Source organism: Bactrocera dorsalis, chromosome 4 (genome assembly GCF_023373825.1).
Source record: "Bactrocera dorsalis isolate Fly_Bdor chromosome 4, ASM2337382v1, whole genome shotgun sequence".
NCBI lineage: Eukaryota > Metazoa > Arthropoda > Insecta > Diptera > Tephritidae > Bactrocera > Bactrocera dorsalis.
Genome location: NC_064306.1, coordinates 43,178,096 through 43,250,184, shown reverse-complemented (window position 1 = coordinate 43,250,184; position 72,089 = coordinate 43,178,096). Strand labels below are relative to the sequence as shown.

Sequence of the window (72,089 nt, the reverse complement as noted above, 5' to 3'; positions counted from 1 at the left end):
TCCGGATTGCAGCCTCCTTTAGAGAAGTAACCATTCACTCTGATAGCATACCGGCTATACTAGCCTTGAACTCATTTACAGTGCATTCAGAGTTAGTCGAAGAGTGTCTAACCTCGCTATCATAAGCACCGAGTGTCCTTGTGATAAGACTGGTATGGGTGCCGGGTCACAGGTAATTGCAAAGCCGAAGAGCTAACAAGGAAAGACACCCTAGAATCGTTATCGCCTTTTGGCTCAAGATTAATCGTAGGTGATCTAACGATTTCTTTGCCCTCAGTAAGGCTAGCCTCTCCCTAGTTGTGGGGCTTTTAACAGGCCATTGCCCTATTTGTACATGATGTAAAATTGGGAATCTTACCAGATGCCGTCTGCAGAAGCTGTTTGGAAGAATATGAGGCAGAAACAACTCAACTTTCTTCTCTCGTGTTAGGGAGGTCAAGATTTAGACACTTGGGAGCGCATACCTTCAGACATCCCACTGAATTGGCGGGTGTTAAAATTAAGCACAAATTTGTATTGGTTACTAAGCGTTTTGCCAATCTGGAACACAGGAGTTTTTATTTTCAATGGCTTCACAAAGGACTACATTTATCAGTCCATTTGCTATCTTTGATCAGCTATTTAACCTAACCTAACCTAATAATGGCTATTATATAATATATAATATGGCTACTTCCCTCTCTGCTCACCCTATACTATTGAAGTTGTGACCTATGAAAAGTAGTGAGCCAATGAAGAAATTTTGGAAATAAAAGAGTTTCATTGAACTTTGAATCATTTTTCCTCATAAATATTTACAAGTAAAACAAATGTTGTTTTCGAGCCATTATAGGGCCTCTGCTAAAACCATAAATTTATTCAATATTTTAACATTATTGCTGTTGTACTTTTTGTTTTTACATACACATAAATATTTATGCTTTTCAACTATTTTATGATGACTCAGCGAATCACGTCTAGCCGCCTGAACCTGACCACGCATAAGGCATATTACCAATTTAGTACTGGTTTCAGTGATTATTATAGTTATAAATTAGTTAATTGGCAATGCTTGACAACTGTTTCCCATTTTACAGTACACTCTATTTAATCGCGCCTTGGAAGTAGTCATAAATGTATTGGCGCCTTTTATTGTTACTTCCGTTACCAATTCGTGAGAGCTTCTTGCATTTTAGTCACAATCTTACAATAACTTATTTGAAGGTTTTGTTTTTACAAAAAACAAAAACAACGTCTACAATAAAGATTGTATTGTCGCTAGATATGCGTGGGAAATCTGATAACGCCACCGTAAAATTAAGTGTATACATACTATATATATGTATATAAATAATTATAGCGTAACGTTGACAGTAATTAGACACGAATTTGTAAACATGAGAAGTATTCTATTAGTATGTTTGTTTGTGGGCATACCATACATACATATATTATATTCTATATGTCGACTAAGGGCTGTGCGATGAGTCATAATCGACGTGTGCCAAAGCTTACAGCGCGCGATTAGGCGCCAATCACATGGTGTAATAAAGTTGTTAATTTTTAATTAATGTTAAATGGAATTCGTGTTACTTAATGTGAAATGCATGATGAATTTTACGGAAAAATGCATGGAATGATTTTTGTTTAGAGATATTTCATAGCTGAGAATGCAGGTGGGAAAAAAATAGTTTAACTGTTCATTATAAAATTCCTGGCAAATTATTTTGAAATTGTAACTGTTCACTTAGTGTTGTTAGTAGTGTTACTCATGGCAAGTGGGAAGACGTACTCTGGAGCCATTTTTATTTTTTTGTGGGTGAGGGGGTGAAAAATGGTTTCCACATCATCAGAGCTGTCGCCACAGCAATGGTGTGATCACTAAAAATCCCCCCTAAGGAACCGTCGCCCACCCTGGAACCGCGTTTGCATTACTTCAGGTTGCCGTTCCATTTTTCTCATTAAGAGATTTACATCTGCGCACCTGTATCCAAGTCCCAGTTTTTTCGGCATATCAAAATTGTTACATATTTTTGAATTTTTCATTCATTTTTTGGGCCCACCACTTTGCGTCGTTTTCTTTCACGTCTTTGTACATGCATGACGGCTTTTCGACTTTTCCCTATCTATGAAGGTACTTTCTGAAATATCCGTGACCGGATAGCAGCTGTTTTGTGTAGAAGTTGACTTCTCCTAATTTTGCGACTTGTCCACAAGTTAAAGTCCCTTATAAGTCTAGCCGTCTATCTGCTCCGACTCGCATTCTCTCATCTTCTGTTGCCATGCGAGTATCATGTCTTTCTTTATTCGGTCAATAACTTTTTACTTTCGTGTGCTAGAAGATCAATGGGGGCATAACCACTTAAAACTAATATTGGATCAATTGACGCAGTTCGGTAAGCAAACTTTTTGGTAAGTATAAGTAGTAAGACGCTGGCATTTGTTGTGTTTACTTTTTTCCATCCAATGTTGGCTATTAGTCTGCCTAAGATAGGAGATGATTTTCGCTGCCTTCCTTAAGGAATGCTGGATTTAGTTAATCTGGGTTCCAGTCTTAGGCTTAAGTAATACACCTTTTTTGTCCTTAGAATATAGCAGCTCTGTTTTTTCTGTAGGAAGCTGGAGATTATATGAGTGAAGCCATGTTTGTGTTTGTATCACGACCTAATTCAGCAATCTTCTGTCTTCCTCTGTGTCTGGGACTGTAATTACTGTTGCTATGTCGTCCGCGTAGCCAATTAAGTAAAATTCGTGTAGCATTTCAAGCTTTAGTTTTTCGTCATAAGTAATGTTTCACAGCTCTGTGCCTAAAATGGACTCTTGTGCTGCTCCTGACGTTATTTCTGTTTGTGGCGATGCCTTTCTAATCCGGAACAGACTCATTGTTGTGAACAATTTAGATTTTTAAAATATAAATCTGCCTTCGATTTGCCAAGCGTTGGAGGTAAGCGAATCAAAGAAATTATACTAGATTTTCAAACAAACGGGTAGCAATTGTGGTGCAACGCTAACGCTATGACAATTCTTTCTTGGGGGTCTTTGTGTAAAAGTTAAATAATTGACTAAAAGCCTTAAGGCATTAAATGGGTTTACGGGTTTCAAAAAATCGAAATTTTTTTTCCTTATTAAATTCTAGAACACCTCTCGAACATTTTTCTAAATTTTTAAGTGGATTCGAATAATATGTACTTGCAGTTTCGCCTTGTTTAAAAGCGTTTTTCACGAAACTGTGTTTTTGAAGTCAGTTGCCAAGATTTCTCGAGAGCTACTCAACCGATCTTCATAAAATTTATCCAGGTCTTTGATATACAATTCTTAAAGACTTGGACAAAGGATTTGTTTCACAAGTTTCACAGAATTTTTTATTATTTTGTAAAAATTTCTGCCAAAAATCCATTTTTCAGTTTTTTTTTCCTTCGTCTAAGTTAAGGTTTTAACTAAATAACGTATTTTTTACTCTAGATGATCCTGTAAGGAGTTATCAAGTTCAAAGTATAATGTAACCCCTTGAGTAAAACTCCTCTATAAAAAGCAAAACAAAAGTTGGTAGCATTGAAGATAGCGGCTAAATGGATTTAATGAGGTAGGCACATACATATGTAGGTACAATCAGCTCGATAATTTTGATGTTTTTTATTTCATTTTTTTTTAAAGAGCAGCGCACAAAGATAGCGCCCTGGAAAGTGAATCGAAGATAGCTAATATTAGTATACAAATATAATCGGAAGTAAATACTTGTTGTCATTTAATTATAAACACTTAACTAGTGGTTTCAAGTACTTAGTATAAAATAAGAGTACTCAATTTGGGGGAAAATACCGGTCGATATAAGCGTGTATGAAAGAACTAGGTTCGGGTACAGTCAAACACATATATGTAATATCGATATTTGTTATTAAAGGCGTTCTATATACTATATATTTTAGAGCTTGAATAATTTATCTCGCACTCAAAACAAAAATTACGGTGACAAATTGACGGATGTTCGATAATTATTGTATTCATATAACTCCCATTAGAAGAAATATTTATGATGTATACATATAATTATAACCCAACCAAAATTGTTAATTTTTTGTTGTTGCGGAGAAAATTCATGACTACATAACGAATTCATTTAGCATGATTATAATTATGCAATTTAACTGAAATAGGCAGATTTCTATTTAATGATATGTGGACATTTTGTAAGTAATTTCATAATGTCAAATGTGTAGAAACATTCGCCAACAAAATCATTCACTATAGATAAGAACATATAGTAAACTGTTAATATCAGTTTTGAACTCTGAGACCAATAAAAAATAATATCTTAATCAAACTCTTGAAACTTATGACGAGCCACTATGGATGTTTGTGACCTGGCTTTGTCCAATTGCAACATAATTCCTCTTCTATTAGTCAAAACTGATCATATATGGGTTATTGATCAGGAGAACAGCGCATAGTAATTCATTGCCAATACTATCAAACATGCAGTAAGCCATTTCTGAAAGGCCATTCTGACTTTTCCATGATTTGCATCGGCTCACCGCGTTGCGACCACGCTTGTTTTTCGCAAATGGAAATTCTGTGGTTCTATTTATATTCAGTCTTACTTAAATGGTGCTAAAGGGTGTTATGTGCCATGTTTAGATCCCAGCCAATCTTTCTTTTATTTAAATAGACCTAATATAAAGGCAATCGAAAGTGCAGAAAGCTGCTTAATAATTATTATATATCATATACAGCGTCTACCAATAGGGATGAAGTGATTTTGACAGCTCGTCGTGGCCATGTTTATTTACGAATTTCTGTCAAATAATATCTGTGGTATTCGATACTTCATCCTGTCAGGTGGTAAAAATTGTTCAAAATTATTCCACAAATTCGTGTTCTCCGGTGACACTGCAATCGAAACGTCACTTTTTCATATGAGAGCCATTTCGGGCTCAATGGCTTCACCAATAAATAAAATTCTTGCTCCTAAAGTGAGTCAAATCCCCGTTCGATTTAGGAAATGCAATTGCATCCCCTAAAATTTGGCGATAGGTGCAGATTGTGGCATGGTAGCATCATCGGGCGACCGTTGTAAGACGATGTTGATCGACTTTTTCTGGAAATTGATGAAATCGGCGCGGACGATCTCTATTTCCAACAAGACGGTACCCCGCCTCATGTTTAACGTGTTTGGTAAACGTGAACACATAGTGCGCAAATTTTGGCGTTAATTTCGAGAAATAACCCAAACAAAAGGCCGCCAAGATCGTGCGTGCTAACGCCTTTAGATAATTTTCTCTAGGTTTATGTTAAATCAAAGGTTTTTGCCAATCAACCAGCATCATTCAAAGAGCTCATGGAAAATATTTAGCGCACTACAGCCGAAATTGCATGAACGTCTGTTTTGTTTTGAAAAAATAAGGATATATCGAAGTAATCAGTATTTAGCTTATATATTCAATTTTGCATTTTCTAGTTTTTTTTCGGAAATATAATTCAATTTCAACTATTTGTACCAAAAAAATGTTCCCTGGGTTTCCATAAGGTGCCTAAAATACAATCGCCAATCAATGTACAATATGGGGAGTAAACGTGATTGTTGTCCAATTTCGTTTATTTTCGTACTGTGACATGGGGATAAGAGAAGAATTACGCGTATCAATTTCGAAATTGGTCAGTCGGGTCCCGAGGTATGTGTCTTTTTTTTACCCTGAATCTCACAAATCTCTTTCTGGCGCACTTAGTTATTGGTTTATTGCGCTTTTAGTAACGGGCCATCTAACGTTTTAAATTCGAATTATCTATATTTCATATTGAAAACATCAAATACCATTCGGAAAGTGGCAGATATTCAGTAAAAAGTCTGAAATTTACGAAATGGGTCACTATTCACTATTCTACACTTCGCAGATTGGGCAGAAGATCGTTTGACCGAGGATGGCTAATTTTACCGAAAAATAATTTTTTCGGACGAGGCTCGTTTCCACCTCGATCGTTACGTTAACAAGCAGAATTGTCGCATTTGGGTCACAGAAAAACCCGCACGTAATCGTCAAGAAATCAATGCACCCAGCACGAATCACTCTATGGTGCGGATTTTGGTCTGGTGGAATCATCGGCCCATTTTTATTCGAAAATGAAGAAGGAACCGCCGTAACCATCAATGATGATCGATATCGCGCAATGTTAACCGAAATTTTCTTCAAGCAAATTGAAGAGGAAGACTTGGACAACATTTGGTTTCAGCAGGACGGTGCTACGTGCCATACAGCAAACGCTTCACTCAATCTTTTACGCCCTACCTTCGAAATTTACAATTTTATATGGCCCATAGTATTCAAAAGTATCCGTACCATTATATGGGGATCGAGTGGGGTTAGCATCCAATTCAATTTCACCCTGTCGGTAGGAGTTCTCATAATATTGTATTTGCTCTAGGGTAATGTGGTTGTTTTAGCTTAATTGGTTTGGCAGACATGTACCCCACATTTCAAAAACAAAAAAATGCCAAATGTTATCCTTTTCAGGTGCTACGCTAGTAAAAAAGAAGGAAAATATCTATCTCGATTAGTTTGAGGTGATACATACAAAGTATTTTACTCTTTAGCAAGGTTGCAAGAGTATAAAAATATTATCTGTGAAGTATTCAAACTCCACTTAATGTACTAACTATCACTTTAGAGTATTTACCAACAATTGAAAGTACTTAGTGGTATAAGTATAAAATATAATTCTTACACAAATAGCCCTTCGTTATTGCCACTTTTAAGCCAAAATATAAGTGGTTGTCTGTTTAAATTATTTCCACATCACACAAAGTGATATACAATTCGAATTCCCATGTGATAAAGCAAAATACAGCTGTTTCTGCAACACAAGTGTGGATATTCGAAACAATTTTTCGATATAGTAAATGTTATTTTATATTGCCTTTAGCTTATCAATGAATGCGACAGCAACTAACCACAACGAACTGAACTTAGTTAAGCCCTAATAAACACAACCAAATATACACATACTTATGTTACGTCATGCACAAATTGGTTTGCGTTGCATAACATTTCGTAATCATTAATGGTTATGGTACTCTATGTTACTTTCATTCATAGGATTTTCAGTTAATATTATTATTACTATTAATTTAATGCTTTATTTACTTCATTATTTATGGTATCAGTAGCATATATATTATAGGCTCTGACGCCTAACAATGCATTACCAATGGACTTGCACCTACTAACCATTTATTGCTTCAAAGGAATGCGGATTATAGACAGCATTTCTTTTTATCCGTTTTCAAAGCTCCCCAATTTCATCATATATGGACTTTTTTACCAAGACTTCATATTAATTCATGTTACCATACCCTTCGATAGGAACACTTGTAGAATTAATAATACCGAGTTATAAAATGATTATTGCCTTTTCTCACTAAATTACTTGTATATATTAGAATATATGCAAAATACTGCCTAATAATACCTGTTATCGTAGTTAATAATATAACAGGATATACTATATATAACATTGTGATCTATAAATACTCACGTGACAAAATAGTCAGAACATGAAATATCCTGTCATCAATAAACATTTCCATAAAGAGATAAGTCGAGCAAAGTTGTGCAAAGTTGCGCACGTGATGGCCGCGATTACTCATATCTCTTTTTTTGTTGTGTGTGCAGACCTGCCCCCATATTTTATTGAATATCTGTATATTAATGTACCATATAAATATATATATATTACATGTCTTATCTGCTTTGCATTGTCAATTAAATTATCAGTGATTTCGCCAGCCGCAACCGCGCCATACACGCATGGATTTCAATTGGTTCGCAATTAAATGGATGTACCTACATACATACAAGCTTACTGTTACATACGTCACACACATGGAAAGACACACGTCAAAAATTATACGTCAGAGAGTTTAGGGTATAAGGGTCAATGTAAAGCAATTCGAGGGCACACGGTTGTAAAAAAGTCTTACGTACAATATTATTTATTGGATTGTACGGCGTGGGATAAGCATTAAGTTTTAATGGTGTTACGGAAGGATGTTTTATTGAGGCTTCTTTTACGCTAGCATTTGGCGTGCTGACGTACAATAAGCTCATGGCGGACGTAGGGATGCCCATTCACAGTAACGTACCGGTCTTGATCATCACGGAAGAAGTGCGGCCAAATGACGCCGCCGGCCTATAAACTGCATCAAACCGTAATTTTTTCGGGATCCAATTGTGAATCATGGAGTACGTCTGGATTGTTGCCTGACCAATATCGTATATTTTGCTTATTGACGAAGCCATTCATCCAGAAATGAGCCTCATCGCCGAAGATGATTTTTCGATGAAAATCCAGATAATTTTCAAGTTGTTGCTCAGCCCAATTTACGAACATACGACGGTTCTAGTGGGCAAGCGGCGTCAGTTCTTCCGTCAATTTGATCTTTTAAGGATGTAGGCTAAGATCCTTTCGCAAAATTTTGCCACAACGACGTCCCAAAGTTGCCCAACATGTGAGAGACTGATTTGCGTCTCCTTTAATTTTGTGACTTTTGCTACAACATATACATAAATGGATTAATTAATCATTGTTTTTGCCCCAATCTTCACTTCCAATATATGTATATACTATATTGGTCGTCATAATCAGTGGCGTAGCTACAACTTCGGGAGCCCGGGGCCAAGGATGTTCTGCCGCCCCTTTTATCTACCTACCTTCAAGTTTCATGAGATGGTTCGAAGAAAATTGAATTTTTACAAAATATCTTCGATATTAAGTATATAAAATTAAGGAACTAGAAGCCACCCAAATCCTGAAGTTCCAAAATTCTCACAATACGGTGTTTGAGGAAATTGATAGTAAGACATCTTATTAAAAGCCATAGAAAAAAACCCATTTTCGCCCTATATCTGGTACACTTTTGACACAATTTGCAGGAATTTTCGCCCGAATTGTAGTTTTTAAATACCTTTTTTGAAAATTTAGAGAAATAAAAGTATTTGTTACATTCAAAGCATAGGGTAACTGTGAGAGTGACTCGTCGCGACGACAGAGTAAAAATGAAGATTTGTTGAAGTATTTTTCTGAATATTAAAAAACAGCCAAACAGCCGCCCCAAAACGTTGCGCCCAGGCCAACTTTTGCAAACAGGTGCTACTATTATGTGATAGGTAGGCAATTGAGAATCAGATTCCTCACAAAACGAACATAAATTACGTTCTATAACTCTGTCATTATACTCGTCCTATTATATATTCGAGAAAACTGTTCTCCGCAAGGTTTTTAGAGCTTTCTGCGTGAGCGATGAATATCGAAGAAGATGGAACCGCGAACTGTTAAAGCTCTATGGCGACATGGAGATGGACGGCGACATTAAGCTCATAAAAATCCAATGAACTCGCTAATAAGATCACATCGTTCTCATGCAGGATGATACTCCAGCGAAATACGCATAGGTGGACAACGGAAATAAAGGGCGCACACGCATGCAATGGAAGGACCAAGTGCATAGTGACCTGTCTGTACTTAGCATGTAGAAATGGTGGGACCTCACAAGGGTTGGAGAAACTGGCGAGGGTTTATATTCTCTTTCCAGACTGAGCCACGATTGCAGTGCCAAAGAAGAAGAGAAGAAGACGTGTTTTCCCCAGGATCGAGTTTTTTTGGTAAGCCACCATTTTGTTAAAAATAAAAAATTTATTAGTCTTTGCATCATTACTTGTACTCATGATTGTTTTAATAAGTTCAATTGGTTTCTTTTTATTTGAAAAAAAATCTTTCTCACTGCCAGATATCCTTTTTCGGAGGTCCTCCTGAAGACCGGCCACGAGTTGAATAAATCAAAGAATTAATTAGTTACATAAACATAGGTAAGTCAATAAAACTTCTGAATGCATTTACTGCTTATATTTTTATTATTTTGAGTGGCTGATAGAACTTACTGCCTGCAGGCATACATAACTATTTCTGCGTCTAAATTTTTTATAAGCGTCCCTTTCAAAGTTACAAACATTGACTCATTCACCATGGTTTTTGCTAATGGAATATACATATACATATACATATGTAAATGATAAAATGTAAATTCCAGAGCTGCAGTAAAAGTTTATAAGGGACTTTGAACTGTGAACTAAGAATTATTGATATTTCTTTTAAATGGCATAGTTTTATGGCTCTAGGCAAAGTAAACATTATTCTATGTGCCATTTGTCACATATGTTTGCATGCAATTTTTATAAATTTACAAAATAATTATGCATTCTTCTTAATGTAAACAAATGTGTAAGCTGAGTTCAGTAGAAAAGCTGTAATGATTCATTAAAATAATTCATCAAATAGAGCTTATAACAAATTAGTAACTCAGCATAATCCCCGCTTTATTTGTTATGTTTTATGGCATTACTGTTTGCTTATTGGCAACATTTTATTTTCTTGTTAAGGTATTAATATTGTTTGCTAATTGTATTCATCAACTGTATGCTATTGAATGCAATTGAGTAATGTTAGCGGGCTCTGTTGGACTTTTTCAACGGTCAGGTCACTAGATGCCGCTGGGTGTTAATTAATGGTTCTGAGCGCTACGACGAGACTCGTAAAAAGAATTTACCTCATCATTTGTGTCGATACTCTGCAATGACACCGTGGTGGAAATTATTCAAAGCGGAGTCGCCACATCTACACTCCCCTAGTGACTTTTGTAGTATACCGAGTGAACGAAACAGTCTCATCTCTCCTTAAATAAGACGAAAAGGTTTGTCTATGGTTCCAGCTTCTGGCTGTCACAAGTCTGCTGTTCTGCTGGGTTTCATGCTGCTCAGCAAATTCTCCGGCCTGCTGAGAGTTTTCAGAGTCTTCTTTGGTAACGTCCACAGATACAACCTTCTCTCTTCCATCGACTTGGATTGTGAAAACGTAGTCATGTATGTATGTGCTAAGATTTCTTGCGGTTTAAAAAAAGATGGCTGCAAAGGTCGTTTTACTGCTTCGTTAGGGAAAAACGTGGGAATAAATGTAGAGAAATTAATGAAAATTCGAAATCCATGATCGGTGGTAATAATAAGCGGGGTGCCGAACTGAATAATCTAGTTCTGGTAGAAAGCAGTGCAGCTGTCATATCCTTATGATTGTTAAACAGTACCTGAGTTGAATGACGACTGGAAGTTCGAATTCGTCGATGTGCTTAGGTGTGAGGCGATTCTGACGCAACTGAAGCGTCTGTAGTCGCAGGACCAGTTCAGTGCCTTCTTCTTGATGCCCAAGCCAGATGTAATTCTGCTCGAATTTTGATTGGTAAGTTGACACTGGGATGGAACTACTGCTTTACTCTGCTGGCAGTCTCCTATAGCTTTTTGAACCTACTAACCACCACAAATAAATATTTACCAAAAAATTTCTTAAAATGGTGATCAAAGGTATTGCCTATTATTGTCTGGCAGCACTTTATACGCCTATTAAAAGAAGAAAGAAGCTAGTCACCCAACATTAACAAAAAAAAATTTATAAATATGGCCAACAAATAATCATGAGGAACGAGCGTAACTCATCATAAGACCTGGGTATGTAATGAATGTTGTCGAAATCAGACATTATTAACCATGCCCACATTTTGGTGAAAATTAACGATCACAGTATAACATTAAGTAATCTAAGGTCGAAGATAGCCGTGTCCGGTTGAGCGACTATAAATTGATGGATCGTGGCATCAAATTTCTAGTATACATCACTGAACATCAAAAAACTTTCCCACTGAATGCGGTTTTACTTTACAGAGCCCTTCAATAGGCAGACGACATCAACAAATAAGAGGAAAAACTTAATAAGGGTAAGATTTAGATCCATATAAGCTAAATATAGGTGAAATGGAAAAAAATCTATCATCAACATAATATTGGGTCGTTTTTCGTATTTCATCAATAGATGTCGTTGCAGCCATATATCTCCAGTGCTACCAATCACATTGTGTCTTACCACATAGTGTTGGAAAGGTGAGATTATCAGCTTCATTTAACAAAAAAAAAATTAAATTCGATGAAGTTGACAAAAAGTTACAGCTGTTCAAAAATGAATGAAAATAAAGAAGAAAATCGCAATATTTTGAAATTTTTGTATAAAAAAAGTAAGAACGCCACGCAAGCCACCAATGAAATATGTGAAGTTTGCGGAGGCGATGCTGTATCATTTCGTGTGGCACAACAATGGTTCGCTCGCTTCCGTTCTAGAAATTTTGATGTGAAAGACGCACCTCACTCTGGTCGACCTATCGCTGAAAGGTGTTTGCTAAGATTGGAAAGGAATCCTCCACTCTAAGCTCATCCAGCCGACGATTGATTCAACATTTTACTGTCAGCAACTGATAAGATTGAAGCAAGCAATCGAAAAAAACGACCAGAACTGATCAACAGAAAGGACTTCATCTTCCATCGGGACAACGCTAGACCACACACATTTTTAATGACTCGGCAAAAACTGGGAAGTTTTGATGCATCCACCATATAGACCTGACCTCTCACCGTCGGACTACCATTTGTTTCGGTCAATACAGTACTCCCTTAATGGAGTAATGTTGGTTTCAAGAGAGGCGTTTGAAAATTACTAACCGCAGTTTTTCGCCGAGAAACTGGAAAAGTTTTACACCAATGGAATAATGTCTCTAGTGGAAAATGGCAAAAAGTGTTCAACCAAAATGATATATTTTTGGTTCATTGGAGTTCATTTTAAATATAAAAAAATAAGTTGAAATTTTATTAGAAATACGAAAAGACTTTTTCGACTACTAATGTATTACACTGCTACAACAGAAAAAGCTACTCATAAGTTACTATATGAGTATATCTTTTGTAGCTAATATTAATCTAGCGATTTGGCGCTATTTCAGTGATATTTTATGTCCCTCTAACATCATATATGTATGTACATGTATTATTACTTCCCCCAGCAATTACCGAAATATTGATTTCCAAGAATTTGCAACAAAGTAAAGCTAAGGCACACTTGAAGGGTTTAACTCATAAATACATATACATACATGTATATATATATATAGTAATTTTTAGACGCCCTTGCCATACCATGCCCAAACCTATAAATATGATTGATTTGAATCTACATACGTATGTATGTATATGTGTGACTTATGAGCGTAATTGAATTAACTTCCGCTCTCTGAGCTAAATTTCTTCCTAAATATTGAAGAACGCCTTCCTCTGCTTTCCTTATCAAATCGGTGAATGGGCGATTACTATTAAAAAAAAAAAACATAATTGGATAAGTAACTCGGGACTTTTATAAAACCACTCTGTCTTTCACTTTGATTTCGCTTTACTTACGTGAGCATGTGGGTACATACATTTGTATATGTCTGTATATTTGTACGTACGTAACAATGCTCTTTTTTCTACTACATAGCAGAGCTATGCGATTGTTGCCCACTGCATGCGTGCAAACGTACCGTTTAATCTTTATAACTCTGATAAGTATCCGGGCATGCGAAGAATTTTATGGTAAGTGCCGCAGAGCGTAACGATGGTAAAACTGCTAATAATATTAGCAAACAGAAAAAACAACAACAATACGAGGCATAAGAAGTAACTACACCATTTCATTTATTTATCTGTTTTTTTTTTTGCTTTTTGATATATCGATATTCTATATGAGTATAAATACATTGGTCTGCAGTGATAACGGCAACAGTTGCTTCAGATCGAAAGCGTAAACTACTCCTGTCAATTGTAATCGATACTGTTTGCCGGTGTTCAATACGTAAATTAATTGAAATTAATAGAAATTAGTGAAAGCAAGCAAGGAAGTGGCGAAATTTCTGTGACCAGATTAATTAATTTTTTTTATAAATTTTTTTGAAATTTACGAATCAAAAAAATTTGTCTGCTAAAATAATGGAGAACACAACAGTTACTGGTGAGTAATATAAAGCTATATTCACGCGATTTGGTACTTTATTTAGGATTGGCTGGCTCAGGCTTAGTGTGTTTTGTTCTTGTGAAATATTGGAAAAATTTATCCTAGCACGTGTACGTTAAATTATGTGATTATGTGTTGAGATTTTCAATGAAAAAAAATCTTAAAATATCTACAATATTTCACTCAATTGACCAACCGTGAACTTTACAAGCGCTAAGCAAAACTTGTGCGCCTGAGAGATCCGTCTGACCCAGAATGAAATGCAAAAAGGTTCTCTAATATATGTATTTATTCTTACCAAGTTTGATCCTGACAAATGAATTTGGTCTCACTGGACACTGTTCCCGACAATGCCTTAAGAAAATTGTACTAAGCTTAAAATGCCTTTTCGGTCTATATATCAGGCTCTGTCGCACCATATCAACAGCTTTGGGAAACACAAACTAGCCTACAAAGCTATCCATCCCACTTGCTTTACTTTTCATGCAGGGATCACCTAACCAAATAACTTCAAGTTGATTTTAGGAACTAGAACATGTGCACTTTAGACACTTCCAAACTAAGAGTACAGTCAACCACTGTAAAACCAGCGAAATAAAAAAAATCGGGCTATACTTAATCGTATTACTATAACTAAGTTTTTCAATTAATTCGCCTGCGATTATTGAAATTTAGCTTACATGGGTTTCTTCGAGTAAAAAAACAACCTTCTATCAACAATCTTTTCTCATATAAAAAAAAAAATATATATATATATTAGAATTTTTTCTTGTTACAAACATACGCTATTAACAAAGAAATTTCGAAATTTTTAGCAAAAAAAAAATATTTGAAGCTCGGCCATTTTGACGAAATTTCCGGTGACTCCTCGGAAAGAAGAGCGCCCGCGTTGGCAGGACTTAGACTCGTTAGAGGATCAACTAATGTGAAAAATACGAGTTTTAATTAAAACCTTAACCTAGAACTTAGTCGAAGGAAAAAACTGAAAATTAGATTTTTGGCAGAAATTTTTGCAAAAAAATGAAAATTTCAGTGAAAATTTCCGACATTTTTTGTTTAAAATTTTTCTAATCGAAAAAAATCCTTTATCCAAGTCTTTAAGAATTGTGTCTCAAAGAACTGTGTACAATTTCATGAAGATCGGTTGAGTAGTTCTCGAGAAATTTTGTATTTTTTTTTTCATTTGTATTGAAAAGGTTTTCTAACGTTGTAGCTATGCATTTAAAAAAAATAACTAAAACATATCTGAGTGTCTTAAAACCAAAAACTCAGCATTGATACACAATCTTTGTTCTTTTGTACCGAATTTTCGTCGCTTATATCATTTTCGCTTACCAAATTCCATTCTTTGTCAAGTATTCAAAAGTCATACTGTAATCAACACCTTGTTAATATTACCCAAAAATGTGAATTTAAACTTTTCTCAATAAACAAAAACACAAAAGCTTAAAACCATATATTCTAAAAATAGTTTGACTGAATTATTAATAATTAAAATCTAAATATTCTCACGTCCAAAATTCGTTCGAATGAAAAATCGCTACTCCTCCCTACCTATAATACAAAATTGTTATCGCACGAAAATAAACCGTTCTACAATCGAACAGCCAATAAAAGCAGTCAATGTCGTTGCTGACCTACGGCAACATTTTCGATAGCAACACGAAATTGTATGAGTGTGTGCCTCAAATTTTAAGTTGTCATCAGTTTTTTGTTGTTTTTTGGCAAAGCAGCCGGTGCCGTTCGCTGCCGCCTAATAGCTTAATTAGCAATTGGCGCTCGCTACACACACAAATATGTATATGCATATGGATGAGTATACTCAAAAGTAGCGCTTTTTTGTGTTTTGTTCTTTTTTGCTCTTGTGTTGAGTATGCAAATTTCGGCAAGCGCGCCCACATAACGTCAAAATAATCACACCGTAAGCGTCAGGCAAACAGCTGGGATAAATATTAATGAAGGCGTATAAGTGATGAGTGGAGGAAAAAATCTTGATCTGCTCGATTTACGTGGACGTATGTATGTATGTATGTAAGTGTGTAGGCTCATTAACGATGACGTTTCGTCGGCGACCTAGAAATTGAAACTGTGTTGTTGTTGGTTTTTTTTTTTGTAAATCTGTGGGGGAGACGGCCCACGAGATTGACAACCGAATTTATACAACCGTATCAAATTTCAGTTGTGGCTAATTTTAGACAAGACCCAGTATTTATTGCTATTTATAGCTTCTGTTTTATATATGTATAAAAATAATAAATTTATTTGTATAATTGAGTTGTCGTATGTGTCATACATAAATATGCGTTTTAAGTATGAAATTGGCATAAGTTTATTAAAACCCGATTTTTTCGGATTTTAAATTTTTTTAAACACACATTTAACCTTAAACTACTGCTCATGACCAAAAATATGATTATATTTAATAATCTCGAAATTTTTACATCAATCCCGATTTTTCGGCATTTTACTACTATTACAGTATTTAACTCTACCAAAATTCTCATCTCCAAAAATATTATAATATTTAATAATCCCGAAATTTTTACTTCAATCCCGATTTTTCGGGATTATGGGCTTGTTTGATTTTCCAGCAGAAATATATTAGTTTTCATCATTAAAAATATGAAAACATTTAATAATCCCGAAATTTTGACTTCAATCCCGATTTATCGGAGTTTTCAAATAGTTTGAATTCTATTCATTTACTATTATCCATCATAAGAGATATAATAATTAAATGTTATAATAATAATTCAAATTTTTACATCTCAAATCACGATATTTCGGGATTTTGAGATTCTTAGACTTTTTAACGAGCATTTAATTTTTAAACAGTCTTCATCATCATAATATTATTCAATAATCCCGAAGCTTAGGTATTCCTATACTTCGATATCAAAAATATGTTAGCATTTAATAAACCCGGAGCTTCGATATACTTCTGTCCCGATTTTTCTGCATTTTATGAAATTTATACGTCATTTTTAAATCGGAAGCACAACATTTCTTGCAATATGTAAGTAACGGACAAAGTTTTCTTACACAAATTATTATGTGAACTTCTCAGATTCTTATTTCAATTTACTCAATCAATTTGCATTCAATGAAGCGTCGAGTCATCACAAATTGTTTAAGCAATAGACCTTCAAAAGCACAAAAAACAAAATTTTTATATCCGTACCAGCCCTTCAAGTGCCCCTCTCCAACAGCTAACACCCACAAAATACTAGTTGTCAGCTGTTTGTAGAGCTACGCACGCTTTATTGCTTGTCTGGCTGACTGGCTGCTTCGCCACTTGCCTTATGTTTGAAAAACTCTCAGCCGCAACTTGCTCTACAACACACTCGTCAGCAAATACCGATGAGTGACTAATGCAAAATTCTGGTGAAATTCACGAGAAATTGCCTTTGCGCTGATAATTGCTCCAACAAACGCTCATCAAGCGAATTTTATTCAGCGGCCAATTGAAATAACGTTGCGTTAGCTAACTCCCATCTGTGCAAAAATGTGGGTGTAGAGTTTGTTCAATACCAACAGTAGCTGATAATAAGCGACACACATGCTAAGATAAATTAATATAAGTGCCAGTGTGCGTGCATTCGAACTGATAACGCCACTTTAAATGGTTAACTGTTTGGCCTACATGTTGTATGAGTGACATTCGCCTAGCTGTGTGCTGCCGATTCGGAAGTAAAAGGAAAGCTGTATATGTATGTGCATGTAGGTGTGTAATTTATTGTTTAATTGTCTCAATTGCGCATTGTCGCGTGCCGAATAATTTCGTTATCAATTAAATGTGCGTCCAAATGTCTAAAGTTTCGCTTCACCTGACTCAAGCATTTCCTTATGCTGCTCACATACACAAAAACTGACATACATATGAATATCTTTTGGTTGTCATGTATTTATGGAAGTACTAATAAACTTTAAAAAAGCTTATTTATTGCGTTGATTATAGTAAAGTAGTAAGCCAATGAACGACCTTTGAAATTATAGCAATTATTAGCTCACATGTTGCAGCACATGTGCTCACCTACTTATGAATAAATATTCGCATACTCATTACCGACTATTTATTAATAGCTATATAGTCTCTAAATATTTACAAATCGATTAGGTGTGAAAAAATTGTTAGGCGACGAAATTCATTTATTTTTAAATATGACTTTTGAATATTTTGTATTACTATTGGCGTTAGAATTATCACAAGTACGCGTGAACGACGAAAATTTGCGCTCTAAATAAACATGCATACTGAATTATGTTATGTTATTAAGTTGAATTTTATAAATACTGTGTAAAATCCGGCTTAATTTAAAAAAAGAAGATCATTTTTTTAAGAAATGACGACAAAAATGATGTAAGCATCAGTGAATATTTCACTGCCGCTTTCCTAAAATTGTTTATTGTTGAAAAGTAGTGTACTAATTATGGTAAAAATAATTGAAAGCAGAAAAAAAACCATTTACTTCGACTTCACCGAAGCTATAATACCCTTCACAGCTGCATTTATTTAAGCCTAGAAGTGTGGAAAAAGATTGCCATCTTGATTTTGATCCATCAGTTTGTATGGCAGCTATATCCTAAAGTAGTTCGATCTGAACAATTTATTCAGGGAATGTAACAATGACTATGACAATAATTTGCGGCAAATTTCATGAATATATATTGTCATATGAAAAAGTTTTTCATATAAGAATTTTAGGTTAATCAATTAGTTTGTATGGCAGTTATATGCTATAGTGATCCGATCTGAAATATTTTTTGAGAGATTGTATTATTGCTCTCGGCTATGAAATTTTCTAAATTTCATGGAGATATCTCGAAAAATAAAGAATTTTTCCATACAAGCGCTTGATTCCGAAGGTTCAGTTTGTATGACAGCTATATGTTATAGTGATCCAATGGCGACAATTTCAACAAATAAGCAACTTTTTGAAAAAGAAATTATCTGTACAAAATTTAAAAACAATATCTCGTAAACTGAGGGACTATTTCGCATATATAGAAATACAGACTTTCGAGGATCGCCGACGTTTTATTCTGGGTGAACTTCATTTATCCACAGCAAACTTAATACACAAAGTTCAGGTTATAAAAATAATGCCTTGATATGACATAATTTAAGACCGAAATTGTTTTGAGAGCTTTAAGCTCTAGTAAATAAGGCTTTCGCATATAGAATTCATATACTAAATATTTAGACTATTGCCCAGCTAACTGAGAAAATCGCTAATTTGAATAAAAAAAATTAGATCCAAAAAAATTTAATATTTTAAGTATTTAATTTTTAAGATTTTCGTGAAAGCTCTTCAAGTTTCAAAACAAAACAAAAAACGGAATGACATCAAACTCCAAAGCTTTAACCTTTCGTTCTACCTAAATTGATGTCAGCGTAAACTTTCGTGATTTCTGTGATTTGAATTTCTTACATCAATTAAAGCTGCCATTTTCAATTTAGAGTAAGCACAATCAAATGATTTTTTTGTTAGCAAATCCGAAATGTCCAAAGTTCAACTGTACAGTAATCTTCAATCAAGATCTGCAGACATGCAGAAAACACAACGCATTTTTAAAAATAAGCCAATTATTGAGTTTTATTGATGATTCAAAAGCAAGAAATGAAAATATCAAATTGAAGAGAAAAAAACGAATAAAAGACCATAAAAGCAGGCTCATCAACCGCAACACTTGGCCGTTTAGCCGCCGATGCGAAGGTATCATCTGGCGTGTACTCATACATGAGTAATAGATTTAATTTTGGCAGTGAAGTGGCATAGTGATTGAATGGGTCGATGATTTCTACAACATCTTTAATTTGTACATCACTTACTGTGTTGTTGTTGCTCGATTTCGTATTTGATTAAGTAGGCGATTGAGTTAAGCATTGTCGGCAAAGGTCCGAATATGGTTGGAAATAAGAGATTTTAAATGCATTTGTTATAAATAACTGTGAAACAGCGACACAAAACTTAAAGCTGACCTAATGAAAATATGTGTTTACTAAGCAGCAGAATAATATGAAAATTTGTTAATTTTTTTTAATTAAATTTTTTTATTAATTTCATTAATTTTTTTTTAATGATCACACACTTTTACTAATTACCAAAAAAATTTAAAAAATTCTTAATTAATTTTTATAATTAAATTTTATTTTAATTTCATTAATCTTTTTTAAGTCATAAAAAAAATTACATTTTGTAAATTATATATGGAATTTTTGTAGTTGTAAACAAAATTAATAAACAGCAAAAAATGTAAAAAATTGTGAAATTAATTTTTTTCAATTATTTTCAAAATTTATTTACAAAGTTATGACAAAATTCTTTTACTTGTAAACTAAATTAATAATCAGCCGAAAAAGTTGGAAAATTGTGAAGTTAATTTTTTTAATTAATTAAAAAAGTTTTTGGAAAAATAAGAATTAAATTTTTTGATTAATCTAAAATATTTTTTAAAAATTTTAAATTAAATTTAAATTTTTTTATAAAAATTGTAAAATAAAAATTTCAAATTATTGAGAATTAATTTTTTTTTGCAACTAATTTGCTTAATTAATGTCAAAATCAAAAAAAAAAAAATTATATGAGTATTGAATAGTCTTAACTTCTTTTAATTGTAAATTAAATTAATAATTGGTTAAAAAATTTATTTTATTTTATTTAATTAATTAAGAAAATTTATTTTAAAAAATTTTAAATTAATCTAAAAAATATATTAAAAATTGTAATTGGAATTTTTCAAATATTTTTAAATAGTAAACAAAGATTTTCAAGTTTTTAAAAATTAAATTTTTGTAGTAATTAATTTTTTTAATTAATGTCAATATCAACGAAAATCAACTTCGTCAGTTGATTAGAAAGAATGAAAAGATGTGTGAGATTTTATTTTATTAATTAAGCAAATGTATGTATATTGAATTTTTAAATATTTTTTTTAAATTAATATAAAAGTATAATAAAAAATTTTAACTAAAATTTTAAATTATTAATAATCATTTTTTTTAATTAAATTTCTTAATTTATGAATGAATTTTAAATAAAAATTTAAAATTTTTTAATTATAATTTACACTTTTTAAATTATTAAGAATTTTTTGTTATAATTAATTTTCTTAATTTATGAATAACTAGGTAATTGATATGCATAATACCACCAAATATTAATTTAAAATACTTTAAACCAGCAAGCAAATTCAACTCAAAATGCGAGCAAAAAAATTGTCAAATAAGAGAGCCAATTAAGCAAGTGAGTCAAAATTTGAGCTGTCTGCAATTGCACAAATAACTTAACATGTCCGCCTTTCACACCCGCCGCGCGCTCTAATTACAGCGCAAATAACAGTATATGAATGCTCGCAAATACGCGAGCACGTACGAGTAGGCATGTACTGGAAATACCCACAACCACCACATGCCCTTCCCGCCAAGGCGTGCATCGTAGTAATCAGCTGTGCAAAATTTTCATTCATAAAAATACCTTTACGCTGAGTCTTTCTACAAGTGCACGAGCAGCGTGTTGCGTGCCGCTGAGCATGTATGTGTGTGAGCGCTACTTTCATTCGAATGCTCTTAGCTACGCTCATTTGCTTTGCCTCCAGCGCGCCCACTTTGCTTTTCCGCTTGTGTTGAATGGGTGTGTGAGTCTCTTTTCCTGCCGCTCAACAGTACTCAAAAGAACTCTTTCACTCAAGCAAATATTTACTGCTAGTTTACTACTTATGTATGTGGGGTGGTGTATGGGCGCTATTGCTGTGTTGCTGCTGGCCGCCTGGGAATTTTTCATGGTGTAATGTCTCTGCTTAACTGATGCATATCTAATATTGTAAGTACGCTGATAAACCAGAGAAACATTCGCTGAGATATTAAGCGAAGAATTATTCTTATGAAATAGTAGAGTGTGGGGATTTTTTCTTAAACTGTAGTTTTTACTAGCCAGTTGGCCCACTGGGCGTTGGTACACGTTGTATTATGATATTTAATAGCTTTACACATAATTTTAGTTGCAATTTCACAATTAATTCTCTTTCATTAGATACGAAAAAAATTCCCACTTATTGCATACACTTTTAAAACATAAAAAAAACGTTTACAGCTTACAGCCACCAGGTGAAAGATGTTTGCGTCACATCTGCGGCACACCCACAACGTCGCTTCAATACCTCAACAAAACCCAGCACTTATGGCTGTTATGGCTGTTCACTCTTCGTTGTCGTCTTGTTGACGATTTTGGCGCAATTTCTACAGCACACCTCTGCCGCCGCTGTGCCGCAGCAATCGCGCGTTGTTTCGGAGTCATTCGAATCTGCGGAGGATACTTGGGAATTGTTGCACGAACTCGCACGTTTCATACATCGCGAGCATAAAACAGGCTATGCTGATGACGAACATGTAGAACGACGTGTCTATAAGCGGCACAATGCCGAAAGCTCATTGGCAACGCGTAATGACGAGCCTGCGTGGCACAATGTTTGCGGACGTGATAACGGCTGGAGTGGTGATGAGCTGGCTGAGAATCTGAGTCAGGATTATATTAAATTGGTAAGCGAAAATTAGAACTTTAAATGAGAAAATAAATCAATATTGTATTATTCCTCATTTTTAAAACGCAAAATGAACAGATTACTGGAGTATTTGAATTAACAAAAAAAAAAAAAATATTACAAAAAAAAAATATTTTTCCTCATAATATAAGTGGAAGAGAAAAACACATTTTTCTAAATTTTAATTGTTTTTTAAGTACTTTCACAAAAAATATGTTTTTTTCGGATTTTGAATTTTTTTTTTTAAATTTGAAAAATATGTTTTTTCGGATTTTGAGTTTTTTTTTTTTTTTTAATTTGAAAAATATGTTTTTTTCGGATTTTGAAATTTTTTTTTAATTCGATAAAATATGCTATTTTGGATTTCAAAATTATGAAGTTATTTTTTTGATTTGAAAAAATGTGCTATTGATCGATTTTGAAATTGTATATTTTTTTTTTTAAATTGGAAAAATATGGTATTTTCGATTTCGAATTTTTTAATTTTTGTTATTTAATTTGAAAAAGATGCTATTTTCGATTCTGAAATTATTATTTTTTTTTTTGAAAAAATATGCTATTTTGGATTTTGAATTTGCAAATTTTCGAAATACATCTATTCGATGAAATTATAATTTAGAGATCAACAGAACTTTAAAAATATTGCTTATCCACGATTAGAATAACAACAACATTTTTCAATATTTTGGCAGCAAATGTACAATTTTCGAAATACATCTATTCGATGATTTTGTTTATTTTGTTGCAGTACATGAAAAATCTGCGCGAAACGGTACGTCTCGAATACAAAAGCCTTCGAAACAGTGCTTTACACGGCATCGACATTGACGATATGCGCGCCTGGCGGCGACATGAAAGGAAATATAAATTCCTGCCAACATTGGAGCGTAATGCAACAGTAAGTTAAACAATAAATATATTATATAAATGAAAACAGCAAATGCTAACGCGACAGAAATTTAAAATGAAAGTCTTAAGATTCAAAGAAATTGCAATGCGTCTTTGCGAGCATAGTAAGAAGGCGAGTAAAAAACATAATTCACTTGCTTTCATAACTGACTATGACTCAGTGCACACGCCAGACGCATGCTTATACGAAGTGCGGTCAGTCATAGGTCTTGCAGTGCATGACGTACTCGGCGTTCGGTTGAAAGCCGCCACGCGCCAAATAACCCCATTCACAGAAAGTACATGAGCCGGCATGTAGGCATGAATGACAAGGCCCACAAATGAGCAGCTACAAATTATTATATGGAAAATGAATTACCAGACACTTAGACGCCCGCCGCGACACATCACATCATCACATGTTGCAATTTGTCGAGCACTAATTCGCCACATGTACATACATATGTGCTTTACCGCGGGATTTGCAATGCATTTTATATTGTATTTTACAATTTTCCATTCAAACATTATATTCCAGCATTTGCTCACATTTACGTCACAATCGCACTCATGATCAAATAATTGTTAAAAAAAAACTTTCCTCAACACTTACGTGTACCCAACGCCAGCAGCAGTGCTTGGGGCTTTTGCGAAAAAACCCGGCACTAAACTGATTATATGAGCAAATATGCCTGGGGGCGTTCTGGAGTGTGTGGTGTCATCAGTGTGTCTTCAGGGGATTTTTTACCTGTCCAATACACACCTCCCTAAGTACCCATGGCACGCTCCACTTCTCATTTGAAGCAATTGTGCGCTGATACTCGTATATGTATGTATGTATGTATGCAAATACTCATATAGTAAACATGGAAAAACTTTTACGCATTTGTGCGAATGAATTGTGCAAACATATCAAAGTTAATCCAGATTTTTTGATTTTTGATTTTTGTGTGACACATCAAATTATCATCCAGCAAACCGAGATACAAAGGCTCGTTTGAATGCAGGGTTTGTTTATCATTGCGTAATTTTAGTTGACTCTCAGAACTAGTGCCCTGAAGAGAGCCAATCAAAGATCTTAAGCAATAGTGTTACATAAGAAGAGCTCATCTAAAGAGCTCAGCCGCGGAGTTATACGTTGAAGAGGGGTACATATAGACAAATTTTCTCCATTAGCTTGATTATAAAGTGGATTTATACAGGAACGAATATGATTAGTTTATTTTCAGAATATTTTAGATTATTCCATTCAGAGATCTTAAGTGTATCTAAAGAGCATTTTTGATTTACTGGATTTTTCAAAATTTTTTTGATTGAAGCTTTATCCCAGCACGAATTAGTAAAGTTCGCTTTCGCAGAATATTTAATGTTACCCCAATATTTCGCAATTTTTATCATCTTAACCCTTGATATAATGTTTGAAGAGAATTCCAGCCTGAAGATAATAAATCCAGGCCTCAATATTTCCTAATTGTTCCCATCTTAACTACGGATAGACAAGACAACGCAGTAAGCATCTGGGCTCCCCGCAGTATGATTCACTGGAGTAGGTATCGATAGTGAGGCTGCAGAGTCTATTAAAATTCGCGTCAAGCGCAGGCATCCTAAACGATGAGTACTCCTCTTGGACTTAGCAAATGAACTCCATCTGTTATCGTAAAGTACCAAATTTGTCTATACGTGGCCTATTGACCTCCCAGATTGACTTAACTTAACCACTGATATAATTATTGAAGACAATTCTAGCCAGAAGATAATAATTCCAGACCTCAATAAGCTTGCATGACGCTTACATCAATGAACTTTTTTGTACTCCCGAGTAAAAGTCCCGTCATCCTACAAGTCAAGTTCCTGAACTATTTATCTACACATAACTATCAAAAATGTAGTTAAATATCAGACAACAAAATCACTAAAATCGAAAAATTTTCTCACTTTAAGCAAAAAATCCTCACACCGAGCAACTCCTTAATCTTAGTAACCCACACTAGAGCACACCCTTTATTGACGCCACATCCTCTCAATGCTATACTTCAAAATACATAACGTAAGAATGTTGCATGGCAGCCGAAGCGTTAACTTGACAATGACCGCCCTTAGGGCTTTATGAGAGTGCTGACGCGAGCACTTACCACTGCCGTTGGAGCAAACGTTTACGCTCTCATTAGGTGCTCAAAAGGCCGTGCAGGATAGCGAGATGTTTAGATAAGCAAAACCTAAGCATGAAGGTGACGAAGGCAAACGCTGCAGTGGCGGTGTAGTTACCGACTGCTGACAAGCAAAGTAAGTACGATGCTTACTGCACTACTTGCCGCTTCAAAAATGTATGCTGTTGCACAAAACCAGTTGCAGCAACATTTTAATGCTTGGAGGCGCAATGCGATGATTTGCATAAGTCAAAAGAGGTTTCCGTGCGCATAGGCGGTGGTTGTGGCAGCAGTGGTTGTGGCTGCAACAGCACGATAAATCAATCAAAGCCAAAGGTTGCAGGCCAAATTTTTCCACATACATACATACTTGAGTAGAGTTATACCTGCTGCGGAATGCGCGCTTTTATATGCAATATTTATTTATTACTAAAATATTTTTTCTTTATTATTTTTTATCGCATGGCAACGCTTATTAAATAACTTCTTTTCGCTTTTTTGTTATTTTTAGATTGCTCCCGTTTGCTGGCATCGCAGTCTACAAATATTCATCGCTTCCTTTGACTATCTACATGAAATACAACAAAAATGGGACCAACAACACCTACGTACACAGGGTGTCATCACACACGAGCTGCAGGAATTGTTGCATAGCGCTAAGCGTATACTTTGCGAAATTGAGACCGACATAAACGGCTGCTTTCCACGCCGTGACCGACATGTGGCCAGCATTCCACGCGACGAAATGTTTGCGCAAATCAATTTCTACACAAAGACAAATGTTGCCGGGCAACATGGTGTCCATCATACAGATTTGCGGTTTGTTAAATTCTTCTATCAAAATTATTTGCTACGAATTTGGAAAACGCTACCCCGCCACCCTCGGCACATTGAAATGTCGTATACATGTAAGACAAACACTCACCCGACCATACTCGATAGAAGTTTGGAAAAGGATGCGTCCATTTTGAATGCTGATGACGGTGATGACTCTGCGGAAGAAGAAAACGAAATTTAATATTAAAAAATTAAACATTCCAAATTACTTAAACAAAAGATAAAATTAATGCAAGCATGGACGAACTAAAAAGGCAACCAAATAAGAAGCTGTGATTTAATTAAATTATTTAATTTATATTTTATTAAAGTAATGTTGTATCTAGGATTTAAGTCAAAAAGTGAATGAAGTGATAGTAAATTATGTTCCATATATATTTAAGTGTAATTGAATATGTAATGTAATGAGAATCTTCTATAATATTTATTTAACTTATTTATTTATTTATAATTTAATGCGTGATTATGCAAATAATACTGTTATGAGTGTAAAAAAAAGTTAATTTTATTTTTCATGGGGCTCGACAAGTTATCAAGCAACCTTCTAGTACTAAAATACAAAAAAAAGAAAATCTTAACTTCGACTGACCGAAAGTATAATCTCCTTCACAAGTGCATTTTTTATGACATGAAAGAATAAAAAAAAAAATATTTATCTTGCTTTGGATCGACAGCTATGTATATGCTGGAGTCATTCGATATCTTCGATTGTGACAAATCAGCAGATTCTTGGGGAAAAAAGAACATCGCGAAATTTGTATCGATATTTCAAAAACTGAGGCACAAGTTGACAAAGATACAGACGGAAATGGCAAAATCGGTCGGCTCCTCTTGTTGATCAATTTATTGGTAGTCGAAAAAGTTTTTCCGTATTTTCTAACTTTAGCTCGCCTCCAAACAGATATTTTGTGGCTACCAGAGGGTACTTGGTCTAACACCGGAAGTGGTAAGCTGCTTGAGCCATTTGTAAAAAAACGTTTCTGATCACTCCCAAGTGAATGGCGCTCAGAGAACTTTTCTATATTGCGTGAGCTTCTACACCACGTCACTGCTAGCAGTAATAACTGGGATAAATTCGTTTATCTTAAAACCAGCATTAAGTCCCACAAATACGTCAGAAATTCAACGCAGAATAACTCTTGCCCAAATTTGCTCTTTCGGACTGAGTAACCAATGGAGAAGTCAAGTCCACTCTCTTCGAATAGAGACTAAATTCTATAAGTCACTCATCATCGCCGTCCTGCTATATGGTGCAGAGGCATTGACGATGACAACATCTGATGAATCAGCTTTACGAGTTTTCGAGAGGAAGGTTGTGCAATATTTTTATGGACTTTGAGTATTGAAACTAAATTTTGCCATCAACACATTTTCTGTGAACACACTTGTCTCGAAATTTTCGTATTTTTGAGCTGTATTTTACCATTTTAATAGTAACAGTAAAATATGCTGAAAATGTCGGTCTTTCATTTTAGATAGGGCACTAAACAAAAACTACTAATTTTTTTTTTAGCTTTACTACATCGGCTGTTCAAATATATAATTATGAAGCGCTTAAGAGTGAAAGTACCTGAGAAAATAATCAATAGGGCCACTCTTTCTTATCAGCTTAAATTTATTTGTAAGCAACCCATATGTGATTTTTTCTCCCGATGGCTCCGTTTGATCCCTTCACAGCTTCAAAGTGAGTTTAGGTCAGAAGATATTCAAGCCATGACCAAAATTGTACCGCATGTTTATATATTTTTATTTCTTTAAACGAAAACCTCAGGACGCTGAAAGTGCAATATTTACGAAAGAGACTGTGAGGTTTTGTCGTCCATTCCAGTTTAGAATGAAAAGCATATCCTTACAGTAAAAATTAAACTATCACCAAGCGGGGGCATTGAGCTCAGTTCTATGTATATTGGTGAATTTTTCGAAGGCCAAAGGTAATCCTTGCCTAATCATACCATCAGTGTTCAGGCTTCAGAATTTTCCAAGAACTTTTTTCTCTTCAGTTCATTCAAATTACACCAAAATCGTCTGCGATCTGGGTCTATACTGATTTTTTCATAAAACTTATAACAATTCATTGTAATTTTGAGCAATTTCGAAAAAATTTAACTTATGGATTTAATTGATCGAAATATATAAAATTATGCATGGATTAGATTAATAAATTTTCTTTGTTATGATGATCATGTGATTAAACTTTTGTTTTTTTTTGCGTGTGTACGATTCGTAGACACTTGATGGATGCAATAGATCATACTAGTGGATGAGTGGTGGCGTCAAATTTTTTCTGCCATTGCAAAGGACAATAAATAATATATTATTTATATTAAAAATAAAGCCATCCGTAGTATCAATAAACATTTTACAAATAATTTTTCTAAAGACATATATTCGAAGGTTCAATTTTACCGGATTCGGTAAAAATTTAAAATTTCCGATTAAGTACGAAAGAATGTGAACCAAATTTGATTTCAAAATTCGAACTAGTGAATTTCGAAACACAAAGTTCGAGTTTACTTAAAAAAGCTTCGTGGCCATTTCCAAATTAAAAAAAAAAATCAATCGATTTGTGAAGCGGATGGCTACTGCTGTTGAAAATAAGTCACTTGCGATAACTTCAAGCGCAAATTGTCATGGTCAAATATTGGCCAGTTGCTAAAAACATTGGCGAAGCAATCTACTATCAGCACTTAGTCGGTGTGAAGGTAATAATCGTTCATAAGTGAGCTTGTTACGCATCCATGTTATAGCACGGAACTGGCACCAGTTCGGGTCTCCAGCGAATGATTGTGCTTGTGAAAAATTGCCTCAAAATCAGCTTGTGAAAATTATTTTTTTTCTATGGAGAGGAGGGTTTCTATGAGAATAATTCTTCAATTGCCTCAGTCTGTAAAAAAAATTCTGCTAGAAAAGGTGTGTTCATATTTAATAAAAAATTCTGCTCAAGTTATATAATAAATTCAATGGATGTGTCATAAAAATTTCAGTTGGACTAATTTTGAAAGTATTTCTACCAAAGGCTTATTGAAATAATTTTGTATTATGTATCTGAGATCGACTTACGACTATATTATCTGTACAAAAATAAATTACTGTTGGTTAGTCTCGCCAGAACTCATGAAAGGCTGAATCGATTTGGTTAACTTTAGTATTGAAATATTTGTGGAAGTCTTTGTAAAAATGCCTGGAAAATATAAAAAATGGTAATCTTATTTTCTTATACAAATTGATGTTCATTCAGTTGCTGTTCTTTAGGCTCGCTCAAACGCATGAAAGGCTGGACCGATATATGGAACGATATAGGTTGAAGATTTTTATCGTATGCCAGAGAAAAGTAAGAAAATGTAGAAAAAGTAAAGGGAAGTAGCAATTTAATTTAAGTTGACAACATAAATCATAATAATCATATTTGAAAGGTTGTTATTGTTGGTTTGTTAAGACATTTTTGTCATTGTATTGAAATAGTTTGATTATTGTAATTTAGTTTGCAGATTAACTGCTACTAACAACTTTTACTGCTACTTAGATATATATATATATATATAAATATAATATTTTGGTAAATATTTCAATTCAATTAAATTTTCAATTTCGTCAATTCTTTGTACAAAGCATGCCAGCTAACAAGCCCACAAGTAATTAAAAAAAATATTTGGACTTAAAAATAACTCCAGTAGGATTTCTTTTTCCCTAACAACAATTACGCTATTTTTAGTAATATTTCTAAGAATATCATGACCAAACCCAACAATTATTTGCATAGTGCATAACATTAATCACAATCAGTCAAACGACAACGTCACACTTAAAGACGTCACTACTTTATGAAAGTGTGAAAATACCTAAATTTCTAAATATGGCAAATTGCGAATGAGGGTGTTGGCTGAACATTTATTACAAAATTTGAAAATAAAGCAAAATTAGAAAAGAGCACCGTCAAAGTAAACATAAGTAGGGGAACTTATTTGCACTTTATTTTTAAATATGCACACGTCAGGGAATAAGCAAATAATTACACCGATACACATACCTGTGTGTGTATGTATGTATGTGTGATGTATTCTTCATTCGCAGTTACACTCAATACTCTAAGGTAAATAGATAGAAATATTTATGTATGACTGAAGACTGATGTGTGCTTAGCAATGTCTCCGCCCCGCCGCCGCTGACAGCTGCCAATACAAATGGCCATTGGCTGCTTATGACAGCGACGTCACAGGCACATAATTCAAATGCATGTAATTGACAGAAAAAAAACTCAAGTAGATACCTGTGAGTTTGTGTGTGTGCCTGCATTATGAATGCAATTACAACGCCCACATGCATAAACACGATTAGCGCAGGTAACAGTGATCGAACACACAAATATACATATATGCTCTAGGTAAATACCACGTTTGAGCATAAATCTGATTTTATATGCTTGTAAGCAGCACTTACAACACCTTTCTGCTGCATAGCATTTCACTCAAGCGTGGCAAGAGCGTAAAATTTACAGCTGCATTTGTGTCTGTGTGCGTGTGTGTGTTTGGCTGTAAGCGAGCGGCTAAGTAAGCAGTTTATTACTCACCAGCCCACTCAATGCTCACAGCCAAGCTACAGCCTTAGGCTCGGTCTCAAAACAAATAACTACACATACATTCACAGCCATATATAACATATGTATATACATACCAACATATATATATACAAAAATAGTTGGCATGCGCTGCGTCCATAGCGTAGGGGCTTGTGCCCTAGGGGTGTCTCCACAGCTGAAGAGTGTGAAAAAGCGTGCGTTTATAGGTGAATCTTACCTTCTTGTGCGCCCAAGCAGCACACACACACACACACTGACAAATAAATGTAGATATATATTATATACATAGGTATGTATGTATCACCGTGGCGCGTCTGGCTGCTCATCGCCGTCCTCTTGTTGCATGCGGAAAATGCCGATGAGTAATTGCAGAGTGCGCGCGTTTTTCTTCGTTCTTTTGCACGTCTGTTGGCTGGAACGCGCAGACGGACAGACACGCACCTACACACAATATTTACACACACACACACACATACTTATATCCGCTAACAACCATAAACACCTACCCATTTACCACGATTTGCCGTGATTGTTTTTGTTTCTTGTCATTTGTTGTTGTTGTTGTTTTTCTTGTGATTTCAACATTTGACTCAATTGAATATACACAGTTAATTTCTAACTCATTGCTCGTAACTCTTATTCATAATTGTGAGGGAGACTCAAGCCGGCCCGCAAGTAAGCGTGTCGCGCTGACTAACGCGTCGCTTATTGGCATCTGTACGAGTGTGTGTGTGTGTGCGTGTGTGTAAACGCTGCATGCCGGCGTTAACAAGCTCATAAGAGAGTCGGCATTCAAATGTTTTTAGTTAGTTCATATAAAGACTGCGAAACGTAAGCAACGCTATTATTAAGTATTAAATCGACAAATGAGCAACACGCAGCTCGGAGCAAAATAAAAATAATAATTTAAATTAATAATAATTGAAACGAACGAAATAAGTATTAAGTAAAGATTATAATAAATTATTAACACGTTATTAAAAGTCAATTGAAAGGCGCTGTGAAAATAATAGTAATAAAAATTAATATAATTATTTTTAAGCTCGTTATTAATTTATTTATTGCGAAGCACGTGTTATAACGGAATTTATTGTCCCGAATACGTAATTTGGCTGTGTAAAACGCACGTGTGTATACAAAAGTATTCGAAAAAAACGGAAATATTTAAAAAATCGCAAAAACTTCACTTGCTATTGCAACAAATCAGCTGTCAAAGAGCAGCACAAGTGAGAGAGAGAAGCAGCGAATTGGCTTCCAGTGCAAGGGCACTAACTAACAGTATTTTTTATAAGAGGCAAAAGGTAAGAATGAAGGAATGTTGAAAAAAAATTAAATTAAATTAAATTTTAATAAAAATTAAATTAAATTAAATTAAAAACAAAAAAAATAAATAAATAAAATTAAAAATTGTTATGAAAAAAGTATTATGTGCGGTGTTTAAATTAATAAATTAATTATTTTTAAAACAATTAATATGAAAAATGTTTAAATATAAATAAAATAATATGAAATATTTCTAAACTACAAATATTTGGCGAGGTGCTGTGAGTTCAGAATGTTTTAAAAAATTTTAAAATTTAGAAAATAGTACAAAATACACATATTTTTGGAAAATCTTCCAATAAGTTTTTTCCCATTTTTAATATTTTTGAAAAGCACTTTTTTTATTTATTTCTCTTTCATATATTATAAAAAATACAAATTTAAATTAATTGCTTTAGAATAATTAAATAAATTTTTCAAATTAAAATTAAGTTTTTATGAAAAAAAAACGTAAAATATCCCGAAGATAATATTAATGTATGCTAAAAAAATATATTTAACGAAAATAATGGTCTTAAAATATTAAAATAAAAACTAATCAAAATTAAAATAAAATTTTTATGAAAAATTATAATTTTTTTTTTAATTAAATGATAAATAAAGAATTTAAAAAATATTTTTAGAAAAAAAATATAAAAACACGTAAATGAAAATTAGTGGTTTTTAGTGGAATAGTTGATTGCCGTAAAATAATTATTTAATAAAAAAACTAATAAATTAATTAAGAAAAATTATTTTAATTAAAGAAATTAATTTAATTTAATAAAAATTGTATTCCAAAAATTATAATTTTGCACAAAAAAGAAAAAATCCAGAAATTTCTCGAAAAAAAGAACAACAAACATACACATACCAACAACAGCACTCATTATTATGTCGTCATAGCTGCAAAGCATAAATGAATATGGGTCAACATTTAACCTGTGTCTTTAAAAAAAGACTAATAATAAAAATTGAAATCAAAAGAAATGAAAACCCAAGAAAAAACAAGCATTGAAGGGTAACTTCAAAACAATAACGACCTTTCATTCCATTTTAATGACAAAGACATGGTTATTATAAGCTTGGTGGCTTACGCCTACGAGCGTGTGTCAACGCGCGCTCACACACACACACACACACATACATGCGCACCTGCACAGCCATGCAGGTACGTCATCAACATGTTTTATAGCCACTTTTTGGCACGCCATCGCAGACACGTTGAGCGTTTGGCGCGCAAGCGTACCGCAAGCGAAATCCCCAAAATGTTTTATGCCAAACCATTTACATATATGCACATTATATATACATACATATATGTATGTATGTACATGAAAATGTTGCTGGTCATTATGAGCTACCGCATTAGACGCAACTTATAATTTGCAGACACTAAACAATCCGGCATGGCTACACACAACTACGAATGTATGTGTGCGTGTGTGGAATTTCTGCATTTTTCACTGACAGCTGAGCCGCGTGCAACTGTTGCTGTTTAGTGAGTGCTGTTGACTTCGTCCTCGTTTTTGTTATTGTTGCAGCGCATGCGCCACACGTTGTTTTAGGCCTTTGAATGACACTTGTTTACAGCATTTTGTTGTTGTTGTTGTTGTGTGTGCTGCCTGCCTACCGTTTAGGTTGCAACTACTAGTTTAGTATCGTAATATGTTAATATTGCTGCCTTGCAGGCATTTTGCAATATTAATTAACATATTTGTAGGATTTATTGCCGGCGATAAGTTGTTGTAAATGTCAACTAGGGAGATTTTTTATTTTTGTTTCGTTTAAGAAGATACAACAGCAACTGGTTTGTTTAGTTGAGTTATGCTTTATGGGTTGCGTAAAACATAAACAAATGCGATAAAATTAAAAGAAAATTAAAAAATTAAAAAAATAAATAAATATTAAAATAAAAAAATATGAAAAATATACAAAAATATACAAAAATATTATAAAAATATAAAATATAAATAAATATTACAAATAAAAATTATAAAAATGTAATAGAAAAGAAAATTTAAAAAAAATTGAAATTAACGAAGATTAAAATTTTTAACCCTAAATTTGTGTACTAATAAAATACTTTCATAAATGTATTTTAAACTATTATTATAACTATTAAAAATTAAAAATAATAAGAAAAAAATATTTTTAAAAAATTTAATATATGTACATATTAAAAATATTTTTTTTTTCTAAAATATTTAAATTTTTTTTTTATTATTTTTGTTTATGTAAAATTAAAATTTTTCATTAACATTAAAAAAAATATTATATGTATTTAAAAATTAAATTAAAATATTTTAAATATACATACATATGTATATTACAATCATATCTTAAGTCAAACGTATAAAAAATAATTGATCAAAAATATATTAATTTAAAACGTATTCAGATTCAGGTTATAAAACTAAAAAATGTTTAAACACAAATTTTTCTTCCAAATTTTAAGATAACAATAAAAATATATTTTTTTTATTTAAATGAAATAATAATTTAAAATAATATTTTAAATTAAAAAAAAATATTTTTTCAAAAATAAAATAATTTTCATTTAAATAAAAATAAAAAAAAAAAAATATTTTCTTCCAAATTTTAAGATAACAATAAAAATATTTTTTTATTTAAATAATTTTCAATGAAATAATAATAATTTTGAAAAAAAATTTATTGTATTATTTTTTACCAAATTAATTAATAATTAATAAAAATTATAATTTTTATTTAATTTCAGCAAATAACAAACGACCACAAAATGGCTAAAACAAGCGCCACGCAAACACAGCAAGGCCAACGAACCAAACAGTTAACAACATTAACAGTATTCATGTTAACAGTGTTAACAGTATTAACACAAATGCCTGCAAACAGTGCAGCGGCCGCCATACAAGCCGCTAACATGCACACCGCAGCCACCGCCGACAACAACGTCCGACCAGCAGCATTAGCGGTTATAAACGCCGCCGAGGCGCTTAGCAATCAACAAAGCGCCGTCTTTCAACAATTACTCGACAGCACGGCAGGTGCGGCACAACGCGGACGACGAAAGCGACTGCGCAAGCGCCACAACGACGAAATGCGCCTGAGTCGCTTAGCAAGCGTGACAAACGAGGCTGAAGCGCCACTTGAGTGGATGAATGCATGCGGGTATGTGCAGGAGGAGAATGCCGAGCCGAGCATACAGCATATGATGGCCAAAAAGGAAGCAGTACGAACGCTGCGGAAGGCGCTGCGTTCGGAGAATACAACTGTAAATGCACTACATACGATAAACATCGACGATATGGCCAGTTGGCGCAAGCATAGTAGGAAATATAAATTTCTGCCAACACTGAATCGAACAGCCAAAGTGAGTATTTGTATATTCTTGTGAATTAATTGAGAAAAACATAATTATTCATGCACAAAAATGTGAAAATATTGCACGTCATACAATCAATTGATTACTGCGAAACTTACGAAGCGCATTCTGCAAAATTAGTTTATTTTTTTAACAACGGCAAGCAACGCAAATAACAGTGAGCGCATAAATGCAAAATGTATGTAAACAGTATGCCTGTGATATGAAGCACTTTCGTTGCGCTGCTGACCGATTTTAAGCTGAACGCGCGCCCTGCATGCGCCGCGCTTTCCAATTAAACCAGCCATCCATCCATCCATCGAAGCAACCAGCTGAGCAGCCGAACGGCCAGCTGTGCGCTTGGCGTTCGCTGAAAGCTCGCGCCAACTGTGACAATCATTTACTACTTAATAAGCAAATTATACGAACCCGTGTGCACATGCATACAAACACGCTTCCTCTAGTTTAGTTTAGCCTCTTTTTTCTTTTTTTCGTTATTGCGTGACGTAGTGACGTATTGTATTCGCATACACACATACATGCAGACCAACAAGCCGATGACTAATGCAAAAGTTTAGTCACTTCGTATCGGCGTATGCACGACCGCAGACCGCTAGACACTGAAATTCATCCAAATATACATATACGAGTATATGTATGTATGTATGTGATATATACTTATATGTGTGTGCGTACAACTGTTGAAATGTATATCACAGTGTGCTGGTGCGCGCTTTTATCACAGCATATAAGGCACTCGCTTGTTTTGAGTTGCTTGTTGTGTTTTTGGCGCTCGTATGCCATGGAGCTTGGGTCTGCTTGTCTATCACTTAGCAGCCGCTTTTGTTATGGTTTTTTGCTGTTGTTGTTTTTTAACGAAACGCTGATTGTTAGCTTCAAACTATATTTAGCGCTTAGCATTTGCTTTTGTTGTTATTATTCTTTTTTATTTATTCTTTCTTCACGTACTTTTGTACTGACGAAGCTTTGCTTGCCGAAAGTCGGAGGCTCGCACGCTTATCACCTATCAAATTTCACTTTGGATTTTCCCCGACAATTGGATTTATTATTTGTTTTCAGGTGTGAATAGAATGGATTTTCCCAAACATTTCGCAAAATGACTATTGCGGGAAGTTGAGTCAGTATACAATGACAGGGTTTCACATAGAAAATATGAAAGAAGAATTTAAACAAGAAAAAATTAAAACTTTGGTTGCGCCGAATCTACTATAGAATACTCTTCACAAGTAAAAATGTTCCCATAAACTGGCTCGATTTCGATTGGCAGCAGGTATGGGATATAGCAGACCGATCCGAACAATATGACCAATTTCGTGAACATATTTTGTTATAGAAATAAGTTTTCCATACAAAAAGTTGAATTTGTATGGCGGCTCTGCGGTACAGAGATCCGACAATGGCGATTTCGATCAATAAGCAACTCTTTGAGCAGAAAAGAACGTTTGCAAAATTTCCAAACGATAACTCAAAAATATTTTCCTCTAAAGCTTAAGAAAGATTTTTTTCATGGAACATTTTATCAAAAAATTGTTTCTTAAGAAAAATTAGTCATAGTTATTAGCATCAGTAATCCCATTACAAATAAACCTTTAAAGCTCACACATATTAAAAACCCTACAATAAACCGCCAACTAATCATTACCCTCCACCTTCTCTTCCATTACAGATCGAACTCCATCACTGGCATCGCGCCATGCAGAAATTTGTCGCCAGCTTCGCCGAACTGGGTGTGAAACAATATCGTTGGGATCGTAAAAATCTGCAAGTGGTCAGCGCCACCACACACGAACTGAACGCACTGTTACTCAGCGCGCGGCGTACACTCTGCGAAGTGGAATCCGCCATACACGCTGTAAATCCGCAAGCGAAAATACGCACCGTTTCGCGCACCGAAATGCAAAAGAAGCTGAATTTCTATTCGAACGATCAGGCACGTGTCGACAAGCAAGGCGTGGACGCGAAAGATTTGCGTTTCGCCAAACAACGTTACAACAAATACTTGCAACATATGTTGCAAATTGTGCGGCGTCAAATGCTGGCGACGCGTAAGCGGGTGGGCAACCGAGCAACAGCCAAGTCCATAGCCAGCTACAGTGACGAGAGCAACTACAGTCACTGGTTGGATCTGGCCGATTTGGAGGGCTACGACACCTCTGCGCAGGCGTCGTACGGCATGAGCGATGAGTTGCCGCTGGCAGCGTGAGCGCATAACACATAATCGTGTTAGTGTATTAGTTGTATAATGAATTTATCCCAGTATGTGCCATTAATAGTGTAACTAAAAGAAGCTATGCCTGCTGTAGCCTTTATGAAGGCTGGTGAAAGCGCGTGTCGGCTCGGCTGTTGTATTATACCGAAATACGGACGTCCAATACTTAAACATACCACTAAGTTTAATTAGTTTTAAGCGCACACAATTCCTAGTGATAGGCTAGAGTTCCTCAAAGTATGCATCACATTACTTATTTATTTATTTATTTATTGCATTCATTTAGGCGTTTAAGCGCATTTTACATAAAAACGAAAAATATTTATTGAAATCATGTCCAACCCCCATTTAGCAGCTAAGTTGTTCATATTTATTGTTGTAATTCAATTTTTGTACACACTTAATTTATAAATTATGTATGTAAGTAGTTAGCTCACTCAACAAATTGTAGCTTATTTTTAACGCAATGATATTATGTATGTATGTATTAAAAGAAATTTTGTGCTTGTGCTAAATAGTTAGTGTGCATTAATGCCTACTGTGATTAATTAGCTGCTTAATGTAATATTTATTTATTTTAATACATAGCTGTACATACATACATAAGTAGTTAGTTTTTTTCAAATTGTTACCAGCACACCCAGTGTAAGAGCCTGAATTGGCGCTTTTTGGGAATTAAAACAAACAAAAAACTACGAAATCAACTGATTTTTAATTTTCTCTCAATAAATCCATTGGGAAACCTAATGTTGCCGAGATCACAAGCTTCAGGCTTCAAAAAGTCCGTTATCATGGCTCAATAATGGTCGCCATTGAAGGTTACGTTCTCACCGGCATCACTTTTGAAGAAATATGGACCCATTATTCCACCGGCTCACAGACCATACCAAACTGTTTTTATTTTTCTGAATGAAATGTTAGCTCTTGAGTCTCTTTAGGTTGCACTTCGTCCCAAATGCGGCAATTTTGCTTGTCTACAGCCCATTGAGCCGAAAAAAGGTACCAACGCTGAACAATGATTGACTCGAAAACGGCGGATCTTCTTGAAACTTTCCAAGAGCGCATAGAGTGATGCGATGTCGTGGAAAAGTCGAGCGGCTTCTGGAGATTCCAAGCAAAGCCATTTCTTCTTCACCTGACCATTCCAACGTAGTGGCGGCCTCCCTCCTCCTCAGCTTTCCTCGGTGAGTTCTGCATCGTTTACTCTCAGTCCTGAAGTGTTTTCATCCATCCGGACAACAGCGCAGCCGCGGCCTTTTAATTCGCTGAACTATGTCACTATCGTCGTATATCTCATTACAGCTTATCGTTTAATTGAATGCGATAATCGTCGTGGCCAATGTGCAAAGTACCATAAGTCTTCCGCAGATCCTTTCTTCAGACAAAATAATCTTTCGATTTACATGCGATCTCTAACGGCTTTAAGAAATGGTTCTTCAATCAATTCCATAACAAGTACATTATACCACGCACTCCTTCCTCTTCCCGACCACAGATCACCAGTTAACTTTTTTTCCTTTCATTTTTGTTATTTTATTTTTCGTTTGCAAGGCGTTCCAAGCCATTATGATTTTTGTTTTATTTTCAAAACTTATCTTGGTCTGTTCGTGCAGCTGCACTTTAAAAATAAAATATTTAAAATAATCATTTAAATATTTAGTAAGTTATTTTTAAAGTAATAGGCTATCGATATATGCAAAAAAAGTATAAAATTTTTATTTTGGAATTTTACAAAAACTTTGTACTGAATCTTAGGCATCATATTTATGAAATTGTTATTTACGAATGCGGCAGATTGCATGTAAGTAAGACGCTTTAGCTCTTAAGTGTAGAAATATTGTAATAAGAAATCTTGTTATTGCCTATAAATTTTTATATTTACATAATAAACACTTGTAAATTCTATTACAAAGCAATTAAAATGTGTCACACTTCAAGCGAGCTACCGATCACATGGGAGGCATATGAACAAGTTGCTCGTGGTAAGTTAACTAATCGCTCATGAATGTAAAATATCAATATTATTAAACGTAATCACATAAAGCTGGTAAAGACAGTGGTCACAAAGTGCTCTAGCGAGATTAAATTCTGTATTAATGAATGAGTGGGCTAAGTAAATATTTGCTTGATATAGCTATATCAAATTGCTTGCCAGTTATTTATTTTGCTGTCTGCATGACATTTAAGGGTTAAGAGCATAACTGTCAGACAATTTATCGCCGCTTTCAGTACTAAATAAGTAAAATACAAAATGTGTTGTGTCTTCTTTTAATAATTTGAATTTAAAAACTGTTTTTGCATATTTGAAAGGCGAGTATTTGAAATAGAAACAAGAATAGAGGCTATTGAAGGTCGCTTTCCTCTTCTATTATGTTTTTTCAATATGACAGTTGATATAATATTCAATTTGGCACATGATGAACGTCGTTAGAGTAGACATCCTTTGCCTTTCTTAACTAGAAGAAGTAGAACCGCAACCACTTTTCCTGAATAAAATAGCATCGAAAGGAATGTGTAGGCTAAATTGCACTCCAACAAATGCAGGTCCCACTGACAATAGGCTTGTTTGAGTTGCAAAATATATTACGTGAAGTCATAGAATATTAAATATATGTGCAGTCGAATTTATGTATATTTCAGACTCTTTAAACAATTAATAAAAAATATTTACTCTTTCTTAACTTTGCTTAACAAACATACAATATACCACCCCTTCGAAACTAAAATATAATATAAATATATATTTATCTCATACCCTCTGGTGATGTTCCCGGCTAAAACACTTATTGCAGTCATGAACCCGCTTGTAAAGACCGTAAATAATATACGTTCTTTGTTTGTAAGTAAATTTATCGTAAATATGCAGAGACACACACCTTTTTCCCGTCGTTTTCGGCAATAATTGGTTCACGTCAGCGATAATGGAAACTGGTCGAATAATATTGTATAAAGCGAATGAGTATAACGTGAGAAATGAGAATAATATAAAGCCAATAAGCATTAAGTGATAACTGAGAATTTATTAATTTAAAAGACTAACATATCATGGTTTGTGAGTGGAAAAGAGCACTCGAATGGTGCCTGCTCGCAAGCGGCCACTCTTAGGCATTATCAGACTCTATAAGAGGTGCTGATATAAAAGTTTATAAATTGGTATTTAGTAAAATTAACATGAATATGCAGTGATACGGAACCATTCACCAAAATTTAGTACTACACTTCATTTTGTAACATTTTATAGCTATAAAAAAGCAAGGAGAAGGGAAATTTCATAAGTATATTTTCCAACATTACAGATTATACTTGGCTCTCTGAGGAAAACTTACCACTATGCACTCTATAAAAATTTTAGTCGAAATATACCAGCTTTACCGTAAACCTACATACATATTTATTTTATAGGACATCCGTTAAAGGATATTTTAAACAACTACAAGCTTTCAGATAATGAATTCAGCTTTCTAAAAGCTCATTTATGTCATTCATGTGTATGTAAATTTTATTATAATCGGGCAGTTACTTTTGTATATAGTGTTCCAAAACATTTCACGGCGCAATGAGAGAAACCAGCTAAAAACTGAGTTAGCAGGTCGATATCTTTAATTGACACATTTGCCAGAGAATTTATGTGGTTGCGAGGCTAGTTGAAATCCAAGGGATTGCCCGTCCGTCCGTGCAAGCGATAATTAAGATATCTTGATGAATTTTGAAATATGTGATTGGCATTGCATTAAGCGGAATCGGAAGTGCATTGCTCACATTTAGGTAAAAATCATATCTTCGAAATTACTCGACCACTTTCAATGAAGTATAGCGCATTATCCTGTGGCGAAAATGGACAAAGTCAACACGATTTAACATTCCACTGTCACTTTACAGCTCTTAAATCAAGCACCAAAGAGGTTATCAAAACTTGCCACAGTTAAGATGTTTATGATGCGAGCTGATGGTCGACAATTGTAAATGACAACTGCCCAAGTCTCCAGAGATTTGAATAACGGATATATACATACTAAAGGCTGACAGAAAATGGACAGCAGCCTATAAGATACGTTATTCAAATTTAAAGGCAATATTTTTCCCTAGCCTGCATAAACCCAACATAAAGATCTTTGGACTACCGAATATATTGGTCAATATGTAAGTTATCTTAATGAAATTCAGAGAGCGTCTCTTTAATAAACGTGTGTTCTTTTGTTGTCGCGGAAAAGATGATTCGACCAACGGAAGGTTTCAAGACCGGAGCATACTCTTTTAGAACCATAAGTGGTGATCTCGTGGATGATATTCAAAGCATACTGAAGTTATGGAGTGAAGAAGAAGAAGTCTCCAGCAATGAAAGTATAACATCTGGAGACGGCGTAGTCACTTCAGTAATCGATGACGATGGAATAAATTTATCATTACCTTACTATGATGAACAACATAACGGCACGGTCTGATGGATTACCGGCCATGCTATTCAAATACGGCGGCGAAGAACTGAGAAGGTGCATGCATCAGGTTCTTCGCAAAATATGGACGGCTGAAAGCATGCTCGGCGATTGAAACCTATGTGTGCTCTGCCCAATCCACAAAAACCCACAAATTGCGCCAATTACCGTGGGATAAACCTCCTTAATATTGCTTATTTGGTTTCATCGAACGTAGTGTGTGGAAGACTGAAGCCAACCGTCAACAAACTGATTGGACCTTATCAGTGTGGCTTTAAGCCAGAAAAATCATCATCTGACCAAATATTCACCATGCGCCAAATCCTCTTCCACACCATCTGTTCGTCGATTTTAAAGCCGCCTTCAACGGCACGAAAAGCTTATCGCAGCTACGTTACCACACTTTTGTGACTACGTTTTTACAAATGATTCAGGTCTTTTGGTATGGCAATGCATTTATACGATTTATACCCAAAACATTAAACAAAGACCTGTCAAACACACTTTAATTGACTTACGAAGAATAAACTGTGCAGAAACATTAGAAAATGTTGTACGAATACAATACTAAGTGATAAAATATTATCGATTTGCTTTGCGCGCACAGTTTAAATGGACCAGTCCGGGTACTGGTTGATAAAAAGGTCGGAAAAGATATCCGATGTAAGTGATAGTTGCGCAATGGAAATTTCAACTCACTATGTGCCAGTCTTCTGCTAAGTGGAAATATAAACATTTAATTAAAAGATTTATCAAAAGACTAAAGCTACTACAACCACAAACCTTTGTTGTGCTGAATAATTTTAATTACAAATATTTAATGTTAAATAGTATTAACTGTGATATATGTATATGCATGCGTATGGCATACAAGCTCTATTTATTCTAAGATCACGTGGGATTTCAGACATGGTGTAAAGAGAAATCACATGTGACAGTATGCTTTGACAGCTTTCACACTTACCTAGGCATCTGCAGCTATTTATTACCAAAATCAGTGTTCGGTTCGAAAATTTTTTATTTTGTTCAGCGATGAGGCTCATTTCTGGTTGAATGGCTACGTAAATAAGCAAAATTGCCGCATTTGGGGTGAAGAGCAACCAGAAGCCGTTCAAGAACTGCCCATGCATCCCGAAAAATGCACTGTTTGGTGTGGTTTGTACGCTGGTGGAATCATTGGACCGTATTTTTTCAAAGATGCTGTTGGACGCAACGTTACGGTGAATGGCGATCGCTATCGTTCGATGCTAACAAACTTTTTGTTGCCAAAAATGGAAGAACTGAACTTGGTTGACATGTGGTTTCAACAAGATGGCGCTACATGCCACACAGCTCGCGATTCTATGGCCATTTTGAGGGAAAACTTCGGACAACAATTCATCTCAAGAAATGGACCCGTAAGTTGGCCACCAAGATCATGCGATTTAACGCCTTTAGACTATTTTTTGTGGGGCTACGTCAAGTCTAAAGTCTACAGAAATAAGCCAGCAACTATTCCAGCTTTGGAAGACAACATTTCCGAAGAAATTCGGGCTATTCCGGCCGAAATGCTCGAAAAAGTTGCCCAAAATTGGACTTTCCGAATGGACCACCTAAGACGCAGCCGCGGTCAACATTTAAATGAAATTATCTTCAAAAAGTAAATGTCATGAACCAATCTAACGTTTCAAATAAAGAACCGATGAGATTTTGCAAATTTTATGCGTTTTTTTTTTTTAAAAAGTTATCAAGCTCTTAAAAAATCACCCTTTACATATATGCATGCGTATGGCATACAAGCTCTATTTATTCTAAGCTGTGCGAATATATACAGGAAGTATTGAGAAATCACATGTAACAGTTTTATCCTTCTTAACAGCTTTCACACTTACCTAGGCATCTGCAGCTATTTATAAGGACTCGTGTGCACATTTCAATCTTTTGTATTTGCATAAATGTATATACCATTTGTACGCATAGATGTGTCACACTCCATAAGCTGTAGAAAAACGTATGTACCCAATAGCAAAAACAGCTATGCATAAAAATTTTAATTTTACACTCAAGTGCCCAGGAAATTGCTGGCACAACTTAAATAGCTAATAAGATTTCTGAATATTTATATTTCATGTACTCTCTTTCACGATAATTTCATTACGTCATTTCAATAGCTTGATTAATTTTGGATTTAAGATGAAGGTCTCTTTGCAACATGACAACCATCAAATTTCAACTTAAATATTTGTATAAATGTATTTTCGAGCGTTAGCAATGGCGAATCGAACAAGCTATTCTAATTACAAACAAGTAAGGAAAGGCTAAGCTCGGGTGCAGCCGAACAGTCTAACTTGTAAGAATCAAACCAGAGAAATACATTAAGGTGTAAAACGCCAACCCGAGGAATGGAATTCAAGCAGTTTTATATACATATACTATAACTCATGTTCCCTAGGTTTCTTTAAGGTACCTCACATATAATTGCCAATCACCGGATGTTCGAAAATTTTTATATTAGGTATATGGAGGCTCAGGGAAGTATAGTCCCGATTCAACCCATTTTCGATACACAGAGTTACTATTTTCAGGAAAGCATTCTCTCTGAATTTGAATTGTATATCGCATACATTGGCCGATAACTTCGTTCAAAAGTCAACTAAAGATTCTGGGGTCCGCATATTCGGTACCCCTAGGTAACTGAACAATTTTTGCTAAATTCGAATAATTTTTGGTCACAAGTTGGAATACTATTAAGACAAAGTTTTATTTGGCTATATCATTTGCTTCTTGATTTGTGCACTGCAAAGTGAAAGAATCAAATGAGATTTAAAATTGTGCTTTTTGGGATGTAGGCGTGGTGATAATCCAATTTCGCAATTTTATTGCACATTTAGTAGCTTTGACTTGTTTGCTTCTTATTGGACTACTTCAAGCTTAAAGGCTAGTACTACTCCAAAAAAGACCTGTTAAATACCACTTCTCAAGTACGCACATTCACTCCAAGTTGTAGTTTTCTAAAATGTGGGAACTTCATGTAATATACGAGCCAGCTTGTGTTTGATTTTGATGAATTAGTTTACGGGTTACGCCTGTCACCATCAACGATTAATCAAATCATTTGCTTGGCCACAGAGTAAAAGTGATTCTACTTGCTTACCTTTAATTTCAACAGTTAACACTTGTACATAGCTACCATACCCATATACAAATATGTAATACATATGTATATATATAAAGCGAGTAAACTTATATATATACCACATATATCTATGAAAAGGGTTGCATTTAATTAAATATCACCAAGCAATAAGAAGCTAAAGGAACTGTTTGTGTGTAAAAATTCAAGGTTATTCCCACTTGAAATGTAATAAACAACCCTTACAACAAAAACTTAACTAGCTGCTCTTCACTTAACGCGCCAATAGCTATTGTCTTATCGACTTTCACTTACGCTGATGACAGTTACTCAATAAATTTGATTATCCTAATTACCCCTAGCGCCTTCGACCCAATTATTGTCGTTAATCATAATTTAGTGTATAATCTTACTATCAAGTTTCCATTCGACAACTGAAAGATTTAGTTAAACCTAGGTTAGGTTATTTTATTCTAGTAGGCTTGTTAGCCACGCGCAGACCAGTGTTGGTCCTTAGTGATGCTAGATGGAGTGACGTTACGTAGTTCATGAGAAGTCATTATCCTTCAGGATGCCGGTGATTCTGATTTTCATATCATGGGGCTCCAAGTGCTGCATTTCTAGTACACAGTAGATGTTCCATTGCTTCTCTGGTACCTTGCTCTTGACATTTCCTGCTGCAGACTGTTGCCATTGAGTATTCCGATCTTGTTGCTTTTAAGTGTGAGAAAGAACTTTGTGTATTTTTGATCTACCACTTTGCACATAACTTTTGGACTTTTGTAACCCTATAAATCACTCCTGGCATCAAGTAAAAGTGAAGTTGCTTGTTGCTGGCGACACTCTCCATTGCAGTCCTGCTTCACAGTTCGCTTTTGGCCGATATATAAGCCCACGTTACTACCTTGATTACTGCTGCGCCGCCTACGGGGATGTTGACTCTGGAGTTTTATGCTGATGCATTATAGGCTAGCTCAACGGCTTTCCCAATAGCAAAGTCGATTGTTTGAAATATACTGTAGTGTTCTGGTAGCTTAAAACACTGTCTTAAGCCTAACACTGGTCAGTTTATTTTCATACCAACTCCGTCCTGCATTTTCGAACCATCCGTATAGATGTTTACTGTATTGCGCGTAGTTAACATACCTTTACGCCAATCATCTTAGTGGACCGAGCTTCTGCACCCTTTCTATTGGATTCCGGTAGATAGAGTACTGTATGCCCACCATACTACTACTGCACGGTAGAGCAGAATTGGTCTTAGAATAGCTGTGTAGCACCAGTGCAGAGTGAGAAGAAGTCCCCTGACTTCCACTGTCATTTGCTGTCGCAGACTTCAAGGTATACGGTGCAGTCCTGGAGAGAGAGTTTGTCCCATTTCTCAAAGGGAGTCTCCATGGAAAAATTTTATATTTTCTGGTGAGTACAAGGAGATCTATTTTTCCAGGCCCGCTTGCGATGCCCGATTCTGGAATATGTTGAGAGTGTTTATAGAGATGGTAATGGTATTCTGATCCCGTTACTAAGATCGCAATGGCGGGTAATCACTCTACTATTCAGAATAGACTCAGAAGCGTTAAGAGTTTTGGAGTCCAGTCTCTACTGATCTGCCTTTTTTGTATAAGTGTTGCGCTTTGGACAAGCTTTGACATCCAAGACTTTCTTTAATATTTTCAGTTGAAAGAAAGTTATCTTATAGGCTTCAATTTCTTCGAGTAGACTTACGACTAACTATCTTAGAAACTAAAAATAATTCTATCAGAATATATTTTTTCAAAACTAAACTAAAGATACTTATTAAGTTCAAAATAGGAACTTTCTAAAGTTCTCATTGTACCCAAGTGCGTTCTTGAATCTAACAAGGAACCAAGCTATCCTATAGCGCGTGAAATTAGAACTTTGTTGGCGATAATATTTATTGACTGAATCGAATCCAGTAAATATCTTGCCGATTGGTGACTTAAATTATTTTATTTGACTAAATTAGACCACTTTTTGGTGGGATACCTTGAGACAATGGTTTATTTATTATATAGTTCATTTTCCAGACCAAATAAAACAACAAGCAAACGAATATTAACTCGTAATATTTGCATTGTCGTCAGCTCTTGATATACATCCGTACATATGTAGCATTTCAAAAGTACTCTCGTAGTATCGTCTTGAATAAATGTTATGCGATATCAATTCAATTCAGCGGAATACCGTACATAAGTATTTTGTAAATTCAGATAAGTTAATTCGTATGTACATATGTGTTAAAAAGCGCACACCTTGAGTGCATAAGAAGAAACTAGCTTCAACAAGGTTAAAACAACAACTGGTGCGTTTGCAACCTGTATGTAAATGTGTGTGTGCCCGTATGTTTGCTGCAAATTTCGTTGCAACAAGGGGAATCAATATTCTTTTAAGGACGCTGCTGCCATTGTAGATCACTGGTACATTTCTATGATGTTGACAAAATCAACATACGCACACATATACTTAGTATGACTAGAGCTCGCATGAATACGTACATGTATGCGCTTGTAGAGTTATCTAAAGTGAAAACTCGGTTGACTTTAAATGAATTTGTATGAAGTACGAAGAAAATTGCATTTTCCCCCAATGCGCTAGTCTAAGCAGTACTTCCTCGCAAGACTGATATGTGTGTATGGGTTTATACATACATATGTACTGAATGTTCATAGATTCCACTGAATATAAACATTAGACGTGAGTGGAGCGCTTTTTTACACCCTGAACAGGTATATTTTAATAAGTTTTCCATAAAGCTAGTAACATCCAGAAGGAAACGTCGGAAAATAATTAAAAATATATATGTATATATTTAAATTATCAGCGTAACTTATTAAGTCGAGTTAGCTATATCCATCGGTCTGTCAATATGCCCGGCTGTCCGCGTGTTTGTACATAGTTGTTCAATTTTTGAGAAATTTTGCAGACTGTTCTTTTTCCCGATGAGGTAGCACAATTGTCGGACTACTATAGCATCTAGCTGGCATACAAACTGTCCGAGCAATCAAGTTTTCGTATGGAAAACTTTTTTATTGAACAAGATATCCTCACGAAATTTGGCATGGGGTATTTCTTGGGAAAATTATTTAACTTTCGAAGAAATTGTTTAGATCAGATTGATATAGCATTAGGCTGGCATACAAACTGACGAAACAAAATCGAGTTCTTTTACGAAAACTTGAACCTATGAAGGGTATTGTAGCTTCGGTGTCGCCAAAGTCAACGTTTTGTCTTGTTTTGTATCGAAATACTCACACGCAAATGCATTCATTAGGGCGCACCGTTTTGTCGCAGTTTAATTTTCTGCAAAACAGGCTCACGTCAGCTAATTATTATTTCTCCAATATTTTCTGGCTTCGAATCGAAAATTTCAGGATCTGGACTTCTGAAAGTCCACCTAAAATCTAGTTTGGTATGTAACGGGTCGAAGAGGTCCTTCCCGATTATGACGCAACAAATGGTTGTGCTCATCGTTATTCTGTATAACTTTATGGATTCCGCAATGATAGCAAATGTAGTTATGGCGTCGAATAGGCAGCTCCAACACTTTAGAAGACTGTAACTCAAAGATTTTTTGAGATACCGAATTATAATTTTAGAAAATGTATAGCCGAAATAAGAATCTTTGTTTTATTTTACGGTGTGTCCCCTAAAAATATTCTTAAGGGCTTTTTTTCATTTTTATTCACCAGCAACAAGAAAATATTATAGATATTCTACGAATCACAAACTCCATATCCACTTTTATATAATTTTTTTTTTTCAATTACTCCGTATTTGTTTTTAATTTTGTAAATAATTTCTAGAACTATTAGAACCACCTTAATAAACCGCTATATAAGTATTAATTTTTTATATGAAAATATTTATTCGCTTCTATTTTACCATAGCAACAGACACACATACCCATGTACTATGTCGTTTAGTCTGGAACAAGATGCGTATAAGTTAGCAATATTTTTGCTGCTCCCCTCGGTTCACACATCCTTATGATTTTATTCTACATGAATGTAATTTAAAAATAAGTGAAATTGAAATACGTGCTCTACTTATATTTTGCTAGTGAAACGCATGCTTTTGCACACGCGTTGACAAACCGGCTTACATAAAAATATAAAACGTATGCAAGCTTTATGTATGAATGTATGGATGTGAGTAAAATATCAGAATTTTTCTGCTCCGTCTTCGCTCTTAAACTTTACTTTCCTGTAAGTACATATGTATGTATATATAATATTCCTATTTATTTTATTTAAATGCAAAGCCCGTTTGACGTGGGAAACATGAAGCAGAAAAACCAACAAACGGCAAATTGTGTGAGATAAAGTTGTAACTTTTATCTTAAATGAACAAAAATCGGAAGCCCAGATGTTTATTAGTCAAAATAGTTTCAGAAACTCTTTAAAAGGCTTCAAATCTTAACAGGTCAATTGAAATGGCCTACTATGGTAAAACACATTTTTTTGGGAAAATTCAGTTTTTTTATTCAACTTAGTTCCCCTCAGGAGTGACACATTAACTATAATGACGCTCCGACTTGCCGATATCATTTTTCTAGAAAGATTTATCCTTTATTTCAACATGAGCCTCTGTTTCGGCGATCATCTTTTCATTCAACGAAGATCTGAGGAAATAGTCGCAGGGGGCCAGATCTGGAGATTACATTGGTTGTGGAAGCAATTTGAAGTTCAACTCATGAATTGTTGCCATCGTTTTTCTTAGCGAAACAGCACTTTCTTATTCTTCGATAGTCATTTCACCACGTCAAAACTTAACTAACAAATCCTTGATGATTTATTTTTCGGCGGCGGTGTCGGGAAACTCGTCACCAAGCCACATTTTACCTCAACTATATTTTTTTCTTCAAAAATCAATATTTTTATCAACACGCGAAATTCCTTTTTATACATTTTTTTCACTATAACAAAAATTGCTTCACTAAGTATGATATACATAATTCACAAACTAATGATCCGACATCTTTAAAATTTAAGAAATGTATATATACTTATATGCGCTTTTTTAAGGTTAGTGATAACTAAAAATCATATGGATTTAATTTCAGTAGCGCCATCTATGCATCAGATTGAAGGGAATGAAGGATTAAAAATAAAATTATTAACAGAATTTCAAAGCTTCTCGTCGAAGAGAGAGTCCAAACGACGAAATACTCCTCTTCAAGAAATTTTGTTGGTATATGAATGCGCCACGTCCGTAATCAAACCTTCCCATATGCTGCAGACATTTTAGAATGAGTTTATTTGGTTCGCGTCCTTTTGGAGCTCTCTTATCTCTTGCTTTTCTCGGGCTCTTTGTTTTTCCGACTATTTCGCACACCGTATTCCACTTATTGTTGGATTCAACCATTTGGTATACTAGATTTGCAGTGATTTTGGCGGAGAGTGAAACACCGTATGCTCTACCTTCTCAATTGTAGCGCCTTTGTCGCATACGTGATCACTCTCTTACTCTAATCGTTTCAAATAAGCTTTGAAACAGCCATGTACTGTGAGAATTTGGGTGAAGTAAAATCTACCTGGCCATGTGGCTTTCGTAGCCATCACTCAATGCTTGGGATCCTTCGGAATATCCAACGTCCATTTCAAATGACCTCCCATCGTTTTTTCCAGCTCATCACCGTCTATACTCGGAAATAACCTCTTAGTTTTCTGAACGGTAAGTTCGTTGTAGGCTTCTTCACCTCTTTAGCTAATTTTCATTGGATTTACACCCATGTTTCGATACTAAACGAAATGCCGAGCATACTCTGAGTGCACAAATGAGGTAAATGGAAAAAAGTCCACGAAAAAATCCTGTGGTGCTCCACCGCTGACTCAAAATAATTTTACGTTACGAGATACGGAGAAGGTTTTAGTTCAGCTTGAATGTTATATAGTACCTCGATGCTGAGCCTACTTTTAATGATTTTATTGGTTTGGAGGTAAGGTAGTTGTAATAGCTATTGAAATTTTCATCCTAAGTCAGATGTAGTGATCACAGCTACACCAAACAGTAAGAATCAATCACTCAACAGTTCTTTGGCAGTGCAATCGTGAGTGCCAATTTATATTGTTATTTCTTTTATTCATTCATTTTCCATCTTTGTTCACAGCTGTCGCATGTTCTCATTTTTCTTGTGTCACAGTACATCTCAAACTGCTCGCTTCATTGGTTGTGACCTTTGATAACCAAATATTCTTATTGTATTTTTTTTCTTATAAATATTTTTATTAATGTTTTAATTTTTTTTATTTTTATTTAATGACTATGTGACGGGCTTGCCCGCCACTTATTTTATTAATAGATAGATGATTAGGAGATTTATTTTTATTACTTTCTGGGTTAACAATATTTATGGCAGGATTAGGAGCTAATTTTGGGTTTGATTTAAAGAAGATATTTGCTCTTTCTACATCTTAAATGTGCTGGACTGACATCAGGACAGCAGGATCTTCGATTCTATTATTGATAGTAACGATTTGCGCTGGTCTTACGTAAAACATAGATCGACAGAAAATGAATTATCTTTAGGTAGACGCGAAATAATTTTAAGGAATTCGGCCGTGAACTTGGAACAGTTACGGAAAAAATTTAGGCGTTATGAAATATTGTTTCTATCATTTAAATGCCTAAATGATCAAGAAGATAATCTGAAACCTTCCTCCGAATGTAAACGTACGTCTGATGAAGAGACCACCGCAACTTCCTTGAAAAGAATGCCCCCTCTTAACATTGATCTCATTAATCTTTCTTTCCATTGTCCTCAAAGAGAACAAGGAGAGAAGCTTTCGTCTGCTCGGAATACAGGGAAAGCTGTAAGTGAAAATGGTAAATAAAAAACTTGTCAGGATCCGTCTCTAAATAACTGTAAGTCTGTTACTAAAAATTTAGTTGTAATACAGCGAAAAAAGTAAATTTTCATTTCAAGATTTGCTGCGGATACTAGAGTTGATGATATAAATTGTATGTCTCGCCTAAACTAAAAACGGACGATACTGACAACCGAAAATTTAACTTAAAATACGACAGTAATTTTTCATCTTTCAAGATCGACTTATCCGCTAACAATTTTCCATTGGTTCTTGATAACTCATTCTGGTCACCTGGTGTCTTTGTGCGGGAATTCGAGCACAAACATGATAAACCCACTGCAGTTGTTGTTAAAATACCAAGAAAACCCGTTGCTTTTGTTCAATTCCGTTTATTCCACATCAACAAAATAATTGCATGCTAGCAAATAATAGGTATTGTGATATCAGCTCTTTGTTTTTGTCAACGAAAGAAAAGAAATAAGTAATAAAGAATAAATCATAAAAACCAAAAACGCAAAAATCTTTAGAATATATTTTTCCATTGAAAATCATAGGAGCAGGGTTACTTTTTCTGAAGACCGTCTGAAAGCCGATTGGGCAAGTAGATCGCGAAAGAATTAAGGACACCCCGGTGTTGGATCGACCAGGGTTATTGTTTTAAAGGAGTAATACTCGAAAGTAATAAGGCTACCGCGGGACTGGATCAATATAATTATTTTGCAAGAGATGTAGATGCGTTTCCTCGGACACAAAACGACCTACTTTCAGTAATTGCTTTTCTACATAAAATTTAATTATTTTATTAAAACTTTTTATTATTCCAAAGATACATCTTTTACAAAAATTTCAAAAATATTCAAATTCGGCTATTACAAGAATTTTTACACGACTATCCCAAGATAGAAAGAAAAAAATACAAAGGCCATTAATTTTAATTTGTATTTTTGACAGAGATTTTAACAAAAAAAATGCAAATTTTGGAGAAAAATTAGCAACGTCTATTTTTTTTTTTTGATAGTTGCAATCAAACAAAAAAATCATCGTTCAGTATAATAGCCAAATGTCTTTTGAGAATTTTTTATTTCATGTTATCATATGCTTCGCAACGGTCGCAACCGGGAGTGCGAAACAATATTTTTAGATCACTTTTGTCCAGCGCAACAAAATGCAATGGATTAAACTATTGCCGGCAAGTCGTTAACTATTAAAAAATTAACTAGCTAATAGCTTAGAAAATGATATTATAATCATGGTCATGGATTTGAAAATGACCTAAATGTGGAAGTTTTTTTCCGACAAGGCGGACAGAGGAATCGAAGGTTAATGGGTGCTGGGTCATGGTCACGGACTGGAAAATGACCTAAGTTTGGAAGTTTTTCCTGACAATAAAGTCAGAAGAGTCAAAGGTTAATGGGTGCTAGGTCATGGTCATAGACTAGATAACGACCTAAGTTTGGAAGTTTGTTCTGACAAGACCGACACGGACTCGAGAACGACTTGAATTTGGAAGTTTTTTCTGAAAATGCGAGAAAGAAGAGTCGAAATAGAAAATGACCTAAATATGGAAGTTTTTTCCAGACAATGGCATGGTTTTATAAACTTCTACCAGGTCTACGAAGACTTTCGCCTAAAATAAAAGACTGACTGTGGAAATATTGGCATAATTGTATAGTAACCAAGTTACGCCTTCTAACGGCATATACTTTATAGCACCTCCAACGTTTTCTTCTGTTACAGTTTCTCGAATTGTTAAGAACTTGAAAACTGTATGCGTAAAATTTTTTTTAATTTCCCATTCATTATAACATTAAAATTTTCATGTGTGCTCGGTGTGTTCCGCACAAATTGACTGACGACCAAAAATTGCTCAGAATCCAACATTCGAAGGACGATTATTTGGCCAAAAATCACATTTTAACCATTATTCCCCGTATTCACATGACATGGCACCGTGCGACTTCTTACTTTTCGGAAAAATGCATTTGCCTATGAAAGGAAAGCGTTATGCAGACGTAGAGGCCATTCAAAAGGCTTGCACCGACAATACTGGCGGCCATACCGGCCAAAGAGGTAAAACACTCATTCGACATGCTTTTGGACCGTGCAAAAAGTTGTATTGAAGCAGAAGGAAACTGTTTTGAATAAAATGAATTGATTTTTCCGAAAAAAACCATTTGTTCTGTTTTTTTTTTTTAAGTCCTGTTTCCTTTGGAAAGCATCTTGTATATATTATTATCTTAACACCATGCGACACCTTATTCGTCCTGCTCCCCTATGGTAATCTTCAGTATCTATACGCGCTATCTGATCTGATGAGAAATACTACGCTTATCTCTATCTTTATCTCAAAAATATGTACGCATTTATTTTAATACTGAAGTCGTACTTTTATAATTTATGGTGTATAGAATGCATTAGACATAATGATGACTCAAGTTAAACCCCTTACTGTCAGGGTCACTGCGAACTCTTTTTTTAAGTAACTGACAAAAAAATGCATTCATACTTGTATTTTGTATAGAATTGACTTTTTCCCCGAATTATGCAATTTCGTCTTGTCTTAAAAATAAGATACAATAATATCTATAGAGTGGGAAGTCTTTTTCAAAATTACTTTTCTCGTCGGAACCTGAAACTTAAGTCGACATTTATTTATAAATTACCCAGAAATTCGGTACGTAGTTTTTTCAAAGAGTATTACATAGAAAGAGAGAGATATTTTTTATGTTGCTCATATCATTTTTCTAACCATTTTTTACTATATTTACCAGAAGGAAAGAAAAATCGGATACACTAAGTGATCAGCATGCCGATCTGACGTTCGATTAATCCATGTTTGTATGTTTTGGTGCGAACTAGTCCGACAGATTTTGAGACATTTTTCATATATTTTATCCCCAATAAGCTGCTCAGTTGTAAGAACCGCCGATATTGGACCACTAAGGATGTGTTGTAGCTGCAATATAAACTGATCGATCCAGCTCAAGTTAGCACCCCATACATTCAAAAGTATCATATGATGCAGTAATATCATATGATACAAAGTAAAATAATATGATACCACTAAATCGCTGAGACTGCGACACGTGTAGTGGCAACCTATGGGAAGCGCAACGTCAGCGAAGTGCCAACCTGTGGGAAGCGCAGCGTCAGCGAACTCCGTACCCGTTGCAGCGGCAAACATAGGTCTAGAGTTAAGTATAATTAATTGTAAATGTTAGTTCTTAAGTGAAACTCAATAAAGGAGCATAGCTCCAATAAAATATTTTTTTATTAAAAACTATAAAAAGTTTTTTAACTGGCGCCCGAGCAGGGACCAGCGAGCGTAAAGTAGTAATTGCCTGAAAATCGAATAGTAAGGCAACGCGAACGGTAGTGACAGTGAAAAAAATAATAAAAAAAAAAAGCCTGAAAATCAAAAAGTAAGGCTACGCGAACGGTAGTGACAGTGGAAAAAAACAAAAAACAACAGGAAAAAAAAGCCTGAAAAAAAGTAAGGCTACGTTAAAAGTGGAAAAGAAAACGCAAAATTATAATACTGTGCTAACGAGCGGCTACAACGCAACGTGGGATTTCTAAACGCCGAGGGACCTCAGTACTGTTAAAGAAAAGGGACAACCCCGGAGCGCAGCACAACATCCCATGGAAAGCTGGGAACACCTAATGTAAGATTTATAAAATATTATATTTTAATACTATTATAAAGAATTTTATTATAAAGAATACGGAATTTGAATTGAAAGAAAATAATTATTCGACACAGAAAAGAAAAAAAAGAAATTATAAAGAGTTTTATTATTAAGAATACGGAACTTGAATTGAAAGAAATTAATTATCCGACAAAAAAAAGCCTTAAGTTACCGTAAACTTTACGAAAAGATTCAAATATTGTCAAGGAAAGTACTATTGCAAAGGAAATTTTTTTAAATTAATTAACTTAAAAGAAAAGATTATTATAATGCCGGATACAGCCGAAGAGCTAATCGAGCAGTTGAATCAAATGAGGCTAGATTATGGGCAAACCACCCATCCTCCAAATCCTTCCACCCATCCTCTAAGCCCTCCCACCCCTAACCCAACCTTAATAACGACAATAGTCCGTGAAGTACTCGAACGAATGAGTACGCAGACCGTAACAGACTTTACAGAACCCGACCATAGCGTGACACTAAACGCGAATAACGTAAATGAACTAGACAAAATTCCGGACATGGTGAAATGCCTTAGGGAATTCTCAGGACGACCAGGAGAATTTAACTCCTGGAGGAAGACCGTAGACAGGATTTTTAAAGCCTACGAGGGAGTCAAAAATACCCCCAAATATTTTGCAATACTTCATACTATCAGGCATAAAGTAACTGGTGATGCCGACACCGCACTAGAGTCATATAATACTCCACTTGATTGGAGCCAAATTAGAAAATGCCTCATGATGCATTATTCAGACAAAAGGGACATAGGTACCCTCGAATATCAGATGACCACTCTGGTCCAACGCTACGACGACATTCCGACCTTCTATCAAAGAGTTTATCAACACCTTTCACTTATATTAGACAAAATTTCATGCCTCGAGCTAAGCGACGAGTCCATACGGGCTATGACGAACTCATATAGGGACAAAGCTCTCGACACATTCATAAGAGGACTGAATGGCGATTTACCTCGTCTTCTCAGCATGAGAGAACCGACGACCTTGCCACAAGCATTACATCTATGTCAAAAGCTTGACAACATGACATATAGAATGAACCACGCGAACAGTACACACAAACCCAATATCCAACCACCACCACGACCTCCCCGAAATAACAATTTTAATAATTTCAATAACAAATTTAATAATTTCAATAAACAACGAACCTACACTTTTAAATGGGACCTTCATAATTTTGTATACCAACGTAACAATCGTTATTAATGGAAAAAAGTTCTATAACGAAGAAAGAACAGCAAGTAAACCACTACCAGCCATCCTTCAACCGTCATCCGCACTACACAATATAGAAGAATTCCTCTCGCTGGAGATGCTGAAACAGCTTAACTTCAACAATACAAAAGAAGTAAGTCTGTTAGAAGCAGCAAACAGAGTAAAGCACGGAACCAGCATCACGCTAATCATCCTTTTAATATTCATCGCCCTAATTTTCGGGAAGAAACTTCTAATCAAACAAAAAGAAGACGAACCCAACAAACTCTCACAGACGGCAATAGAAGGACTCAACCAAATTTTTAATACAACTAAAGATTCAAACGAGGACGTTTGAATTTCAAGGGGGGACTAGTTAGCACCCCATACATTCAAAAGTATCATATGATGCAGTAATATCATATGATACAAAGTAAAATAATATGATACCACTAAATCGCTGAGACTGCGACACGTGTAGTGGCAACCTATGGGAAGCGCAACGTCAGCGAAGTGCCAACCTGTGGGAAGCGCAGCGTCAGCGAACTCCGTACCCGTTGCAGCGGCAAACATAGGTCTAGAGTTAAGTATAATTAATTGTAAATGTTAGTTCTTAAGTGAAACTCAATAAAGGAGCATAGCTCCAATAAAATATTTTTTTATAAAAAACTATAAAAAGTTTTTTAACTTACATAACTCATACAGGACGACACATAAGGTTTAAGGTAGAAAAACGAAAATCATTATATGTAGTATTCGGGAATTGGAGTAGTATCGACCCATAACCCATACTAAAAAAGTAATCATAATAACTAAAGTCAGACGAATGCTCTTAAATCCTGATATTAGTTATATAGGAGCTAGGTCAAGCTTTCGCTTAAATTTATTAAGATACACTGTTATGAGTAAAACACGCTTTCTCTTTTTTATTGAGATAACTCACATATTGGCTGATGTATGCGGTGAAACGTCACCCGGAAGTTCGAAAATCTTTATATTAGGTATATGGGGGCTACAGGAAGTATTGGTCACATTCAACCACTTTTTGTCATACAGACCGACCATTGTCAGGGAAGGATTATCCCTAAATTTCAATTATATACCTCAGACATTGACCGATATAGTCCACTATTAGTACTGGGGCCAAATATTTGGTACCTAGGGGCTTTAACAGTTGTTGCTGGATTTGAGCAATATTTGGTCATATGGTGGCACACACCAAAGGCATTATTAGTTTTATCCCGTTATATTAATTGCTTCTTGATTTTTGTACTAGAAAGTGGGAGAATTCTGATCATTTATACATATACATATATATATATATATATAACCCTATATCTATCTCGATTAGTTTCAGATTATACGTACAACCGCTGGGTGAACAAAACTATAATACTCTGTAGCAACCGGTTGCAAGAGTATAAAAGAAAGATTTTGCTAAAAACTCATCGTATGTCGTTCCAAAATCATCGTATTCGCTGGATTTGACTCCGAGTGTTCAGCCGGTCATTTCGGTCATTCAGCAAACTAAAAAGGTCAATACGGGATTGGTGTTTAGACACCATTGAGGAGATAAAAACCGGAAGGAAAAAGGTATTGAAGGTTATATCGAAAAAATAATATTCCAACTGTTTCCGGGGACTACTTTAAAGCAGATGAAATTGATTTGGAAAATTAAAAAAAGAATTGTTGGTATTTAAATTTAAAATAAGAAAATATATAATAATAGAAATTATACATGAAAACATTTTTTTTTTAAATAAATCAAAAATATTGTTCATACAAAACTTAAATTAAACTATTCAAAACTAATTTTGGCTATTTCCACAAAATATAATTGGATATCGGATATATTTTTTTTTAAATAATAATGTCACTGAATTTCTTAAAGCTTCGTAATTAATTTGTACTTATAATATGTTTGCAAATAATTTTATAATAAATTAGCGTCATCACTCGGGATCAAAAAATGTTTAGTCGCCTGATGAATGGAAGAAATACTTATATGTAAATTTTTTGTGAATTGTTTGTCTGCATTGCCAAAACAACAACTACAAAAACTATTATTATTTTATATTTATTCAATCATTCACAACTCGAAATAACTACTTTTTTAAATTTTCGCTAAGAACAAACCAGCAAAAATGCGCGCTAATATGTTTGACGCCAAACTTGTCGCTAGATATAATAATTTCATGAAATACAAGGACTGTCGCAAAAGAAACAGGACTGTTAAAAAAACAACAAAAAATTAATATTTTTCAAAAGTTATATTTTTTATTCAAAGTACATAGTGTCCTTGTGCTTCGATATAGCGTTAGCCCGGTCAATTAGCATTTCAAATGAGTGTTTAAGGTCATTTTTCGGAATGTTCTTGAGAATATCGGTCGTCGCCTTTGGATAGCTGAAATGTCCTGAAACCACCAGTGTCCTTTCATGGGCAAATTAAGTTTTCCAAATAGGTAAAAATCACAGCGTGCCAGATCAGGTGAGTAGGGTGAGTGATTAATAGTTAATATGGAGTTTTCTGTCAAAAAATGAGTGACAAGCGTCGACCGATGACACGGCGCATTATCGTGCAACAGGCGCCAGGACCCTGGCTCACGGTATTGTGGTCGTGCACGACGAATGCGTGACAAAAGACGCTGCATAACAACAAAGTAAAACACAGCATTAATCGTTTGGTCAGGTGGGACGAACTCTCATTGTCTTTATTTTTGACTTCTGAAGACGACTTGGCCGGCCCGACTTCTGATCGTCACAGAGGTCCTCACGACCTTCTTGGAATCGCTTAAACCACTCATGCACATTACTACGGGATAAGCACTGATCACCATAAACTTTTTTCATCATTTGAAATGTTTCAGTAAACGTTTTCCCAAGTTTAAAACAAAATTTAATATTTGCTCTTTGTTCAAAATGCATTTTACGACCGATGACCAAAAGCTGCTGTCACTTTTTGATCGATAACATCGATTGTAGTTATCCAATTGTCTTAAAATTTTTACAAAATGTCAACAAGAGATCAAACTTTTTATTTCATATACCCACCAATAGGTGGCGCCACCAGAAACAGTTATATTTAAAAAGTTCTGTTTCTTTTGCGACAGACCTTGTACATACAAATTTTTTCGAGAAATGAGCAACCAGCGACACTATCGAGCGCACAAGTTGCAAGCACAAGATCAGACAGTCATCCAAACATATAAATACATATATATGTGTAAGAGAAGCAGATTCAGCTTTATATCCTGGTCAATCTGTTTCATAATTTCATCAAATTTTTCACACAGTGCGATCAGTATAACCAATTGCGGATTGGGTGACCCACAGAGTGAGCTGGGTGCCGCCTTTGCTAATAACGACCTAAAAGAATTTCAAATTGCTCTCGATAAAGGTGCAAACCCGACTAGATGTGATGACAAACATTTCAGCGTCTTTGAGTTAGCTCTGAAAACGCATGGCCGCGCTGCATTTGTAGAGGAATGTTTGAATCATTGTTGCAGTCCTAATCATTTAAACCAACATTGGAAGAAATCAGCAAACAGTTTTGCCGCCGATCCCCTGGATCCAGAAATTCTCAATATACTCCTGCGTAACAAAGATGTACAAGTAGATCGACCCTATGCCAAACTTACACCTCTTAATACACTCGCCAAAGAATTGACTACAGAAAATCAGAACGATGTATTCGCTTGCATTAAACTTCTTCTAGATTATGGCGTCTCACCCAACAAGCCTGACGACCGTGAAATGACACCATTGAACTTTATTTTGAAAAATAAAAAGCTGGACAGTAAAATTAAGCGAGAACTTGCTGAACTTTTCACTTCTCAGCAAGAATTAGATGTCGATAGCTTACGAGATGGCGAAGTGCGTGAATTGTTGAACCGTGATTACACCGAAATATTGACAAAATTGAGTGCAGTCGAAAAAAGCTTAGATAGGCTTCTTTCACTCCTTTGTAATCGTAAGGAAGAGGAAATTGTCCAACAGTTTCCAAAATTCAAAAAAAAAATTAATGGAAAAGATAACAATGCGAATGAAGTACAGAAGCAAGTCCTTCAGCTATTCATAGAGACGATAAAGCGCGGTACACACAAAGCTTTTGATTTGCTCTTGAATTACAACGTGAATATAAATAGCATCTTAGATAATCAAACACCCATATATGTATATTGCCACAATTTTTGGTAATTGGATAGCTCTAAAAATATTATTAGAACATAATGATCTCAAGTTGCGCCAAAAGGATCAATTATTAATCACTGTTATTAGTCACTTAGGCGATGAGCCATTATACGATTTTGTCAATTACGAGAAATGTCTTTCCTTACTACTAAATTTGGATCGCATTGATGTGAATGAGACAGATCCCAGTGGCTCAACACCACTTCACTATGCCGTCAGTGGAGAATCGAACTACAATTTCGCCCGGGCTAGTGAGGTTCGCAACTCGAAATCACAATTTTTACCATTTTCAGTAGAAAATATCAATCGTCAGAAAAAGTTGCTTGATGCACCCGTTTCATTCTTGCCCTGCTGCTGCACCTGCATTATCGGAAGATGCTCCGAAATGGATAGTCGAACTGTAAAATTAGCTATGGCAGTAATCGAACGAAAAAACACATCACAAGAAGATAAGATGCGTGAAGCGAATACAGAAAGAAGACTGAAGAATATAGAGGAATGATTGGCACAGATGACGGAGCTACTGTAGAAAATAAGTCAAGAACAATAAAGATGCCAGTTCAAAGTTGATATACGTATCATTATCAGTGGTTGCTATGTTAACTTTTCTAATAATTGTGCAAACTTTAAGTGTCCTTAGGATTATTTATTAAAGATTTTTTTTTTAACAAATACGCATGTATCAAAATATTTATGATAAGTTCTAATGAAAAATAAAATGTCCAAAGTAATAAAAAAGCGGTAACTTTTTTCTTATGGTATGACACAATGTATTTGGTAGCACTGAAGATATACGACTGCAACGACATCTATTGACCAAATACGAAAAGGCTTTTTCGATTACCCAATATATCTTGTAAGGTGGTACATAAGGTGGTTACCCTTCTCGGTTTAAACTGTGAAAATTCGTGCTCTTGTAAATTTTTGTAATACAGTTTTAAAACTTTATTGTGAAATTATTTGGATTAAGTGATTTGCTAAGATAAGTTTCACTGATTATTGTACTATTATACAAGCAATGTACTATATAAGCAATTGAAATTTACTGTAATTGTGTCTTGGCTAATTTTAATTTTCTTCGCCGAGTCATTTTCAATTTGTTTTTGTTGCTACATTTTTAAGTAATGCAATTGTTAGTGCTAATTTATATTATTTACTTAAGTTTATTTTTTTATTCATTCGTTTTCCATCTTTGTTCACAGCTGTTTGTGTGTGTCACAGTACATCTCAAACTGCTCGCTGCATTGGTTGTGACCTTTGATAACCAATTCCTTATTGCATTTATTTCTTCTAAATATTGTATTTTTGCCATTGCTCCTTTTACTTTTATTATTTAAAATTTTTCTATTTTTATTTAATAATGTTTTTTTTTGTCATAATGACTTGCAATTCCCGAATAGTTCTGTGAAAGGTGAGTCTGAACGTTTTGTTTCTTGCTGGTTTGCCCATCTTAAATATGCCGGGTTGACAGGCAGGATTTTAGATAATTGCAGAGATCGACAAAAATTGCATTATTTAAAGTATTTAGGCAGGCGGGCAATAATTTCAAGGAAATCGACCATGAGTTTGAAACCGTTACGGAAAAATTTAGGCATTATGAAATGTTGTTTTGTTCATTTAAATGATCTAAATGATCAAGAAGAGAATCCAAGACCTTCCTCCGAACGTAAACATCCCTCTGATGAAGAGACTAACGCAAAAGATTGAAGGACCTCCGGTGCTGGATCGATCACGATTACTTTTTTGGAAGCGCGATTCAGGAAAGAGATCTACTCAAAAGTAATAAGTCTACCTCGGCACTGGATCAATAAGATAATTTTTTATGGGTTAGATGCATTTCCCCGAGAAAAAGACGACCTATCTTCAAACATTGCTTAGCATATAAAATTGTAATATTTTTGTTTAATCCAAACAAATACTCCTCTGCATTACTCCCACAAATTACAAAAAGTAATAGAGGCGTAATGCAGAGGAATATCAACCGCCCCAACTTCACGCAACAGGCGAAAAAGGAGAAACAACAGAAGAAGTAACTTTCCCGCGCTTGTTGCCTTAAAGTTAACATTATCCCGCCAACAGCAAGTGAAGTATACTCTACAGCGAGGGAATCAACAACAACACAGGATAAAGGAATCTGCACCCACAACAGGTTACAACACATGAATTTGTTAACATAGAATATCTATATCTATAAATAACCAATTAACCCATATTGGCAACACACACACACCCATATCTTTATATATATATTTCTAATTATATACACAATTAAATTCGTAAATTATAACGTTTGACCTTAAACTAATCATCTTTTAATTATTCGTAATCGGCCCCATTCGTCGACATACCCCGACAATTTTATTCAAACTTTTTATTATTTCAAAGATACATATTTTACAAGAATTTCAAAGGAAAATATTCAAACTCGACCATTACGATATCATTTTCGGCATTTCCTCGGAAAAAAAGGTGCCGGCGCAACAAGGCATTTGTATTAAGGCTATAAACTGGGAAGGAAAATTAATTTTTGGTAGAGATTTTTTAAAAAAATTCAAAATTTGGTGAAAAATTTTCAAAATTTTTTATTGATAGTTGTGATTGAACAAAAAAATGTCACGTTCAAGACCTTGTGAATTGTGTTTTGTCCAGCAGCGGCTTAAAATTTTGAAATAATCAAATGTTTATTAAAAACAAATACAGCATAGACTGCAGGGACAATTTGTTATTTTAAAAATTTTAATTAATATATTCAAATGTTAATGAATGCTGGGGATGGACACAGACTCGAAAATGATTTGAAATTGGAAGTTTTTTTCCCGATAATGCGAGACAAACGAGTCGAAGGTTAATGAATGCTGGGGATGGACACAGACTCGAGAACGACAAATCAGCTAATGTCATACCGCGTTAGAAGCGTCATTCGAAGACAATTTATACCATGGAACAGTACACTCCAAAAGAACGCGGCAAATGGGCCATCGAAATGGCTGAAAACGAACTTGACTTTTGGCGAAAACTCATCATGTCAGACGAGGCACATTTCTCGTTGAATGGAGGCGTAAACAAGCAAAATTGCCGATTTTATGCCACCGAAAATCCTCAATTAATTGAAGAACAGCCTCTTTACGACCAAAAAGTAACAGTTTGGTGCGGTGTTTGCGCGAATATGATCATCGGACCGTATTTTTTCGAAGACGATGATGGAGCCACGACAACAGTCAATGGTGAGCGTTATCGAGCCATGATAACGGATTTTGTGATACCCATTATTCGCGAAAATGACATGGATAACTTCTGGTTTCAACAGGACGGGGCTACATGCCATACAGCTCGACCAACAATCAATTTATTGCGACCATTTTTCCCCGGGCGATTGATATCGAAAAATGGTGATGTTGACTGGCCACCGAGATCACCAGATTTGACGCCACCAGACTTTTATTTGTGAGGTTATTTGAAATCCAAGGTATACGCTAATAAGCCAAAGACCTTAGCTCAACTGAAAGCCAACATTCGACGTGAAACAGCCGCCATATCATCCGAAACATTGGCCAAAGTCATGGAAAATGTCGAAAAAAGAGTGCATTTAGCTGTCAAAGCTAAAGGTGCCCATTTACGCGATCTAATTTTTAAATATTAGCTGAAACAAATCCCCTTGGACCAAAATAAATTATTTTTGAAATGAACAAAAAACATTGTTTTCTTTTGTTCTTTTTTTTTAGAAACAAATGGGTCAACTTTAAATGGCCTACCCTGTAGAAAGATTGATTGACGTAAAGATGGGTGCTGGGTCATGGTCACGGACTAGAAAACGACCTAAATGTGGAAGTTTTTTCCCAATATTGCTATACAGAAGAGTCGAAGGTCAAGGCATGTTGGGGAGGATCACGGACTTGAGAACGATCTAAATTTGGAAGTTTTTCCTGACAATGCGAGACAAACGAGTCGAAGGTTAATGAATGCTGGGGATGGACACAGACTCGAGAACGACCTAAATTTGGAAGTTTTTCCTGACAATACGAGTAGAAGAGTCAACGGTTAATGGGTGCTGGATCACGGTCATGGACTTGAAAATGACCCAAGTTTGGAAGTTTGTTCTGACAAGACAGAAAAATCATGCTGGATCATGGTCACGGTCTTGAGAATGACCTAAATGTGGAAGTTTTTTCCCAATATTGCTATACAGAAGAGTCGAAGGTCAAGGCATGTTGGGGAGGATCACGGACTTGAGAACGATCTAAATTTGGAAGTTTTTCCTGACAATACGAGTCAGAAGAGTCAAAGGTTAATGAATGCTGGGGATGGACACAGACTCGAGAACGACCTAAATTTGGAAGTTTTTCCTGACAATACGAGTCAGAAGAGTCAAAGGTTAATAGAAAGATTGATTGACGTAAAGATGGGTGCTGGGTCATGGTCACGGACTAGAAAACGACCTAAATGTGGAAGTTTTTTCCCAATATTGCTATACAGAAGAGTCGAAGGTCAAGGCATGTTGGGGAGGATCACGGACTTGAGAACGATCTAAATTTGGAAGTTTTTCCTAACAATGCGAGACAAACGAGTCGAAGGTTAATGAATGCTGGGGATGGACACAGACTCGAGAACGACCTAAATTTGGAAGTTTTTCCTGACAATACGAGTCAGAAGAGTCAAAGGTTAATGGGTGCTTGGTCACGGTCATGGACTTGAAAATGACCTAAATTTGGAAGTTTGTTCTGACAAGACAGAAAAATCATGCTGGATCATGGTCACGGTCTTGAGAATGACCTAAATGTGGAAGTTTTTCCTGACAATGCGAATTGGGAAAGTCAAAAGTTAATTGATGCTGGGGATAGACACAGACTCGAAAACGATTTGAAATTGGAAGGTTTTCCTGCAATGGGAGACAGAAGAGTCAAAGGTTAATGGGTGTGGGTCATGGTCACGGACTCGAGACAAAAGGAAGACTTAAATGTGGAAGTTTTTACTGACAATGCGAAATCTCACGAATTGCTCATACCCCTAATGAAGAGCACGTGACGTAAGGCTTATGTACAATTTTTTGGAGACCATTTAATTGCGTTTTTTTATATAAAACCTTCATATTATAGTCTTTAAGTAACGTTAAATACAAAATGTAATTAGTAACACCACAAAGGTTTCATAATGACAAAAAATTCTTTTAGCAGCACGGCCAAAAGCGATGTTGTTTCGTCGCTGTCTCGATGACGACTGAATGATAGAGCGTATGAAAAATTGCTTTATAATATATCGACCACTGCACTTATGGAGTTTATCACCTGTCCTCGTGTATTGTTGTTACACGACGGTTGACAAGCTATGGACAGCGGCCAGCAAAATTTTATACAGAAAACTACTAGAGGGAATATAGCAGTTCGCCGCTCTCTACATAATAGATTATGAGATTATGCAACCTAACACCAATTGAAATTGCAAGATTGGCAGGGTTAGGTGAATTTTTCAGAAGTACCTTGAGGCAAAACTTAATAAGCAGGGGTCTGGGAGAGAAGGTTTCAAGTCATACTAAATGAGGGGGACGGCACGTCAGAGAATGTTCATAGAATGTTCACAGAAGGGCATTCCGGGAAACGAAATAGCCAATAAGAACCGTCCTATAACTTGTTTACTTCAACTCGTATTAAACTGGACCTTCATCTGGCATTACAAAGTATCTGTAGGTCTATGGAGTAACAGCCAGCTGGTAAAACCTTACATAACCTAACCACTAACGCAGTTATAGCCGAGTTTACAACAGCACCAGGTTCTTCCTTTTCGCTGTTTGGAGATTCCATGCTTAGCCACGTCCTTTTCCATTCCCAATGGTGCGCAGGTCTTCCTCTTCGTGGGAGCAAAGTCGTGACTGCGATGACAGGAGATATTTCGTCTTCTCCTCATTCGCTTCCAGACCCATTTGCTTCGCTTCTTTCCAATCTGATGAAAGCATCTCATCGGCATATGCCAGCAGTTGTACACTCTTATAGAGGATTGTATATTCTCTATTCAGATCTGGAGTGCAAATTATTTTCTCTATGAATAGATTGAAGAAGGGAGTCGCTTTGTCTGAAACCTCGTTTGGTATCGAATGGCTCCAAGAAATCCTGACGGAGCTTTTGGTATTGCTCAACGTCAGTTCACACAGTTGTATTAGTTTTGCGGGGATACCAAATTCAGACAACGCGGCATAAAGCTAGTTCCTTTTCGTACTGTCGAAAGTAGCTTTGAAATCGACAAAGAGGTGGTGGTGTGTGTCCATTCTCTTTTCACAGATCTTTCCAAAGACTTGGCGCATGGTGAATAAATGGTCATTTGTTGATTATCCAGGCCTAAAGCCACACTGATAACATCCAATTAGTTTGTTGACAGTGGACTTTAATCTTTCACTCAGTACGCTCGATAGAACCTTATACGCGATATTTAGGAGACTTATCCCACAGTAGTTGGCGCAGATTATGGAGTTTCGCTTTTTGTGGATTAGGCAGAGCACTATTAAATTCCAATCGTTGGCCATGGTTTCGTCCCACCATATTCTACAAAGATGCTGATACATGCTTCGTATCAGTTCGTCGCCGCCGTATTTGTTCGGCCGGCAATACATCGGCAACCGCCGCTTTGTTGTTCTTCAGATAGGTTAGTGCCATTTGAACTTTCTCATGGTCGATAATGGAATGTCTGCTCCATCGTCACCGAAGAGATAGATTAGAGATCTCAGAGAGTAATAATTCTCACATCACATTATAGCTGTTGTGTAGACCTTATATATGCATATATAATCGAGCATGACGAGCAGTATTTAACTATATCCATCTGGCTATCGGTCTGTATTGAGGCGAACTAGTCCCACAGTTTTTGAGATATCGATATAAAATTTTACACACTGGCTTCTTTTCTAAAGAGCCCTCTCATTTGTCGGAACCGCCGATATCGGACCGCTATTACATATAGCTGCCATACAAACTGAACTTTCGAAGTCCTGCCTTGTACAGAAAAACTTTTTTTTATTCGACGAGATATCTTTACGAAAACTGGCATCAATTATTGGCTAAGGAAATAAAAGAGCTCCGAATAAATTGTTTAGTTTTATTTTTTTTTTGTTATGTCGAAATTTTTAAGTTGACCCTGAAGTTATTTCAAACCACAGTTTTTCTGTCTACCAAAGTTATTTTCAATAGTTACGTTTCAATATTTGTATAATTATTTTATTTAAAATTTTCTATTATTTTTTATAAATACAATTTATTATGTTATATTTATCTACATCTATTTAATTGAGTGAAAATTACAATTAACTTCTATAATTACTATTTTATTTGTCAGTCAACCGCGGAAAATATACTAGTTTTTTTTATAAATTACGCCTAAAAGTATGTATGTACTTATTTTATTTAGAAAAAAATAATATGGGTAGCATATGCAGTTACCAGCGTACAAACATTATAAAAGGAATCAACAAAATCTTTTCCACAAGCATTCATTGAAAACATCCCACCGACAACGTTAAGAGCAAAAAATATACTTTATAGCTTTTAAATGGGGGCTTATGAACCGTTGTTGCGCCCATTGCCGCTTAGGGAATTTAATGCACAACTTGAATTTTTAGAGAATGAATTTCAAAAAAGCCACTTTGCGGTAGGGGAACGAAAAAAATGGATTGCACAAAGTGTCGAGCTGACAGAGAGACAAGTAGAGCTCTGGTTCCAAGCTCGCCTAAAGAAAGAGGATGAATATAAGAGAAAAAGTCTCGAGTACGTGGTGGAACTACAACCAAACAATAAGGAAAATCAACCGACCTACCAAACATGTGATATGAATAATGTGCAAGAAAGCGCACTGGAATCCGCGAGCGAACAAAAAAGGCAAGCAATCGCAAAATGTATAAAATATTTGGAAGATCCCTTTCTAACTCCATTTAGTTTAGTAGGTTCTTCAACGTTAGACTTAAATTCAGAAGACCTTGATGATCTACTGGATATTATACATAATGATCTACAAACATCAGCAGCGCTAAAATGAAAATCTAAAATTCCATGAAATCGTGGAACAAACAGAAATGCTGGGCAAAACTTTGCAAAACGTCTTTAACGGTCTCAATAACATTATGCATGTTATAAAAAATAAAGACGATCAGGAAAATACAATTAGCTAGATTGAAAATTATAAGGATCAAAACATTTTGTAAGAAAATAAAGTATTGGGAAATTCGATGGTGCAAGAATCAGCAAAAGGGTCGCACTCAGAAGATTTAGAAGGCATTTGGGTTAAAATTCATGAAGATATCATTCATACTTATTATTAAAAATTCCCATACTCCCAGATCTAAAATGGGCCCATCGCATAATCGGAAAAATAGTTACTCTGCAAAAAAATTAAACATAATATTTATTAATTTAATTTCGGGATTCCACGTAACTTAGCAATAAAAGCACGTAACATTTTTTAATAAAAAACTATTATTTTTATGCAAAAATGAAATATAAAAAAATTATACCCTTGCAACATGTTGTTACAGAGTACAATAGTTTTGTTCACCTAACGATATTGTATAGAAATCAAAGATAAATTAATTCAACGAGACAAAACTTCGTATGCCACCTTATGACTAAAATTTGTCCAAATCGAACCAAAACTGTTCAAGCCCCTAGGTACCAAATATGTGGACATCAGTGCCTATACTTGACTTATTATCGAAAATATCGGTCTATGTGTGAGATTTATAATTGAAATTCCGACAAAATTTTTTCCTGTATGTCTGTATGTCAAAAAGGGTTTTATTGGACCAATATTTCCCTTAGCCCCCATATACTTAATATAAGGATTATCGAAATTTCGAGTGACTTCATCCGCATGTATCGGCCAATATGAGTGCTCTCTCAATGGAAAAGAAGAAGCGTACTTTACTCATAACAGTTTGTTTCTATGTTTAAAATAGATAAAATTTATCGAAAACTTGACCCAACCCCCATATAACTTATATCTGGATTTTCGAATATCTCGCGAAATCGCTTCGTTCTGTGGACTCTAGCTGCGAACATAGCCTTTTTACTTGTTTAATACGAGTATTAAGATTTTGGCATACCTGAAGATGTTTTCCCTGGTTTGTGTAAAATGTCTTGTGTAAAGTTTTCGGTTACACACGAAGGTTGCTCTTCCGTACATGTTTTATGTTATGTTATGTTTTATAGAAAATAATTAAATTTTATTTCATCGTTCGTAAAATTGATTATATGAACATTTACCATCGAATTACTGTCTTTTGTTTTTGGAAATAGTCCGCTAATTTACAGTGTCATTGTTTAGGCGCGTGTTTTGGTTTTTATGGTGAAAAAATACTTTTTTCCGAGTTTATTTCTTAAATATGGATTAAGTAATTCTATACGGAACTTTTTTACATTATTTAGCATACTTTTGATAAGATAATATTTTCATGCAGAAATATGTAAGTATGAGCCGCTAACAGAGCTTCGCCCAGAACGTCTTGGGAAAAAAACCATGAAAACCTTAGCCACCTTAAGAAAAATAACGAAATTTTTATACCCTGAACAGGGTGTATTAAGTTTGTCACGAAGTTTGTATCACCCAGAAGGAAGGAAGCTATAAAGTATATATGTATGTATGTGATCAGTATGTTGAACTCGGTCGATTTAGCCATGTCGGTCTGTCTGTCCGTCCGTCTGTCTCTTTATATGTACGAGGTGTATTCAAAAAGTATCGCGAATTTTGAATTTTCGCGGGTTACGTATATTCGAATTTCGAATTTTTTGTGGCGTTATGTTGGTACTCATGTCTCTCACTTATGCCGACAAGCTCGGCCATTTTGAATGTTCATTTAATTGTTGACAGCTGCTTTGCTTGCACGTGTTTTGGATCGTCTTCGATTTTTACCTATTCAAAAAAATGCACACGATAACGCCGCTGCTCACACATCGTTGCTTGTGTGCGACTTTTTGGCCAAAAACAACACACTAATGATGCCGCAGCCACCGTATTCCCCAGATCACAGGGGGCCATGACTTTTTCTTGTTCCCTAAACTGAAGAGGCCCATGAAAGGACGACGTTACGCTTCTCTTGACGAGATAAAGACGGCATCGAAGGACGAGCTGAAGAAGATAAAAAAAAAAAATGATTTTTTGAAAAAAAAAAAAATTAGAACAAGTGTATAATATCTCATGGGGATTACTTTGAAGGGGACAAAATAGATATTCATGAACAAATAAATAATTTTTGAAAAAACACAAAATTCGCGATACTTTTTGAACACACTTCGTATACGAACTAGCCTCAGTTGTTAAGATATCGTTTTAAAATTTCGTAAACGTTATTTTCTCTTCAAGAAGCTGCTCTTTTGTCGGAACTGCCGATATCGGATCACTATAATATATAGCTGCCATACAAAGAGAATGATCGAAATCAAATGCTTGCATGGGAAACTTCCTCATTTAACGATATATCTTCAAGAAAATATTCGACGAATAGCGAGCACAGGTGGATGATTATTACCATAAAATGGCAGAAGCGCCCGAAAAGTTGCAATTGGAGAACGATTATTTTGATAATAAAATTGAATTATTTGTAAACGTTGCTCTTGCGTATATCTTCTCATAATGAAATAGTAGAGAAGCACATGACATACTAAAAATGGCCGAAAAGACACTTAGAAATTATATCATCGATATGGTATGCTTGTATGAAAAGCTTTTCATATGAGAAGTTATCGTCAGGAAATTTGGCGTAAATTATTGTCCATGCCAAAGGAGAAATCTCCGAAGAATAAATTGTTCGGATCAGAGTACTATAGCATATAGCTGCCATACAAACTGACCCGTCAAAGTTCTCGTAAGCAGTCTTTTGTATTTGTGAAGAAT

General features: G+C 35.1%; 2 protein-coding genes, 1 long non-coding RNA gene and 1 pseudogene across 3 annotated transcripts; 3 read left to right on the top strand and 1 right to left on the bottom strand.

Moving 5' to 3' along the window:
* The first annotated feature begins 13,552 nt into the window (after positions 1-13,552).
* Positions 13,553-26,757, top strand: LOC115065947 (uncharacterized). The gene is made up of 4 exons (XM_049454480.1): positions 13,553-13,881; positions 21,978-22,423; positions 23,174-23,323; positions 25,972-26,757. The coding sequence occupies exons 1-4, from the start codon at positions 13,860-13,862 to the stop codon at positions 26,476-26,478; spliced, it is 1,125 nt and encodes a 374-aa protein (XP_049310437.1). The 5' UTR covers positions 13,553-13,859; the 3' UTR covers positions 26,479-26,757.
* A 4,936-nt stretch (positions 26,758-31,693) lies between these two features.
* On the top strand, positions 31,694-38,445 carry LOC105223641 (uncharacterized). The gene is made up of 3 exons (XM_019989352.3): positions 31,694-32,174; positions 34,916-35,530; positions 37,209-38,445. The coding sequence occupies exons 2-3, from the start codon at positions 34,937-34,939 to the stop codon at positions 37,743-37,745; spliced, it is 1,131 nt and encodes a 376-aa protein (XP_019844911.2). The 5' UTR covers positions 31,694-32,174; positions 34,916-34,936; the 3' UTR covers positions 37,746-38,445.
* A 20,599-nt stretch (positions 38,446-59,044) lies between these two features.
* LOC125778402 (transient receptor potential cation channel protein painless-like) lies at positions 59,045-61,728 on the top strand (annotated as a pseudogene).
* A 3,801-nt stretch (positions 61,729-65,529) lies between these two features.
* On the bottom strand, positions 65,530-67,107 carry LOC125778113 (uncharacterized). The gene is made up of 3 exons (XR_007422498.1): positions 65,838-67,107; positions 65,663-65,750; positions 65,530-65,550 (listed from the first exon to the last, which is right to left on the bottom strand). It is a non-coding gene; the product is annotated as an uncharacterized LOC125778113 (long non-coding RNA).
* Positions 67,108-72,089: the final 4,982 nt, after the last annotated feature.

Coding starts and splice junctions, on each gene's coding strand:
- LOC115065947 (XM_049454480.1), top strand. CDS start 13,860: ATGGAGAACACAACAGTTACTG. Junction 22,424..23,173: donor GTCAGGATTATATTAAATTG/GTAAGCGAAAAT, acceptor ATTTTGTTGCAG/TACATGAAAAATCTGCGCGA. Junction 23,324..25,971: donor CATTGGAGCGTAATGCAACA/GTAAGTTAAACA, acceptor TGTTATTTTTAG/ATTGCTCCCGTTTGCTGGCA.
- LOC105223641 (XM_019989352.3), top strand. CDS start 34,937: ATGGCTAAAACAAGCGCCACGCAAACACAGCAAGGCCAACGAACCAAA. Junction 35,531..37,208: donor CACTGAATCGAACAGCCAAA/GTGAGTATTTGT, acceptor CTTCCATTACAG/ATCGAACTCCATCACTGGCA.